We start from the raw sequence: 72,089 nt of genomic DNA on the forward strand, positions 1-72,089 counted from the left end.
GCCAACCACCGCGTCCCGGCCTATCTGTCCAATGACCAGAGGAAAGGCTGAGGTCGGGAGGCCACGACGGGACCATAAACCGCCCCGAGACAGCGCGGCGGTTGGGGACGGGACATTCAAGATCGAACTATGGGTTGGAGTAGGGCGGAACTCAATATAAGACAGGGGCTAACGGTAGAAACTGCAAACGGGACCACTGGCTGGCGCTGGAATGTAATAAAGAACAATGGAACGTCAACTGACCGCCTCTTTGGTAAGGATCAGGGTTGGCACAGACGGAGGGAGACAGGGCCAATCGAAGGCTGTCGGAAGTGCGACACATCCATCCGGTCTACTGTTCAGAAGGATCGTTAGTCGAACGTATCAGTAATATTGCAATCGGTCAATTGGCGAGACTTTCGAAGGACGGCACCAGATTTGGAGATCGCAAAAAAAAAGTTTACGGTGCTGTTTGCACCGACTACAACAATATGGAGAGGTACTTCAACCGTTGACTTCCTATGTTAATTTCAAATTGTTTGGTTCTGGGCATTTCGGACATAAACCATTTCAATTTTCAAGCCCTGCCTATTTCAACGTTGTCGTTTTTCACGTATCGTTGTAAGGAGCCGCCTTGAAGGCGCCCCCTGCCCCGACGCCAACAACTGACCGGGGCAAGGGGTCGGAGTAGACGGTCCGCCGGAGCCGCCGACTCGGGCTGTCAAACGAGGCGTGAGGTCGAGGTTATACAGAGTCCGGATTGGGGGGGGGGGGAGACAAAGTAAAGGAACAAAACAGGCTGGCTGCCTGAGCTACTGGGTAGAGCTTGAGGTCAGAACAGCACGGATTGGGGCATGGAAGTCGCGCTGGTTAAGCACGAACGACAAATCTTTCGGACAGGCCAGGGTGGCGACCGTACCCGTCAAACTGGCTCGGGGTCGGTTGGGCCGCGTGGGTCAACTGACAGCGTCGGTGACAAGTGGGATCGATAGACAGTAGACGAGACGTTCCCGTGACCGTACCCCCGGGCAGTGACTGCCAGCTGAACGGCCACTCCAGTGTGCTCGTCGAGCCAACTCGCCGGTTTTAGTGGAGCCGAGAGCCGATAGTGGGGTAATGTGGTTGAGTGGTAAATAGCTACACCAAGTTTCGCGGCGCTGCGCACTGCGGTTTTCTTTACAAACGCAAAAACAAGATGGTAATTGGTAGATATGGCCGAAAACGCCCCGCCCCAGCCGAGAGAAAGTTAAGGAGGCCTGCTAATTGCTCGACTTTTCAATTCATCGCGTTTCTGTCTTGGCAAGTCGTGCCATTTTGGGGCACGAGCTGGAAGGCCTCCACGCGCCGCCGTTTTTGAGACATTCGCAAACAAAACGCAGAGTCGGAAGGTCAAACATCCCCCCCCCCTGCAGGACGCGAGTTAACATGACCTGGTGACCAAACCTTGTGTGACCTGGGTTTCAAAATATTGCAAACGATGCTAAATTGAGGAATCATAATTGCTATGCCAAGTTTCCTCCACCTCAAGCAGGTAAACCTCTGTGTCTCATTACCGACCATAGGCTCTCGCCGTTGAGCTCGTAATTTACCCACAAATCTGCTCGGCCTCTGAAGAGACCTTCACCGGCACGTGAAGAGCCCTCCACCCTCCGACAGGAGGTGGCGGACCTATCAGAATCTGGCGCAGCTGTGGCGACTGTGGCGCACGTAGCGGCGTGAGTGGCACCATAATCCGCAGCGCCGCGGCAGAATCGGCGCAAGGGAGGAGGGTGTTCGTCTCGTCGGAAACAATCAGCTGGCGACAGGGGTACTGGAAGTGACGTCTATTTATAGACACAATCCTGATGAGATGCGCTGCTGACGTCATGGACTCTGTTGTCATGGTAACGCAGTAGAACACAGCAGGTGGGCAGCTCACACATGGACGCAGAAGTTTTACACATCGCCAAGTTAAGCAATCGTTTTACTTAACCCTCGCCCGTATAGGGGGGGGGGGTCGAACGGACCCCCCCCCCATGGTTTTTCGCAAATAACTCGCGTAAAAAGCGGCCGATCGCGACGAAACTTTCAGTACCCTCGCGTTCATCAATTTTACACCTACCCTGAAAATTTCGTGACCCTGACCTAAATGACCTTTGACCTGTGACCTACTTTTCGAGACCATGTTTGGCCGGAATCGCGATTCGGCGTATGTCGGCTCGCATTAGCCGCGCGTTTGCAGTCTTTTCGTGGTTTCAAGCGTTCAAACATGTGATATGATGTTGCCCCCATGCATTAGGGTGGGTGTCAAGGTCACCTGAAGGTCAGGTCAGGTCATTGACCTTTGATGACCTCGGTTCACTTTTTCGAGTTTTGCATGTTCCTAGACCAGTTTTTGGAGCTGAATTCGAATTTAGCAACCATATGAACATTTACGAAGTAGTTTTGGTGCCTTCGTAACATGTTACGAAGCTGTTAGAGGCGGTTGCCACCTACTACGAATACCCTTACTGGTTGACCTGACCTGACCTGACCCGACCTGGCCTAAATGCATGAAGACATCATCTGTGATCAAAACTAACATGATATTCGTGATCAGCACCCCGAAAAACCTCATAGCAGCCACACTTTACGACGTTCTAACAGGTCCCGATTTTCCCGACTTTTGGGTCATTGACCTGACCTGCAAGGTCAACCAATGACCTAGGACCTTAAAATTGGGTATTATCGGCTTCCTCTCGTCACGGGCAACACGCTCGTTTTTTCCGCGAAGCTCTAGCTCGATCAGGGGCGAAACGGCAAGGGGGGGTCCAACGGACCCCCCCCCCCCTTATACGTTCGCGGCTGGAAAAACACCAATACGGGCGAGGGTTAAATAAGATGTTATGTGAATGAATTAAATGGGAAATGTGCAGCATGTGTACTACATAAATATAATTTTCACACCGTGTCATATCAACTTCACATAATAATTGCAATGCCGACTTACGGCCGTTTTGCACACATCATCCGCCTGTACGGTCTACTCATCCGAACATCCGGTTCAATCTCCACTGCCCCCCCCCCCCCCGGAAATACGAGTTTCGTCCTCCAGCTCGGTCGATCGTAAGTGCATCGTTTTGGTCCGTCCCAACGGAAGTCAGCATAGTGGCCCAACGGAACAAGCTCCATTTGGTACTCGGGTTATGGCAGTTTGTGAGATAGAAGGATACGTTAGGGGTATGATCCTAAATGGCAGTGATCTAGCATAACTAATAACTATGGATGATGTAATAAAGCTATAACCCCGTCTCCTTGAGAGGTCTCCTTTGCCTTATGTCACCGTTTTCGCCAGCGTAAATTGGAGATCAGCCAAGAGCACCGGGATAAATGAGTGAATACAGTCGATAGAACATACGAGATGGATGGATCGAATGGCCGGTATGGGTATGAGAAGTATATGCAGTTTCTCATCCATAGTTGTTGGAAGGAGCATTAGAAATGACTACTGGCTAAAAATGGCTGACTTGTTCTGTATAGCAATATATTTATCAAAACATCCTTTTGTCTGTGTGTGTGTTTTTTTTTTTTTTTTGCTCGTTGTATTAAAACACATGCATAGATACCATGCACGTAAATTTCATAACACATCTCAAATGTCATGAAATAACTTGACAAAATAATCATGTAATCTATCGCACCCACTCACTGAAATGACAAGTTCTACATACGGATAATTTATTCGTAAAATAGCGTTTAGAATCATTCAAGGACCATGAAAATCGTATTCATTTCGAAAAGCAATCACGCTTGTCAGTAATATTGTAAGTATATTGTAAAGGCCTGGCTACACTATGCGTTTCCTGCGTGCGTTTTTTGCGAGTTTGCGTGATTTGCGTAATATCGTTCAATAAAAAAAACGTTATTACTAAAATAACTTCTTTAATATTTATTCAAAAGTTAATAAAACTTTTATACTAATTTCAAGTTTATATGAAAGACATATAACAAAAACGTAATGTCGTTTCTTTCTAGAACGATATTACGCAAATCACGCAAACTCGCAAAAAACGCACGCAAAAAACGCATAGTTGTAATATCATTATCTCCATTCCAGTCATCTGTTTTCTGCGTCGAAAATAACACCATCCACCTCTTCCCCTGCCCGAATACAGCATCCATTTCGACTGGACCGTCTCGGTTCGACCTAGCCAAGGCCGTATGGCTCACTCCCACCATCCAAACCAGCAGAGAATGAGCTCATTCATTCGTCTATCACGACCGCCGGCGGAGCTGTTTCTGAATTCTCGGCTCGGCCGGCATATTTCACGGTAACGCCGCTGATGGGAACGGTCTACGTAAGGACACCCCCGGGACGAGAGCGGGGGTGAAATATGACATATTCACGAGTGGAAATGTCTTGCTGGCTTGTTTCGGTTTCACCGTAAGGGACAAATAACCGATGCGGTGGAGACGTTTTAGAAGAAAAATGGTGCCGAAACAGCAAGAAAGACAATAAACTTATTAACGGCACAGTTCAGTCTAGCAACAACTGAATCCTATAAGGAAATAAGCCTTCATGGCGGGTACCACGGATCGATTCCTGATCATTTAGCCCATAGGCGAAAATAGCAATAATCGAATATTACGATGCATTGGTACAAAAAACGTAAATGTTTTGTTATTTGTTCGCATTTCTGACCATCCACTTATCAAATCAGCGCATTTGTATATTTCACACGATTTGACGTTTTTAATCACTGACATGACCCCGTACACCATTCTCGTATACACCCTGTATACACGTTCTCGTCAGTCAGTATGCGTTCATAGCCGAGCACCAACTTTCGCGCGTCCGGACGACCGCGTAAAAAAGGACACTTAACACTTAATTATACCGCGCACACCGGCAAAGCTCTGACCTAGAGCCCAAAACTGTTACTACCTAATTCTATCTTATTTGTCACAAATACGGTGTTAGTCATGCATTTTATCATCATCCAACTAAACTGTTTTGTTCTTTTCTATACAAAATTGAAGATATTGTATCTTCCATAGAAGGATACATTTGCTGCTGCACATTTGCTGTTAGGCCAACTTCATACTTCATGAAGCTTCTTTGCACCATCAACCTTCATGAGCTTATTTGACATTCCGATCTTCTCTGAAGATAGCCGTCTCATCTAAGATGACCGAAATATGGTCTAATATCACGCAACTCTTAATGTGACGTCATATAACTTCACATAGATGTCACGAAATACACCTCTAGATGTGACGTCATACAGCACCTCAAAGATGTGACGTCTCATGATGTCACATATCCTGAGACTGAGAGAGCACCGAGGTATAACGCCACCTCTCTCGGCTTCAGGTAAAATGGAAATGGAAAGCTGCTCTCTACCATTTCCAATTTTCTCTGTCTTACATCAGCTCAGTTGCATCATCCTTCTGTCTTAAAAGGTACATCGGTAATATAATATCCATCCTAGTCCTTAGCATGCGTACCTTTGCCTCCTTTTGATTTATCATTATTCTGACATTCGTCATGCACTGACCCCTGTTCGCTTGCATTTTAACATCCGTCTAGTCTCAGTTTCATCCTCTAAGTGAGGGGCTCAGATTTCTGAGGGCTTTAGATTTATGACGGTTCCAGAACTCCATAATTCCGGAAGTTCACATTCCAATAATTACACCACTCCATGACACAGGAGCTCGGAAGGGTCAGAATTCTAGATCTCTAGAATTACAGAAGTCAAGAGCACCGCAAAACTACAAAATCACACATTTCCATACAAAGCTTCTTGGAATTCCGAGCCTCTGGAAACAAAGCTTCTAGCAAACAGAACTTATGCACAGCACTGCTAACATACAAAGCTTCTAGCATACGAAGCTCCTAGCATTTACGGAGCTTGCAGCATGCAAAGCTAGCGAACACAGCTTCTAGCATACAAGGTCTCAAGCGTACAGAACTTCTAGCATACATAGCTCCTAGCATACAACACTTCTCGCATACAGAGCTTGTAGCTCACAGAGCTTCAAGCATACGTAGCTTCTACCTTCCACTCGCGAAGTTTCCAAGGTAAGGTACCGAAGTGATATTTCAGCATCCGGATGCAGTACCGAAGCACCTCCTCCCCCCTCCTCCTACCCTCTCCCACCTCTCACAACTCCTGCCTGCTCATCTCGAACACGTTCCAGTCGGCCCTCAGCGCGGCCGCTCCGGGCACGTCCTCCAGAGCCGGCGGGGCGCTGGCCGTGCCCAGTCCACTGCGGAGGTTCACCCTCAGTGGATCCCCCAGCAGGCGGCTGAAGAGATCCGTAGCGCGCGCCAGGAAGCTCGGGGCAGGCGCCGGAGGGTTCATGGCGTCTACTCGAGCCAGGCACGAGGGGAAGTCCTCCTCGGCGTAGCACTCCTCCAGACGTTCACCGGAGGAGCGGCTGTATCTGTGGAGGAATGGAGTGAGAGGGTGAGAACTGAGACGTAAGACATACGAAGATAGGTGATAAGGGTGGTCATGCCAGCGCAATGTGAGAAGCGAGACGCTGGTGTCTACGGGAAGCAATGAGATGAGAGAAACGCCTTTCTGTTCCCCCGGAAGAGCGGCTGTCTCTAATGAAGTAAGAGGGTGAGAATGGAGAGGTGAGATTCTGACTGTGGGTGCAGATGTGTGAGAAGAGTGATCATGTCAGCACGATGTGAGGACTGAGAGACTAGTTACAGACTGCGAGGAGCAATGGTGGAGGGGTGAGAAATGAGACGCTCCTGAAAGGGGATGGGAAAAAGGGGATGACCTGGCGTGGGGAGTGATAAAAACGAAATCCGATAGGACTAGTTGTGTAAAGAACGCCTGCACATCAACAAAACAATGCTTTACATTCATCACATGTCTGCGGACTCGTGATCATGTTCCTTTGGCAATACAACTATCATTTAAGTTGGTGTCAGCAGACTGGGTCGCGTGCGCCCAAATCAAGCTAACGACATTATCTTTACATACAAAAAGAAATGTATTAGACAAACAACACATGTCCTTGTCTTTTCCAGTCTGTTACGCATGCATTGTCCACTCTCAATCACTACTTACTTTTCTGGCTAATTAGGAGATAACCATTCTGCCTGTCCCTAGCCTAGTGTCATGTCACATACAACGATAAAGCGAAAAACGGAGCATATTGCCGGTACTGCATTATAATGGCCCCCTCTATAACAATGACCTGACCTATTCACTTAGCTGCCTCCTCTCTCAGTCCCCCCCCCCCCTTCTCACCTATCCAGCGGTAGTGGCGGATGACCGCGCCTCCGTAGCAGCTGATTCACATAGCCCACGCCGTGTTCGACAATCTCCCTGACATCGTCGGGGAACGGCTCCACATCGGCGGGGAAGTGGGGAGGGTGGCGGTGAGCTACGCCGTCCGCATCCTCCTGTGGGCGGTCAGAGGGGGTCAGTATTGAACAGCTCCTGTGATGGTGGCTGGTTGTATGGTGGTTAGGGGCAGGCAGTGGTTGAGGAACGGACAGTGGTTAGGGGCAGGCAGTGCTTGGGAAACAACAGTGGTTAGGGGCAAACAGTGGTTGGGGGCAGACAGTGCTTGGGGGCAGACCAGACAGTGGTTGGGGAACGGACAGCGGTTGGGGGCAGACAGTGGTTGAGGAGCAGACAGTGGTTGAGAAATATGTTTGGGGAACAGGGGGGAATTTAGCGGACTGTCAGTTTAGTTTAGAGATTAGCATACAGTGGTTCATAAGTGAGACTGGAGAGCCGTTGGTTAGCAAACGAGGCGCTTTAGACAACAGTCTGACAAATAATAGAAAAATACACATTTTGACGTCAGAATGCGAAACTTGGAGAGCACAGTTTCAGCACTTAGCTTACCTTCTTGCAGTGGTGACTGCGTTGTTGTAGGTACCGAAAGAAAGACAACAGACTATTGCAGTTTCATTGTACGAGTAAGTATCAAACAAATATTTCTTTGAGGACTTTATTTTACCGAACACCATGGTATGCAACACATTCCCAATGAAATACTGAACACATATTGACCAGTACCTTTCTAAACTATATACCAGTAAAACGCCTTTTGGGCGAAGAACGAGAGAGCGAGATAGTGAGCCCTGCACGTGCGGAAGGGCGAGAGGGTACTTCCAACGGGCTTGCGCAAGCCGCAAAGCACCCTTCTAACCGGTCGCTAGCGGTGTACCAAATTTGAACGCAATCGGCCCAGCCGTTCCTGAGATCTGGAAGCGGCATTCTGCACGTGCGCGCGTGCAAACGGGGTCCAAACTGACTTTAACACGGCACCCTACTAACTGGTCCCCAACCGTGTACCAAATTTGAGCGCAATCGGCCCAGCCGTTCTCGAGATATGGAAGCGCCCTCTGCACGTGCGCACGTGCAGTAGAACCTTAACCGCAACACATGGGAATGCATTATCTGGTGGGTGCCTACCTGTATGCCAAGTTTCAGCGAAATCCCCCCAGTAATTGCCGAGTTATTAAAATGGGAACAAATTTGACACCTCTTATTGTTGTATTTTGCACGTGCACTGGGGGTGACCCACATGCATCGAGAGTATCCTATTTTTGGTAGAAGGGATGCTGCTACCTTACAAAAATTACCGCAAGCCAATCGCCCAAGCGGCTGCTGAGATATGAGCCTCTCAAAATCACTACTTTTGCAAAACAGCTTGATTACCCTTGACTTTTCACATGGCACGTGCCACGACGGTCACTGAGGTGTATCAAGAGTAGTCAATTACGGGGTAGAAGGGATGGGGCTACCCAGCAAAAAAGACCGCAGGCCAATCGGTCCAGCGGTTGCTGAGATATAAGCCTCTCAAAAGCGTTACAGGCCGGGCCGGGCCGGGCCGCTCATACTGAGATTTTTCCGTTATATTGAAAAGACTCGCTTCGCTCGCTGCGCTCGCTCGCTCGTAATCACAATGCATGGAGGCTCCAACTACAGCAATTGGTCACACCATATCGATCGAAAATGTGATACAATTTACATGACAGGCAGACAACGTTCGTTACCAGCGCGCCGCAAAGTCAGCGACACAAGCATAATGCATTCTTCCTGAGCCTAGAAATAAAACTATGAAAACAAAAGTAAATCAGACAATGTATATTAGACATACATTGAAAAGGTCACATAAGATGAACTCCGTCAAAAGCAGCTCATGTTTTACATTAGTGAGTGCGCCATTTCTGAATCGACACAGTGATGCCAATCCACACAATCTCGGACAAGCTAACCGTCACCATGACAACCAAATGTTATCACTTTCACTGCTCGTGCCTTGTCCCATCACATACCTACCTACATATCACCGTAAATATGGGGAAAATGCATACTTCCTGATCAGTGAGTCATGGATAGCCCAGATAAGTAACGTATCACCTTTCTTTCTACAAACGATTATCTACCTAGCTCAGTGTTATAACTGAATGCCACTTTAACGCATTGTAAATTAATGCAATTTTTAGAATGTTGTTTAGCATTGTCATGTTATGACGAAGCAGATTCACTCAAAATTAGCATCAGTATAACAGGAATTCACTGAGCAGATAATATGTTACCTGACAAGCCCGATAACAAATATAAAAAGACTATGCTCAACAGTTAAAAACCGCTTCATTACCCGATTCATCCTTCATATGAACCAATTATTCATATGGCTAGCATGCAAATAAGATGCCGTCTTTTTAACATCCGCAAATACGCAACTGATATGCCTTATCCTTGCCGCCCATAAATTAGGTACATTATTTCTCTTCGTTATGAGCTGAGGGAACCATACCATCATTCGGAGCACGAGCATACACATCACTTGAATCGCCTTCCTTTCCGACTTTGATGTCTTGCTTCTTCCCTTCAGTATTTCCCTCTACACCCGTATCACGGCCAGCAGTTTTCTCTTCTTTGACATTGTCTGTTTTATTTCCATACCTTGTATGATCATCTTCTTCCACATCTTCCGCTACGTTGCCAATTTCTTCCTCTCTGTTATCACTCGTTGTTGAAGTCACTTTTGCATTCTCTTTCCGTATAGATTCTCCGTTTCCATCTCCATCTCCTCTTTCCGGCTCACTCGCTCTCTCCGTCCGTTCTGAATGTCCCAGCTCGTTGCCATCCTTCACCACCATCAGACCCTGGAACCTCTCCAGTAGCCCATCCCCCTTCGTTTCCGACACGTTCATACTCTTCTGCACCGTCTCCACCACTCTCTCCACCATCCTCTCCTCCTCTTCACTCAGCGCTCTCGCTGTGTCTCGCTCAGTACTCTCGCCACCCCGCGCGACATTTAGTATGGGCCCCACGGCGCTACCTAGAGCACCCCCAACCGCACTGCTTAGAACTCCTCCTAAAGGAGAAGCGCGGACGTGGTCACGAATAGTCTCAAACCATGACTTTATATGATATCTGAAATTCATTTTGTCGATTCTATACACACAATCCTCTAACTTCTCATCTTCTAGACAATCCTCCAACTGCTCCGCCCTCCGTGAGCTACCGTTGAAGAACTCGTACTCTTCGACCGGCAGCGGGGTGAGATGCCGCCTCTCCAACACGTTCTGTATCGTTTTCACGCTGAGGTCGATCATTTTCCGCAGCTCAGACGGGAAGGGGGTCACGGCACGGGGGCGATGCTGCTGGTGGCGTTGTGCTCGTCCTGACTGGTCCATCTGTCGGGGAACGGACGGAAGAGGTGTTAGAGGCAGAGAGGGCCGGGACCATTGCCTTTGGTATTATTTCGGTTCAGTGCGGTATGGTAATTGATATTTTAGGCGGCAATCAAGGCCAATATTCAATGAAAGTTTACCTACATTTAATTCTTATATTCCTATAGCATTGAAATAAATACCCAACATAATTGTATCTTTTGACGAAAAGGCAAAATAAACTTAAGAAAAGCATATAGCAATTAGCAATCCATAACAACTAAAAAATTAGCATTAAAAGCATGGAAATTGGGTAAATATGGACTAATTTTCATTTCCAATCAAATGGCTGGGCCGTCAAGCAAAATTACATCATCTTATGAGAAAGACCTAAACACAGCGTAAGCAAGAAGTCTTATAAATCACCATGACAACACTCATTACAACCGTCAAATCCAATTCAATCAAGAACGGAAATGAGCTCGGTTAATACACTTAACGCGTCAATCCTACTAGTGATTGGGTGATTGCAAAGCAGTCAATTGGGTTTCGAGGTCCAGCACACAAGTTTCCCAACAAGCAGTAGCTGTTTACGAAAGACGGGCGGTATTTGGTCAAGCTGAGTGGCAGATTTCGACACCGCTACCGCCGTCCTATCGAGACAGGAGAGATTTAATGACGGTATTTGGATTCGATTACTGAACGAGGGTATCTTGGCAAATTTCGTCAGCAGAATAATAAAACTGGGAGTTCTAGTTATCCACGGTGCGTTTACTTAGCTATTTCATGGTGCACATGACAAGATAATTGGAAATGTAACAAAAACGCAGGAGAGTGAGGCAGAAAAAAATCAGCAAGGAAGTTTATGTATATCTTCAATTGATATCGCTTCATAAATAGCAAAACTCATTTTTCATGGAATAGCTCATTATGCAGCTAAAGAAGGTGCTCAAATTTGGATACATGTAGTAACCAGTAGGTCCTTTCTTTGTGCTTCATATATCGAACCAGGAAATGGATGGGTAACATTTGCCGGCCCGGGGCGAACAGTTGAGTGTTGACTCTCACGGTCGGATACTTTTCTGTGGTGCGTATGCTTTCAATGGCAGTAAGACACACCAAATTACCAAAAGATAAGAGTTGCGAAGAGATATATCCACAATGAGAAGCAGAAGAAAAAAACACAAATAAAAGCGAGGTCCCAAGCACCACACATAACACAAATACCAACAGATACAAAGAGAAGAAGCTATTCTACTTACGACATCGGCCTTGATCCAGTGAATACTCCACCAACGGCACCAAGACGACACACAGATGCTCAAAACCGAAGTTTTGCGTCGATACACAACTGGGACGGACAAATCGAAAAAATAAAACACGCTAAAATTCATTGTGCGCCGGGGAGAATGAGTGACGCAACGTAGCGAACTGATGCAAGCGGTTACGTGCGGTGACAAAAAATAGGTGACGTGCGTTGACGCGCCATGACGTAACAATAACGTGATGTGATGTGATGTGATGTGACGAAGCGCATGCGATCACATGCGTTGGTGCTCACGCCGCTGAAAAACCCGCGTTGAGGGGAAAACGAAGATCTTCTGTGCCAAGTGCATAGAAAGCACAAGATGTTGTGCTTGAAAACGGATTGAAACCTCAATGGAATACTACAGGTTACCTTCACCTCACATAAAGATAACTTCCCTTTTCCAGAACGCATTGGGACGACATAATGATCAATGCCCAAAAAAAATGAAATGGCGTCTCTAGTTCTCATATAACAATTCACGCAAACTAAGTCTACACAACCCAATGCAACCGTCCCACGATTCCTGAAATCCACTAGCTATGTTACTTTTCTAGTTCACCAACAAAGTACTCACCTGCACACATTTGAGCCTTTCTTCATCAATCGGCCAGTTGAGGAATTTCAGCATTCTCCTCAGCTGTCCGACCGGGTCGCTCTTGAGATGCTCATAATGAACAACGAGCACTCGATTTCCGGGCTCTGTCCACTTTTGCACGTGAGCGCTCCACTCGAAGACCTGCTTCATGACGAAGGTGCGCCAGCCTGTGGAAACCGACGCTAGGTGTCACTACCAGCGCCGGCGCTGACTAGGTAGCGCCAGTGAGCCACATTGGACAGGAGCTCCTCTCACAGTCCCCTTCCCACAGACACCGATGCACTATTGCGTTATGAGACAAAGGACCGCACCAGGGCCACCCGACAGAAATGGTTCTTTTATTACGGAGCGAGCGAAGCGAGCGTAGTCTTTCCTTAGATTAACGGAAATTTCTAAGTATGAGCGGCCGGCCGGCCGGCCGGCCGTGGTCACGCTTTTGCGAGGCTTATATCTCAGCAACCACTTGACCGATTTACACGCGGTAATTTTTGTCGGGTAGCTTCATTCCTTCTACCAAGTATTGGACTATTCCTGATGCATGTGGGTGACCCCTTATGCACGTGCCACGTGCAAAACGAAGAGGTGTCCGTTTTGTAATTGTTGCAATATCTCGGTAACTACTTGGCCGATTGCGCTGAAAGTTGGTATGTAGGTAGGCACCCACTAGGCACTGCATATCCATGTGCCAGAGGTGGGGCGCTGCTGCACGTGCGCACGTGCAGGGGTCGTTTCCAGATCTCGAGAACGGCTCGACCGATTGCGCTCAAATTTGGTACACAGTTAGGCGGGTTAGAAGGGTGCCGTGCACAAGTCAGTTGGGACCCATTTTGCACGTGCGCACGTGCAGGGTGCCGCTTCCAGATCTCGAGAACGGCTGGGCCAATTGTGCCCAAATTTGGCACATCGCTAGAGACCGGTTAGTAGGGTGCCGTGCACAAGTCAGTTGGAGGTACCCCCTCGCAATTTCGCACGTGCAAGGCCCACCCTCTCGCTCGCTCCGTTAGTCGCCCCAAAAGGCGTTATACTTGTTGCAGCAGAGTTCCTTTGAAAAAAAATGACCACGAAGAATAACCGAAGGCCCGTCATGCCTTCTTGAGTTCGATATACCCAAGAGCCTCGTATTGATTCGTTCATGGAGGGTCTCACACGATAGGCGTTATCACAAGTGTATTCGCGGCCATTGGGGCGACGTAAGAAAAGAAGAAACCAACTGGCCCCAAGAACTTTAAATTATCAGTTAGCATGCACCTTTTCCTTGATGTGTAGAGAATTTGCCATTATTTGTTACAGAAAACTGCATTTAAAATCTTCCATTTATGCTTTTTTCATCGTTTGCACAATATGTTCTTTTACTAAGCTAGAAACAGTAATTAGAAATAGTTCCCGCATCATCAAGAACAATAGGGAAGGCTTAAAGTGAATAAAATAATTTAAATGGTTTTGTAATCTATGTGAAGGCACTTCTAAAATTGCCTGTAGAAATATTGAAGGCAAAAGTTCAACTTTTTCACAAGACGGATGTCTATAAACCTATTTAACTTGTGACAACTCAGCCGGTATTTCGTCGCCTACAGCCCAGCTTTCCCTAGTGACCGATAGAGGCGCTGCTATCGATGTCCGCCCGTGCCGCCTAACGCAAGACTAAAATGGCTAAAAGCAATAAAACAAAAACAAAACAAAAATGAGAGAGATCCTCCAGAAGACTTCCTTGCATTAGATATTCATATTATATTACCTAATCTCTCTTCACAAGCTTTTTGTGCGAGTCTCACCCTCCCGGTAATAGCAGCGTGATTGTTAGTTGTTACTCTTCCCGAGATAGCACAAAGTAGGATCCTCACTCTTCCTGAGGTAGTTGTTCGATTCTCACCCTTCCTGAGGTAGTTGTTCGATTCTCACCCTTCCTGAGGTAGTTGGAGGAGGGCGCCATGCCCTTGTGGCCGCCGAACAGGTAGTTGTGGAAGCTCAGCACGGCCCGGTACGGGTTGCGCACGATCACGATGGCCGTCCTGTTGAAGCGCTGCACCTGGTCGTCACCAAAGTCGTGCACCTTCTGCACGATGGTGGTACCCTCCTCCGGACTGGAGAGCTCGCCCCAGTAGCCTGAAAAAGAAAAATAGAGAAGAGCGTCAAAACCGAAAACAGGAGATTGTTTAATGTTTATTGTCACAAACATCCAATCATATACACTGAGAAGGGCTATTCTATGATTTTCGTCATCTGGAGAATCGGAGAATCGGAGATCGGATAAGATTTACCACGAACAATGGTAAGACTAGAGAGCTCGCCTCAGCAGTCTGAGAAACATGTAACGGAACGTCCGAACAGAAGCGAGAAGAGGAGACGATGCGAGACGATACGAAACGAGACTGAATGAACGAAGACAGACGTCCAGCACAAGACCCGGCACCCCCCCCCCCCCGTCTCTCTCCCCAGTACCCTGGGAAAGAAGGTGAGGAGACGAGAGGAAAACGTCCAAAAATGGGAACGGAGAGCCAGACAGATTATTTCTACACCCAAAGAGATAACCACTCAAACGAAGCTCCCACTCGTTATGACGCCACTCACCGATGCTGTACAGGCCCATATCGTAGTAGATGCTGCCGGTGAACACGCCCGATGCCAGTTCGAGCATGTAGCGTGTCCAGGTGTTGCCAGATCCCGGGTAGCTGCTGAGGGCCACGATAGGCAACGTGCCACGCTCCGCAAATCTACCACGTAAGGTAAAACACAGTCAGTCACGGCTAAACGGGTCAAAATGCACTACAGAGTACTGTGGGGACGTAGGAAAAACACCATCGGGGTGACAAAATACTAGGTATATTGTAGTTCACCACAGTGAAAACTGATGGAGACAGACGGCAAACGAAAAAACTACGGCAAGGTGCAACAGTCGCCGCAGAAAAGCTCTTCGTGACTTATCCAAGGATTCATCATCATGTTTCCTCTTTTCTTTCACTCTTGCAACCCACAGATGCAACACATGAATTGTAGCTCAAGTGACTTCTATTGCGCTAGCTAAGACACACACACTTCACAGTGTGAAGGGTGTGTCTTAGCTAGCGCAATAGTTCACACCCAAAAGTGCAAATCTGCACTGATTTGCTCAACCTGAACACCGCAAAGAGTGGAACACGTTTTCTGGCTGACCGAAACACAAATGATAGTGACAGACTGCAAAAGTCATTTGCTCACGGGTTGCGAAAATACCACAATCGTTCGTCGCAGACCACAATGACATGAATTTGCCAGGACTGGCATGTAACATGACCATATTTCTTACAACATTAGCATCTGTCGTATGCTCATGGCTATATTCCGTGCGCGTTGACCAGAAAATGGAGAAAGGTGACACTTAGCGGACTGTTAAACGACCGTTGTCACAGTCAAGGATTTACTTTGAGGAATTGTAGGTTTCTCCCATCTTTTTCTCTGAAGAAGTGATGGTTATGGACACGATATGAAAGAAGAGATATGATACCGGTACCTATAACAAATGTATAGATATTAGTTGCAGTCATGTAGACCACAGAGGCAAAGGTAAATCGGTCACACTTTCACGAATTTACATAAGCTTTACTGGTCCAGTATTTTACATATATGGTCACCGAATGTGTACCTACGTGTAGTGTGTGCACGAGGAATGAGGATGGGAAAGGGCCAGAGTCAATCCAAAATTGCAAATTTAACCCGGCGGCCGCTGGGCCTCCGCGCCACCCGCCGGCCGCTGGGGGGGGGGGGCATATAGTTGCCCCCCCCCCTTTACTTCTGCGACGATATCGTCGCAACGCGAAGATATAGAAAAGCGAAACTTTGCACACATCTTTCGGAATACCTAGCCGAGGTTGTGTCCAAATTTGGTGTCGATCCCATTTGAAATGACGTCACAGTGACGTCATAAGTGAAATTATAGATTTGCGACTCTCATATTCCTCACGATACATCAGATATATGGGACCGAATATAAAGGGTCGATTATTGGTCAGAAACTAGATGAAAGTGTAGATAGATGTTTTAGGATGACAGCAGGTGCTGTCTAGTTCATTTACAGTTGAGTTTCATGCTCAGCGTCATCAGAAACGGTCCATATCGGAAAACGAAAAAACTTTATGACGTCACTGTGACGTCATCTTAGGTGCTACAACCACCAAACTTTCCTCAAACATTGCCTAGGTATTCATTTGAAGCTATGCCAAGTTTCACGTTCGTAGCTCATCAAGTTTCGGAGATATTTCACAAAACGTAAAGGGGGGCCCCCCCAGCGGCTCGTGGGTTAACCCTCGCCCATGTAGGGGGGGTTGGTGCAACCCCCCCCCCCCCTGAGGTTTTTCGGAAATAGTGCTAAAACGGCGGCGCGCAGCGCCGCCAAATTTTGGGTACCTTATGGGGCAAACCTTGCGCATCTTTTGATAAAAAAAATTTGACCGGGTCATGTCAGGTCACGGAGTTATGACGTCACAAAGGGAACAGCCTCCGGCCGGATTTTCACAAACTGAGTGCCAACGCCCGAGGTTTCCTGCCGGTGGTACGGACATCGGTTGATGGATCGTGATGAAACTTCCCATGCATGTTGGGGCAAGTATTGGCTATCATATGGTATAAGAAACTTGACCGGGTCAGGTCAGGTCACGGAGCTATGACGTCACAAGAGGAACAGCGTCCGGTACTATTTTTGAAAAGCGCCCGAACCACTATTTTGCTAATTCTTGTCACCTCAATGGGAATATGCAGCAATATTAGCTTCTATAGGGAGCAAATGGACCTTCCAAATCCAAAAATACAATCATATTTCAAAAATTTAAATTTTGATTTTTCGAATTTCTGCCGCCGACTGTGACCTTGCCGACTTCCGGCGCTCCCAACGCGCCATTTTTAGAGCTAGGGAAACGAAATACATACCAAACGATAGAGAATTGATCAAGAAACACGATAGTGAAGGTTTCAAGTCGATATCTCTCACCGTGTTGCCGCAATCGCCGCGGAAAGTTGAAAAAAAGTCTATTTTTCCGAAAATTTGACCTTTGACCGGTCAAAAGTAGGTCAAATGTTGACCTAGGACCAAAAAATATACCACCAATCGCGAGATCTCGGCGAGAGCAATCCGCTGGTTTTTTTCCGCTAAGCTCTACGACGCTCCGTTTTCAAACGCCAAGGGGGGGTCGCACCAACCCCCCCCCCCCCTGCATGGGCGAAGGTGGCAGATCGCCGTTTACGGGCGAGGGTTAAGTTTTTCACGTCTCACCTGATTCCATACTGACTGCAGCCCTCGACTCCCTCCCAGGGCCAGCGAACCGGCTGCTGCTGCAGTCGCACGCGCACCTCACCATCGCCGGAAGTGGACGCTTCCGGTGCGGCTCTGAAATGACAGAAATCGGGCGGTCAGAAGTAATATTACAGATATGTCACTCAAATGTCCGCGTTCCAACATATCCGCCTTTAGCCCGCTGCTATCTGGAAAAATTAAGGCGACTTCGCACGAGGAGCTTAGGTAGCCTGGAATTACAAAGCTTATTGCTTACGGTTTATATCCATGAAATTAATCCCTCACTTGCATATAATGGCACGCTACGCTACGTTAACCTGAGCATTAACCCACTTAAACGCGTGCGAACAGCTGCCCACATCACAAACACATAATACATTTCATTTCGGAGGCGCGTTGCACGGCTCGAGTGTAACAAGTTATGATAAGTCCTATATGCGCCGTGCATCATCCCTCCCAGGGAGCTATATAACACGCCCCAGCACTGAAAGCAGTCCTGCGATGACGAAACCGGACCCTTGATGTAATCCACTTGCCGCCTGGGGCACGGAGAGTCAGGTCCTCAATGAGCACGGGCCCCAGGGCGCGACCCTGCGAAACACCTCTCTCCTATGTCAGGGCATTAGTGTTACGCAATGACCGGAGGGCATAGACGATCGATAACTATCTGGGAGTGGACATCCTCCCCGCAGGGAAGCGATCACCGAGCGAGGAGTCAGGAGCGTCCATATGAGAAGGTCCTACACACACGATGGTCTTCATCGAACCGTAGAGCGTTCGGCGGTACGTCAGGTAAAGCAAAATTCGGTGGACGGTGTTCATTCATGCACGCTTCACTTAAATGTAAAAAACGCACAGTTTACGTTGCAAGATAGTCCGAGCATTTTTATAGTTTACCACATGTCCTGATGGCACACTTCGAGAAGCATTGAGGTCTTATCTATAAGATTGGGCGTTACACGACGTAATATCATCTTAGTTCCCAAAGCTCCCACAAACCGTTCCGTGATGTAACACGATCTTGCACGAATTCACGAGCCCGTGTGAACCTCGTGCAAAGTTTGTCCGGGCACCGTCGGAAAGTTTATCCCCAGTTCACACGGCGTTTAGCCACGTTTGACCGCCTTATTACTCCGCAGTCTAGCTATGGACGGTCCACGTTGAAATTTCAAGACAATGCAGCATGAAATCACACTGAACTCCCGTTCTTCGATGCGTGCAAGTGTTTATTGATTAATGATGTTTAGGTAAATCATATTACACACCGAAACAAAGATACCGGCTGCCTGCAGTTGTCTTATTCAGGAGTACCCAATGTCCGTGATACTTATGTTACCTCGTGACTATTATAGAATTTGGCGATCTCCGAATATACGATAAACGACTGATACCTTACATCAAATCCTCTACAGTATCAAAGCTACCAACTCAAGGCCCTCACCAACCCCAAAACCACAGCCTGCAGCGACCCAGAAATGCGAAACCCCACTTTGTTTTCACGCATCGTTGACTTTTGCGTCAGTCCGTTGCCTCGGCACCGTCGTGACGAAACGATGCAAGTATATCGCCACGTGACTTTAATTGTTGAACGCTTACGAACCGTGAAGATAGTGGTGGACTGAACCGAGATGTGATATAAAATGTAGATGCGTTTTGATGGTATCCTTATAAGTGCTGATGCAGATTGCATGTTCCGTTGAAGATGCGTGATGAAAAAAAAACAGAATGTAGCGTTCCGATAAGACATTGCAAGTAAACATGAGAGTTTCAAATTACGTCAAGAAAGCAGAAGGCAAGCGAGGATAGGTAATCATCTTACTCTTCCCCTGGTTGTTAGTACATTCATAATAAAATGGGTCGGAGATCTGGAACTACCACTCCCAATGTGCTATTGCGCTGTTGCAAGGAATTCAGCCGGGAAAAAAGAATGGCATAGGCTGTAATTGTATTCAGACATGTACCCATATTGTTTCTGAGCTTCGCAACGGAACGCACTCCCATTATCACTCTGGTATGCACCGACCCAATAGACCGCTGCCGACTGCACTGGCAGTGCCCGAGACGTCACGGTCAGGCCGACCGTTACGTCGTTACGTCACCGGTTACGACGTGACGCCCGGGGCGGGGTCTGAGGTAGGGTGGAGAGGAGCGAGGTGATCTCGGTGTGGTGAAGAGAGGGGTGTATGGACTGAACAAACCGGCTTTCGGCACTGTGTTGGAAAAGACCGTGAGGAGATAACGCGGTGGTGGTTTCCACGGTGAACTTTAATGTTATTGTAATTCAGTTGAGATAAATGAAGTCAACAAGTCCAAATCAGCTAGAAGACAATTACTGTGATCCTACAGATCACTTTATACATTACCTACATTAGTGTGCAAAACGCTTGAAGAAAAGCTGAGCATCGACACCATCACATACATTGCATAATGTTTTCGCTAAAAAAGACATCACCCACGGCCTGCAGAATCACGACAATCACCCAATTACGTCACTGACCTCAATAACGCTGAATCAGCAGGAGTCTGCACAGTTGACCCAGAATGAGTCACTAAGTAACAGCGAAGGCCGTGAAAGGTGTGGGTAAAGATGATGACAAGACTGTCATGAGAGGGTTAAGTGATTACTATGTCATGTCCGATTGCAGCGAGGTTAGGGTGCAAGGCGCTGGCGGGCTGGGTTCAATAATTCTTCAAAATTGCCAATTGGCCAGTTGGGCTGCAACCAAAGCAGGAGCATAGGTATTTAAAAATGGCACATGATCTAAAAATGGAATGCTCAGCTGAGCCATGGGAATAACCTTTATTTCATCGGAGGCACTAATCAAGAGTTGCGTTTGGAGAACCGATAGGCGTTATCACAAGTGTATTCGCGGCCATTGGGGCGACGTAAGAAAAGAAGAAACCAACTGGCCCCAAGAACTTTAAATTATCAGTTAGCATGCACCTTTTCCTTGATGTGTGGAGAATTTACCATTACTTGTTACAGAAAATTGCATTTAAAATCTTCCATTTATGCTTTTTTCATCGTTTGCGAAATATGTTCTTTTACTAAGCTAGAAACACTAATTAGAAATAGTTCCCGCATCATCAAGAACAATAGGGAAGGCTTGAAGTGAATAAAATAATTTAAACGGTTTTGTAATCTATGTGAAGGCACTTCTAAAATTGCCTGTAGAAATATTGAAGGCAAAAGTTCAACTTTTTCACAAGAAGGATGCCTATAAACCTATTTAACTTGTGACAACTCAGCCGGTATTTCGTCGCCTACAGCCCAGCTTTCCCTGGTGACCGATAGAGGCGCTGCTATCGATGTCCGCCCGTGCCGCCTAACGCCGAGTCATCATAAGTCAGCAATCCTGACTCACCAGAGTAAAAGCTATGCACCATTCAGCGTGACTCATCAAGAATCGTGTAAGACACTGCAATGCTTTCTTCGTTCAAAAAGGTTCGTTTTATGACTGTAAGCCTAGCCATAAATAATGGATACAACTTTCCGTATGGACACTTTTTCAGACCACTGGTACTATATCTAAGTGAGCTTTCTCTATATATCAACACCCTAGATTATTCAAGTAATATCATCCCAGCTTGGGAGGATATTACTTCCATTGGAGTCGTCCTTCAAGGCCATTCCACGAACTGAGGGTGATTTAGTCCAATCGGTGGGCGGTTTGCCTCAGGAGACCACACGCCGGAGGTAAATTTCAGGTAAATTTCACCAGCAGGTGGCATGGTAACACAAACAGGTAATTATGGGAGGACGAGAGAAAGAGAGAGAGAGAGCCGAGAGAGAGAGAGAGAGAGAGAGAGAGAGAGAGAGAGAGAGAGAGAGAGAGAGAGAGAGAGAGAGAGAGAGAAAGAAAAAGAGGGGGAGAGAGAAAGAAAGAGAGAGAGAAAGAGAGAAAGAGAGAGAGAGAGAGAGAGAGAGAGAGAGAGAGAGAGAGAGAGAGAGAGAGAGAGAGAGAGAGAGAGAGAGAGAGAGAGAGAGACCATTCTTTCCAAATCAAGAGTACGCACTACGGGTATAATAGTCATAATTCATGAAAGATTCAGGCTGGCACGGTCCGCCGACATCAAAACAACGGTGCGTCAGCTGATTATTGGTCCTCCGATTCAGGAGAAATTATTAACGCGGGAACGCCGGCGCTAAATAAAGGCGGTAGGATTCACGGCTTTGCATGATTGTGTGCAATATTTTTTATAGTATCAAGCGAGGGGTATTGCTGGAGTTTTGCAAATAAATAATTTATTCTCAGTTTGGCTATGCGATCGTGAACACTTTATTTTCATAGATACGATATGAAATAGTATAAACAGGCCAACCCAAGGCTATGTAGGCCAACCTTAGACTTCGCATAGCCATGGACATTGCGTAGGAAGGTACTCGCCGATCGTACCACGATACCACGGGCAAGATATCAGACTTTTGGGAGTTTTGTGTCGCTGAAATGTATTTTAAGTGCTAAGAAGGAAAATAATTCAATTTAATGTCATGCACAATGGACATTTAGCCATTCCAAGCATATAGTTTGCCTGGCTTCGCCAACCAGATAGCCAGGTTTATTCCAAGAGCTTCTAAAGAGGTAGTGGATTTAATATCGTTTCTATTACATTTATTTGATAATCCTACATATCAGTGAAACCTGCCACGTTATCATTCTCGTCGAGCGATTACCGGCACATCGTACCAATTGGTACGATGTGCCGGTAATCGCTCGCCGAGGATGCCAATGCAGCGTCGAGCGTCCGATGGTTTACGATAGGAATTATAACAATAGTTTTAAACTAGCGCTTTTTAGAACCATGGTCCGAAATGGTAATTCAAAGAACCTCTTCCCCTTTCAACTCACCTGAAAAAGCTGCTTTCGTGTACCACCCAGCACCCGTTTCGTAGATATATCAAAATGATAACCGGAGGCGAAGATTATCTTTATGATACCACGATTTGTGGGGCTGACTAGTACCGACGGGGATCCCACAAACACGACGGTCACATTCATTAAGCATGATGTACGGCGTAAAGCACCACAACTCACCCCAAAAGCGCAACCTTCTGAGATATCTTATATTTAGTTTCAATGCTGGTACTGGTGCAGTTTCAATGCTGGTACTCTGCTCATTTCTGCTCAATAAAGTTATTTCTCGCTCAAATGCGCCTCACATTAATCGTGTGCTGTGCTCCACAATCATTGCGCCGCGCGCTCTTCCTTCTTATCGGCCCCCTTGAGATCGTATCCATCAATATCTATTTGCTTCAGTTCTAAGTTCTAATGACTTGTATTGTAGAGAAACAATTTTAGAGCGTTTAACAAAATAATTGCATAACCTATGAGCGATAGGAAAAGCCCAATCGTCCAACTCATAAAAAACATTGGGACACAAACAACTGGAAACTGATGGTAGTTGGTACTTTCGCGCATAGGCGGCGGAACAGGGAGGGCACCGGGGCACCGTGCCCCCCCCTTTGATTTTGGCATTTTAACATGGGCTCCATGGGCGTTACATGGAAAGAATGGGACCAAAAGTCGGCAGTGCCCCCCCCCCCTTCCCCAGTTGAGCTGGGCGCAGGTACTAAATAGCATCAAAGGAAATCCTATATTCATCTCGCCGCATTTAAGCGCACCAATCGAAAGACGACAGCGTGACCGCGCTGACAGGCAATCAACCTGGCCACATAAAACTAGCTAGTGCAAGGAAGATGTCTATATAAACCACTGGACCATGCAAAGCGTTCATGTAAATAAAATATGAGTAAAGATGACCCGTTTGAGGGCAGACTGGCCAAACAGTGACGTTACACGCGGATCTCAACACTGCACAACCCATTCATCAAAAAAGATCTCGTGGATCCCTATATACGTCATAACTAGCCCTAGTACGGGGGTATATAGCCATGGACGTAAATGGCCGGCTTAAGGCACAGGATCCCAATTGTCATCCCCATTACGTGGTCCCCAGAAGTCGCCAGGCCGAGAGCCAATGGCAGTTAAGCACATCTTACACGTGCCGACAAACGTGACACAATGAATCCAATAATGAGCCCGCCAATAAGCCTGCCTAATTCTGCATGTAGGCTGCTATTTACCACCACGGCGGAAGGCTAAAACGCATCCATACAGCTCAACATAGGTGTCAATTTCCGCCGGGTTGGGGGTGCTCAAGCTCTTTAAATTCCCCGCCGGCTCGGCTGGCTTGGCTTTGGAGCCCCAACAGACGGTGCGGGTCAAGGTCACCGCTGAGGCGGCGGCGGATTTGCTGCGCCCGGGCAGTGGGCACCCTCAATTCGGTGAAAATCGACACCCATGCAGCTCAACATGACAAAACGCTGCATACAAGCGCACGTCCTCGCATTTAATTGACGCATTTAACTGCGTCACTAACCTCGTACACTGTACAACACTGGTGAGATGACTGTCCGAAGGAAACTGCCGACTTTGGCTGGCAACATTCAGGGTTGGTGACTTATGTACTGAGTTCGGCTGGCTGACAGCGATGTGACTTCAGGACCGGTTGATGAACGGGCCATCCTAGCCCCATACTACAGGAGCCCAGCTGGTCTTGGCGAGCGGCGGCGACTGGACGAGGCTGGACCCCTACTACAGGAGCCCAGCTGGTGCTGACGAGCGGCGGTTACTGGACGAACGGGTCAGCCTGGACCCCTATTGCAGGAGTCCGGCTGGTCTTGGCGAGCGGCGACGACTGGACGAGGCTGGACTCCTACTGCAGGAGTCGAGCTGGTCCTGTCGAGGAAATAGTTCACCTTTAACATGGGATTTTAAACTGAGATAGCAGTCTGATAGAGCAGATTTGTGTATGCCCTATATTTGAACCGTTTGAGATATTCACCATTTATCAGTGAATATTGGTGCTTAAATTCATGTTCTAGTGCTCATTTACAGCAAGCAGAAACCTCTTCAACACACACAGTGGCCAATCAGCGATGAGAGCACCAGGAGCAGAATCCCTTGCAGCTGATAGGTTGTTCAGCAGTTAGTGTTCATAACTCTAATCATTAAAATAATGAAATCCCTTTAGAAGAAGTGTGTAATTCCAAGTTAGAATACATTTAAATTTTATTCATCACATTTTTAACACATCTTTTTGAATTTTATTAATCAAATTACTCACAGAAGGTGAACTATTTCTTTTAACACTTACCTTGCTTCAATGGTGACATGTAGCTCTTGCAGCAGAGAAGGCACAGCATTTGGCTGCAACTTCAAATATTGACTTGTTGCTATCAATTATTCAGTTTTGAAATGCATACAGGTACAGTGAATCTTGGGTTCTCCTGTAAGAATGCTGACCGCAGAAGCAGAAGTTCATCCAAAGCTTGTGCCTGAAAAAGGGCCAGGTTTAATATATGAGTGAAATGAAGACTTATAGGTAAGGTTTTGACTAGACCCCTGGGTCACAACAGGAGATGACCCCCGTGATTGGTGGGACCACCAGGCACCAGCACTGACACAGTCCGTTCTGACCACCGCACACCTATCAGCCCGAGAGCACACTAAATTGCGTGTTAAAGCTCCATTAATGCTTTTTTCAATTTTGGCCATCCATTTTGTTGGGTCCATCATGTCCATCACCAAGCCACATTTAAAAAGCACTACACTACATCCCCCACCACCTGACCACACCAGGCCAAATCTGCACCGCGCTACACAAAATCCGCACTGCACCAAGCTAAATCCACGCCACACCAAAGCCTCACCAGCCGGACAAGCCAGCACAGACGAGATCTTGTCGAAATTGCCATGCTTTGCAGAGTGCATACTGGCCTACCTGAACCTGACCTTACCCAACATATGAGCCTGACTATCCTTAGCACTGGGAGCTCATTGAGACCAGGCCCCACAGGCCTAGTGGCCTCCTGAAACCTGATTTCCATATGGGGTGAGCTATTTAAGAATGGTGATCGGATATCGAACCCGAGACAAGACGGCAATGAGCAGTGGGCGGTTCATGCAACCATAATCATGTTTCCTTACCACAAGTATCAAAGCAAAAACAAAAATAGCTACCTATCGAATTCAAATTTCACTGGAACCTCACCTGCATGGATCTTAAGTGAAAGGTACATCTTGATACATCTGCACGAAAGATACATCTTGATCCACTCATCTCAATCTTGTTTTTCTGCATCCAGGGCATTGGCATGCAACACTTCTGGTCAAGGCCGTATATAGGATATCGCTTCTGGTATTTTTGGCACAACTTACTCGACTGCTGAGCTCAAATGCAAATTGCAATCACGGTCATAAAATACTGAATCAAGGCCATATTACTGAATATTGAATCGCAATGTATATTCAGTCGATGTACCCCTCGTTCGATGTCTCTCAGACGACGAAGATTGTACGTCGTCCGGCCAATCCTCTTCTAGGTCAACGGGGGCTCGGCTGCAATTATGGAATGTGATTGGCCAAACGGCGTAGAATCTTTGTCGTCCGAAAGACATCGAACAAGAGTAATGTCGCTACTGCGCCATTGTTGCATCGAATTCGCCCCATAGAAGCACGTGTTAACTCTCTCCCATAGGGCCCTGGGTAAACTCTTGTACACAATCAGCTGACGGCATGCCTCCCGCGTCCCCTGGCTTGAAGCTTCGGCTCCGTGTTACCTTAGTATTCAATGACCGTGCATAATAAAATGGGTCGGAGATCTGGAACTACCACTCCCAATGTGCTATTGCGCTGTTGCAAGGAATTCAGCCGGGAAAAAAGAATGGCATAGGCTGTAATTGTATTCAGACATGTACCCATATTGTTTCTGAGCTTCGCAACGGAACGCACTCCCATTATCACTCTGGTATGCACCGACCCAATAGACCGCTGCCGACTGCACTGGCAGTGCCCGAGACGTCACGGTCAGGCCGACCGTTACGTCGTTACGTCACCGGTTACGACGTGACGCCCGGGGCGGGGTCTGAGGTAGGGTGGAGAGGAGCGAGGTGATCTCGGTGTGGTGAAGAGAGGGGTGTATGGACTGAACAAACCGGCTTTCGGCACTGTGTTGGAAAAGACCGTGAGGAGATAACGCGGTGGTGGTTTCCACGGTGAACTTTAATGTTATTGTAATTCAGTTGAGATAAATGAAGTCAACAAGTCCAAATCAGCTAGAAGACAATTACTGTGATCCTACAGATCACTTTATACATTACCTACATTAGTGTGCAAAACGCTTGAAGAAAAGCTGAGCATCGACACCATCACATACATTGCATAATGTTTTCGCTAAAAAAGACATCACCCACGGCCTGCAGAATCACGACAATCACCCAATTACGTCACTGACCTCAATAACGCTGAATCAGCAGGAGTCTGCACAGTTGACCCAGAATGAGTCACTAAGTAACAGCGAAGGCCGTGAAAGGTGTGGGTAAAGATGATGACAAGACTGTCATGAGAGGGTTAAGTGATTACTATGTCATGTCCGATTGCAGCGAGGTTAGGGTGCAAGGCGCTGGCGGGCTGGGTTCAATAATTCTTCAAAATTGCCAATTGGCCAGTTGGGCTGCAACTAGAGGTCTGCACCGGCCGGCTGCAGCCGCGGCTGGCTGCAGCCCCACGGCTGTGGGCCGGGGCGGCTACAAATATCTCCAAGAACACGGCTACGGCTGTGGCCACGGCTGTGAGATTTGAAGCTCAATCTTAAGTACTCGAATATAAAATTTTAAATCCTTAATCTTACATTCTGATAAGCAGTCTAGCCTGTAAAAATCATGCAAAGGATGCCCAGCAGCATTGAAATTGGCGAAGCCTTTGAAAACCTGTAATGGTTTTACCATTTGCTGTAGGAAAGTTTGCACTCAGGTACAGAATACTAATTAGGTATAGGTACCAATTGTTCCTTCATCATCAAGAGCTTGACAGTTTCAGAAAATGCAACATGTTGCATTGTCACATCCCTCTCAAATCAATCTCACCTGGTCATTAGGAGAGCACCTTACAGCTATTGAAGACGAGCGTTCAGTAATTCGAAAAAGAAATCACGCCTAGGTAAAGGCAGGTAAAGGCTTCATAAAATATTATCTAAAATAACTCGTAGATGTATTTCTGGATTTTCGGCAAGTCCAAATAAAACTGGCGCTATATGTTCTAACTGGTGTGTAAGTGACCGCTTACAGAAAATGTTGATCAACGAAGCCAATGGAATTAGATTATAACTGAGCATGAACCTTACTTACGGTTAATTCACATGATGGTGAAAACTCTGAACACGTAATTCTCATGACGGCGAGATCCCTGAACACAATATTTCTTACGCGATCTGTTGACTTTACTAATAAAATGACGTCTTCTTCTGAAAATGTAAAAAAATTGATAATTTATCTTTGTTTGAGAGCAAGTTTTTAACTGTATAGCATTATTATTTATTAATTATAATTTTATGGCTGTTTATAGTGACACAAAACAATTAATTGCCACTTCTTTGCTATTGACGTCATTAAAAACTCAAGTATAATTTTTGATTCAAAGAGGCAATTGTGGCTCACACGTCCTTGGGGATTTGAGCGAAGATCATTATTTGGAAAAATCAAAATAGATGAATGTTTTTCTTTCTTGGATGCTTTCTAGTGTTTTGATGCCTTGCATATCAAATTAGTTTGAGACTTGCTCAGAAGGCTGCTTCAAGCCTGGCATATCACACCCCAGAAAATATGCAAGGTAAGAAAGAAGCAAGAGTTTTGACTAGGCAATCACTGTTTGACAGTCCATCAACTTCAGTTTCATTTTCCATACCAGTCGGGCACACTGTGGTATTTCCGATCCATTTATGGAAACGTTTCCATTTTTGGAACAATGTTCCAAAAATGGATACGCCGTTTCCAAAAATAGAAACGGTCTGTTCCATAAATGGAGACGCTGTGTGCATCGCTACCTTTAAAGCAAACTGGGCATTGATTGGTGCAATTTGGCATGCGCAGGATGCCACCAATCGATAGCCAGCATTCTAGTTTATGTTCCTGTTCTCCGACTTTCCGATCAGAAAACCGAAAGTTGACGAACGAGGCGATGCTTATAACATGTTGACGTGATAGAAAATTCACACGTTTTTCTAATCGAAAATAATAACATTTATGAATGTTTTGAACAAAAATTAACGTTTTTAACAGACTACTGAAAGACTGACCCATTGATTGGAACAACCACATCACCGGGAACTTCAGTTTTTCATTCATTTTCACGCTGCGTTTTCCGGTGTACCAGCGGCCTGGTGGTCGTCAATCTTTGATTAAATCGCATGAAAGTTGTTGCAAAGCCCCATTTGGAGACTTAAGTGGGCATTTTATGATATTTCAAATGTGCTGAATATGATCGTAGGCTCGGATCAACGTAAATCTCCGTGCAAATACGTAAAAAGCAGGATGGAAATAAGGTCTGCACCGTCGTCACACCAAATACCGTTGTATTCTGACGATGAATTTATTCATTCTAGCTCATGTGTAACATTGATATTAATTTTATATATTGAAATGATATCTATGCTTTATGTATTGCCCACTTTGGACCACATCTGTCCAGTAGTTTCTGGGAAATCTTAGTTTTAGTTGACTTTTGAATGTGCTCAAGTTGCGGCGCGTAATGTATTATTATAGAACCCGACGTCAAAGGTAACTGCCGAGAGCCGAGATGCTAAACCAGTCCCAAAACATCAATTTTTTAGTTGCATGTGAATTTTAAAAACACATTTAAGCTAAGTTTGCACACATTTGAACTTCAGCGTTTCTATTTTTGGAACATCGGCGTTTCCATTTTTGGAAACTAAGTCTCCATAAATGGATACGATTCAGGAGCATTTTAAAAACGTGAATTTGAATGCATACGACAGCTTTCCATGCAAGAAGACAAGTGCTTTTGGTGTATCTGAGCTTGTTTTACACGAAACAGTTGTTATACCTCACATCCAGCCACCCTTGGCAAGAAAATATGTGCGGAGATGTTAGCGTTTCTATTTATGGAACGAGCGTTTCCATTTTTGGAACAGAAGAGTAGTCAAAATTGGAAACGTTTCCAATAATAGAAACGTCTCCATAAATGAATCGGAGATACCACAGTGCGCCCGACTGATACCTAACATTGATAATGAAAAGCATCAGGGTCTGTTGTTCTGTCCCACAAACATGCTTCAGGATTTGGCATTAGATGTCTACACTGCTAGTGTTTCTGTTCTGGTTCGTTGTTTATGTTTTCTGTTGATGTAGGTACCTACCTACCCATCTTTCTTAACCTCTTGCAAGGGCTTGTGTAGGCATGCGATGCGCATCAGGCTTCAGGCCTTCGGCCTAAAGCCAGATACACAACCACTTAACCTATGATGCTTCATGAGTTAGAGAATCTATAGCCCATTGCAATGTGCTTTTGGCTATATGTTTCAACTAAAAACAACTTATTATATACTATTTGGTTGCATTTCATTGAAAGTATCCACGGCCGGCTGACGGCTGGCTGCCCACAGTTTGCCACGGCTGTGGGCGGCTGTGGCTGTGGAGCCACGGCTGCGGGGCGGCTAGGCTGTGGAAAATTGCAGCCGTGCAGAACTCTAGCTGCAACCAAAGCAGGAGCATAGGTATTTAAAAATGGCACATGATCTAAAAATGGAATGCTCAGCTGAGCCATGGGAATAACCTCATTTCATCGGAGGCACTAATCAAGAGTTGCGTTTGGAGAACCGAGTCATCATAAGTCAGCAATCCTGACTCACCAGAGTAAAAGCTATGCACCATTCAGCGTGACTCATCAAGAATCGTGTAAGACACTGCAATGCTTTCTTCGTTCAAAAAGGTTCGTTTTTTGACTGTAAGCCTAGCCATAAATAATGGATACAACTTTCCGTATGGACACTTTTTCAGACCACTGGTACTATATCTAAGTGAGCTTTCTCTATATATCAACACCCTAGATTATTCAAGTAATATCATCCCAGCTTGGGAGGATATTACTTCCATTGGAGTCGTCCTTCAAGGCCATTCCACGAACTGAGGGTGATTTAGTCCAATCGGTGGGCGGTTTGCCTCAGGAGACCACACGCCGGAGGTAAATTTCAGGTAAATTTCACCAGCAGGTGGCATGGTAACACAAACAGGTAATTATGGGAGGACGAGAGAAAGAGAGAGAGAGCCGAGAGAGAGAGAGAGAGAGAGAGAGAGAGAGAGAGAGAGAGAGAGAGAGAGAGAGAGAGAGAGAGAGAGAGAGAGAGAGAAAGAAAAAGAGGGGGAGAGAGAAAGAAAGAGAGAGAGAAAGAGAGAAAGAGAGAGAGAGAGAGAGAGAGAGAGAGAGAGAGAGAGAGAGAGAGAGAGAGAGAGAGAGAGAGAGAGAGAGAGAGAGAGAGAGAGAGAGAGAGAGAGAGAGAGACCATTCTTTCCAAATCAAGAGTACGCACTACGGGTATAATAGTCATAATTCATGAAAGATTCACGAAAGAAATGATTCATGAAATTCAGGCTTGCAATACGAAATACCTACCAAGCATCTTATTCCTATCGGTGTGCTACACGGACAATAAAAAAGTTGAAAAAGTTACAAACAGTTGCCCAATTGTCATCTCCAGTCCGCATCTCCATACTCCACTCCACACAACTGAAACAGTTTTGCTGAAACCATTCCACGCACTGAAGCTGTCCTGAGTCATTATCAGCCCCCCCCCCCCTCCCGCCTCGCTCCGCAGTTCCCCGAACAGTTTCACGCTCCCATCGCCATTCCAGACTGGTCCCTGTGTTCCAAATCTGCTCCCATTACTTTCACCACACACATAGCAGTAGTGAGAGCCACGACAACCTTGGGTCTTGTCAGTGATCACATGTATCCGTCAGTCTCCCATCTACTGATCTGTCTTCGTTTCGAATCTCCATCTAATCTTTGTCAGCCTCATGGGGCGCCTGTGACATAACAAGCAAGAGAGTGAACTGGGTTCCCAGCGAGACCCTATGACCAATTGTGAGGTTCCACTACACTGCACAGTGCATACACCGCTTTCTGTAAACACCAACTGCAAACAAAAACATGTGTTCAACGTCATTTAGTTCCGGAACAGTCCTAGCCAACCATGAAATACCACGTTTCTATTTCTGTTTTATGTGACTGTTTTTAGTCAAACTGGGATGACAAAAAGAATGTGGTGGTCAAAACATGGTTACGCTCTGGAACCAAGTGGTAGCCACATAGTCATGTCGGTTATTCACCGGACGCATCATAAAGCAAGAGCAATGACTTGAAAGGCAGACCGGTTGCAGCTTCTGTTTCGACGTCTAAATACGTCAGAAAGAAACGCACGTGGAATGAGTAATCAACAACCTCCCATTTGAGCCTCTCCCTATTTCACATCACCGTCTGTATATCGTTCCAAATTAGTTACATGACGACAATTTATAGGTGATGTTCCCTCAAAGTTTCGCAACTGAGCGCCACGGGAGACGTTATGGGGTTTTGCGCAACTCACCATACGGTGGGCTGGGAGTTCCAGCGCCTACTCGCCCCTATCATTAATCTAGCGCAGCTTCGAGGCCGGACGTGAAGTCAGCTGAGACCGAAAGGACAGGAGGGAAGGATGGGAACGGGAGGGGAGAGAGCCGAGAGGGCATGGCTCGAGGAACGGGAAAGATGGAAGGGGACATGACCTAATGGGATTGGAAGGAGGTGAGAGGAAGAATGGAAAGGGAAGAACGGGAATATAGCGCGACGAACGGGTCCAAGTGCTACAATCTGCCGTCTCACACCCATGGCCAGCCTAATAAAGAACGATTTAAGGCGCCTGGATCACTTCGCACGTGTTTTGCAAAGTGTAACTTTATATCTCTTTGTGGGTGCTCAACCACCCCCAATCCTGAGCTCAGCACCCCCTGCCTCCTTAAACCACCCACAGCCTCCTCAAAACATTCCCAGCTGACTCAAGGCCCTCGATAATCAGTATTTCCATCTCCTAGTACTTGTAATGAGCTCAGTGAATCATGCAAATACTATGCTTACTCAATTCAGTGACTAAGAGAAATGAGAATATACCTTGAATAAATTACCACAACCCCCCCCCCCAACAAACAAACAAACCCCCGTTACAACAAACCCCCCGAGGGTGGGAAGGTTGCATCCCCCCCCCTGTGCCGGCGAGGGTTAAGGCCAAACATCGATACCAGGTAAGCGCAGTCGGTACGGTGGTGAAGGAGTGCGTACAAGAACATGACATCGGTATGAATGAGGCGGGCTTTGATGGACTCAGTTTTAACCCGCGCCGGGCCGGGGGGTGTTTGAACACCCCCCCCCCCCCTCGCGGTTTTTCGCAGATATCTCAAAAACGGCGGCGCGGAGCGCCGCCGTTTTTGAGTTAGCACACCTGTTCGGGCATCTTTTCCGCACATGTTATGAAAATTTTAGACCCAGGTCGCCTTAGGTCAGGTCACCAGGTCACGCCAAGTGACCTCACCTCAGAAAAAAAGAATGCTCGTCATAGCTACACCGATTGATCGATTGCCTTGAAATTTTCAGCAATTGATAAGAGCAACATTATCTATAAAATGTTAATCTCAGAATTTTGATATCGGTGACCTAAGGTCAGGTCAATTTTGCGACCTCTCCATTATAAGTCAATGGGAGAAAATTGAAAAACGTCTGATTTGCACGAACGCCATTCTAGACACTCTCAAGCATCGAAATGTAGGTAAAATTGACACACTGAACCGAAAAATGGCAACTGTGACCCCTGGTTATGTCCCCGAGGTCATCTCAGGTCACGAACAGAATCTAACAGTTTTTCGCTAATAACTTCTGCTAGAGGCGTGCTAGAGCGCTGAAAACGCCTTAGGTGTGTTCGTCTCGACGTTGCGGACCGACTGACATGCCACATGACCTTTTCCGGTCAGGTCATGACCTTGACCTGAGGTCAAATTTTCAAGTTGACCTTTAAAGGTCAAATTATAGTTCATTCGACGCGTCTCGACGAGAGGAACACGATGCTGGCAAAAGTAATGTCATGGCTCTTTTGAGTCAAAAGTTATTGCTGAAAAACATTTTCGTAAAAATGGTTATTTTTGAAGGTTTTGCCCTCTGGAGGCTAAACCGTTGACCTGAGGTCAAATCTAAGAACATTACTCAGAAAGGTCTGTAAAAGGGTTATCGAATGCGCTTTTCCTCGGCGCTGTAGCTCTATCGGTTCCCGAGATAGCCGTTGACAGTTTCCAAAATGTTGAAATAGTCAACATTTCACCTTTGGTGACCTCTGGTGACCTGACCTTTGACCTGACCCAAAAAATGACCCGAAGTGTTTTCGTCCTTATTTTGGACGTTCTTTCGATTGTCGCTTACCGCGCGTAGCTACGTGGCCCAGGAGCCGAGTTAGAAGGGGTGGGGGGGGGGTGCTCAGACACCCCCGGCCCGGCGCGGAATCTCAGAGCACCGGCCGGGCGCGGGTTAACCCTCGCCGGCACAGGGGGGGTGATGCACCCCCCCCCTAAGGGTTTTCGCGAATAACTCGCGTAAAAAAAGGCCGATCGGGACGAAACTTTCAGTACTCTCGCATTGATCAATTTTACACCTACCCTGAAAATTTCATGACCCTGACCCAAAAAATAACCTTTGACCTGTGACCTCCTTTCCGAGACCATGTTTGGCCGGAATCGCGATTCGGCGTATGTCGGCTCGCATTAGCCGGGCGTTTGCAAGCTTAAAATTGGGTATCATCGGCTTTTTCTCGTGACGGGCAACACGCTCGTTTTTTCCGCGAAGCTCTAGCTCGATCAGAGGCCAAACGCGAGGGTGTGGTCTTACCAACCCCCCCCCCCTCCCTTGTGCCATCGAAGGACGCAAAGTGGCCTGTGCCGGCGAGGGTTAAAGTTCCAGGGACAAAATGCAATATTTCACGAGAACCATGTCCGGAGAGTAACCATCGAGCCTGTCCCGTCAGGCGTCATGTTGAATAGCCCTCAATATAAGCTCATTCGTGCAGAGCTATGCAGACCAGGCTGCCTAAGCGCACTGGCGGATCCAGGGGGGCCACGGGGGCCATGGCCCCCCCCCCAAAGGCCTAAAGTGGCCAGTTTGGTCCCCCCCAAAAACGCCAGAAAAATTGCTAAGAAAATATACCTTGATGGAGGTTTTTAGCCACTTGGTGAAGTAAAGCTTTCCACAGCATAATATGGAAGCAATATAGTAGTGCAGTGAGGGTCAGTCAAAAGTTGCGCGAGCGGAGTCGACCTTAAAAAAAGACTGTTGTTGGCACGTGTTTATGGCGCGGCAGCCGCCAAGTGTTTCGCGTGGTGTGGCATCACTGGCGGATCTGGGGGGGAGGGGGGGGGGGCACGGGAGCCTGAGGTGCCCCTGACAGGCCCGTGGTGCCCTTGCTAGGCCTGTGGTGCCCCTGGACCCTGGCAGGCCTGTGGTACAGTCCACAGCAGAAGTAATGTGGGGTTTCAGTCATGGGTATGTTCTGCTTCTGAAGCTTAGGAACGATTAGCCAGACTACAATGAAACTTTGAATGTAGCTTATATGTATCGTCACCCTTGCAGCTGCAACTTTAGCTATTGACATCTTCTTTTCAATCACTTCGCATTAAACAATCGCCAGTCAAAGCCAACCGTTGAGTTTGGTAAAACCCTACATTACTTTAGCGGTGGGCTGTACCTCTGGCGGGCCTAGGGTGCCCGTGCTAGGCTGCTGATGCCCCTGGGACCTGACAGGACTGTGATGCCCCTGACAAGCCTAAAGTGCCCCCAACAGGCCCGTGATGCCCCCGACAGGCCCAAGGTGCCCCTGCGTGATGCCGTGATGCCTGCGAGGCCGGTGGTGCCCCCTGCGAGGCCGGTGGGGCCCCTGACAGGCCCATGGTGCCCCTGCTAGGCCGCTGGTGCCCCTGGGCCCTGACAGGACTGTGGTGCCCCTGACAGGCCCAAGGTGCCCCTGCAAGGCCGGTGGTGCCCCTGTAAGGCCTGTGGTACCCCTGCTAGGCCTCTGGTGTCCCTGACAGGCCCATGATGCCCCTGCGAGGCCGGCGGCGCCCCTGGCAGGTCTCTGGTGTCCCTGACAGACCTGGGGTGCCCCTGACAAGCCTGTGGGGCCCCTCACAGGCCCGTGGTGCCCTTGCTAGGCCTGTGGTGCCCCTGGCGGGCTGGTGGTGCCCCTACTAGGCCGGTGGTGCCCCTGACAGGCCTGTGGTGCCCCCGGGCACCAAGGGGGTCATGACCCATGTGGCCCCCCTTGGATCTGCCACTGATGCATAATATATTGATTTGTAAAGGCGTTATGGCTTATGCAATATGCAATTGCAGGCACTTGGTATCCCTCACTTATCCCTCATTGGGGCTCTGGCGGGCTCCTGAGGGCCCACGTCTATCTCCGGGAGCCCATATAGACAGGCTCCTTTGGGTCCTTTCAGTACACTATAGCATAAGAGGTCTCCATGCGAGTCTGTACATACATCTGAGGGCGTACCCTGATGTCTGAGGTACCCAACTGCAGCTCCAATGGTCTCTTCTTACACTGGTGGATCCAGGGAGGGGGCATTTAGGGCCATGCCCCCTTCCCAGAGGCCTAAAGTGGCCCGTTTTCCCCCTCCCCCAAACGATAATGAAACATAGTTCAATCAGGGCGTGGCCCAGGAGCCGAGTTAGACAGGGCTGTTTTACCACCTCCCGGCCCGCAAAGGGACCCAAGCACTGACTCGAAGCGGGTTAAAGAGACCCTCCCACCTTCAAAACAGTTAATGAATTGGCATGAAAGTGATGTCGCTAGGTTCAGAAAGGGCGAAAACGAATATCTACCAAATTTTATCGAAAAATATTCACCGGTTTTCAAGAGATTAGACTTTTATTTTTGTTTACTTTTTGGGATATCCGCTGCTGTTCCTAGCGACTTTATTTGAAAGTGCGGCATTTGTTGCGCGCAAGGCAGCCTATACCACCGCATGTTACCAAACGTTTTAGTTAAATATTAAAAAATCATTAGATCTCCGCTGACGTCACACATTCAGAGGGGTATCCAAAAGCATTAGCCCCTCTGAATCAAAATGCTGCAATTTTGAAATTCAATATTTCCGATTTAACCCGCGCCCTGGTGGGGGGGGCTATTTTTTGCCCCCCCCCCCCCTCCAGACTTTTTGATATATCTCCAGAACCGCTGCGCCGATCGTCACCAAACTTTCAGTACCCTCCCGGACATCAATTTTACACATTGTGACCAAAAATTTTTCCAAAGACTATGATAGGTTGGCCGGAAATGACGTCAGAGTGACGTCATGTTCTGCCGTTTTCGACCCAAAAAAGGGTTTCGCGGGAAGAGCTGTCAGGCCTATAGCTTTGCAAATACAGAAAAATGATAAAGACATAAAAGCTGTAGAATCAACAGGGCTACAAAACTGCTATCTCGGATTTTTGGAATTTTTGGATTTTGACCCCCAAAAATCAAAAAATAATTTTTTTGCATATAATAATCGAAAAATCCAAAAAGTTTTTTGAATTTCGCGAAAACCGGAATATATGTGATAGTCCTTACCACCTTCCATCCACATACCAAATTTGAGATCGATACCTCTTTTTTTTGGCGAAGTTATAGCGAAAACACTGTTCAAAATTGATGACGTCAAATTTTCAAACTCAATTTTTAGCAATTCTAGACCCCGTAGCGCAAAACAAAGACCACCATTAGACTCCCCGTGACGAGCTGCATCGAATCAATACCCATTTTATGCAAAACTATCAACTTTAAAATTTGACCTTTTTTGGCCTGACCTTGACCTGAACTTCACCAGAAAGTGACCTAAGCCGTACCTGATAGTCTTATAACCAATACCATTGAGTTGGAAATGAAAAATTGGCCATAAAACATGCATCACACAACCTTAGTAAAGTTGGGCTCATGTGACCTGACCTGTGACCCTTGGTGACCTGACCTGTGACCTGACCTGGTATTGTCAGTGACCTCTAATAGTAATATATCTACTAGGCAACTGACGCCCTATCGCTGATTCTCGACAAAATGCGTTTTCCTCGGTGTTATAGCGCATTCCCTAGAAGACCCGTGAACGGTGAAACATTTCATCTTTGACCTGACCTGTGACGTCATCGGTGACCCCGAGGTCAATGAAATTTGGTTTTCCTCGACAAATTTGACAGGCCTTTCGAACGCCGTTTGAATTTTGCGGATCCGTCCAGTAGTTTCGGAGATACGAGGGGGGCAAAAAATAGCCCCCCCCCCCCCCCCACCAGGTCGCGTTATAAACAGACCCCACCAGGGCGCGGGTTAAGGCATTTCTCGATGTTGTGAGTGCGTGCCGAAACCGGTAATTGTGAGCCAGGGACCCCATTTTGGCTATCTCAGCTCAAATCTAATGTTAAGGTGGGAGGGTCCCTTTAACTGGTCGATAAAAACAATGGTAAGTGTTAACAAAGTAATATAAAGGCATGGGTCGGGTGGGCTACCATTTATATATTTTTCTTTTTAGTTAAAAAAAATTCATAGTGTCAGGGCTGTGACGAAAAATAAGTGGCCTAAATCCGATGAGAAAACAGGATTTGGGGGTACCCTAGGTTTGGCTCCTGCATGAGTTGCCCCCCCCCCCCAAAACGCAAGCCTGGATCCGCCAGTGCCTAAGCGCGGACCTACCAAAAGTCCGGTAGGGCCTGAATTTAAATTTTAACCCTCGCCCATGTAGGGGGGGTTGGTGCAACCCCCCCCCTGAGGTTTTTCGGAAATAGTGCAAAAACGGCGGCGTGCAGCGCCGCCAAATTTTGGGTACAGGGACCCGCAGTTGCTTCTGTACACACTAGTATTTCAGCGTATTCTTTGCCTGTGACACCGTTGGAGGCGAATTGGGAAATGATTGTGTGCTTATTAAAACCACCATCTGAAGGGCTTTAAACTGATGTGCTGCTCTCCTAATTCAGTGAACTTTTTATGGCTATATCAGCAAAACATTGTTTTCAGCGCTTTTTCCTGTCCCATTCCTTCTGAAACCTGGAACCGCTTATTCCATTTACTCCTGCCATCTGACGATGGTCGTGCTGACTACTAGTTCCGGCGCTAGTTACTGCTCCAGTTTTGCACCCGGCACAAACTCAGGCGGCACCGGGCCGTGGCTCGACCAGGGGAGGGTCGGACCGAGCCGACTGCCTGGGGCGCGGTTAGATCGGACGCTCTGCTGGGGAAGGGGACGGGAGTGAGGGGAAGGGGAGGTGGTCACGTGGTCCGTCCAAGCTCGCAGACGGCCTGTCCTGCGCCCAGCCATGTTCCGTGATCCAAAATGGCACGAGAGCTGTGGAATGCCTGGAGGAGACGCTTCGAAAGCGAATTTCAGCAGCACTAATTTACCATATTCTGTGGAGATAAATGAATATTATCTTAATGCAGAAAAAAAATTATATGCCTAAGCTGTATAAGCTGTATCTTTTTAAAAGTTGTAAATAGGATTATTTTTAGGGACTTATAGGTTTCGTATACACAGTGAATTATGTTACATTAAGCCGTTTCGCTGTTATGGTTACTAACTGAAGAGTTATCCTTTTTTCTCACAGGGAATGACAATACAATAACAATACAAATAAAACAGACGTTTCGCACAAAAAGTGCCTCCGTCAGTGGCAAGAAATAAGTAATTAGGCATGCATGTTTTCTTTCGATAAAATCGATGAAGTAGTTATTTTTTAAGATATATTTTCAGCAGTTTTTTAAGCACATCATGGAAGCTTATAAACATTTGTGTATTTTATCGGCAACCCGGCTGGCCAGACCGAGACGGTGCCGCATATAGTTCTCATCGATGTTAAACCTATACACTTATTTTTCTCCACTGACGAATGCACGTTGTTGTCCGAAACGTTTGGTTTTATTCGCATTGTTTTTATATTGTCATTGTCCGTGAGAAAAACATACCCATATGGACTGGTCTCAGTTCATGTAGAAATTGTTGCATATTAATAACACAGATAAAATGAATATTAGCCCTCACCACACATATAAGTACAGGTAAGTAGACCGCGCCCCCTGTTTTTCACCAATAAATCGCGGCAAAGCGAAGGATTGCGACGATGCTTTGGTGCCCTGGAGTTAATCAATTTTACAACTTCCCGGAAAATTAAATAGCCCTGATAATTTTTGCATCTTGTCTGAGAATTTTAAATCCCTGAACCAAATAACCTTTAACCTGTGATTATTTTTCTCAAGATCATGTCAGGCCAGAATAGCAATTGAAAGTCAGCGCACATCTGTGTGTTTCCATAGTCGTTTCGTGATTAGCAACGTGACAACATGTGAAATATGCTATCTAATGTTTGTCTTATTGATTGTTGTGGGTGCCAAGGTCACGTGAAACTCAGGTTAAGGTCATTTACTTGAAATGATCTCGGTCAACTTCCTTAAATTTACACCTTTTTACTGTGGTTTTTAGGAAGTGTTGGTTTGAAATTTAGCACTCATTTTAGCATTTGAAAACTAGGCATACTTAGGTATCAGTTATAGTGCCTATGCAATATGTTGCAAGGCTGTAAGTGCTGGTTAACCCTCGCCCGTATTGGTGTTTTTTTTCCAGCCGCGAACGTATAGGGGGGGGGTCCGTTGGACCCCCCCCCCTTGCCGTTTCGCCCCTGATCGAGCTAGAGCTTCGCGGAAAAACGAGCGTGTTGCCCGTGACGAGAGGAAGCCGATGATACCCAATTTCAAGGTCCTAGGTCATTGGTTGACCTTGCAGGTCAGGTCAATGACCCCAAAGGCGGAAAAATCGGGACCTGTTAGAACGTCGTAAAGTGTGGCTGCTAAGAGGGTTTTCGGGATGCTGATCACGAATACCATGTTAGTTTTGATTACAGATGATGTCTTCATGTATTTAGGCCAGGTCGGGTCAGGTCAGGTCAGGTCAACCAGTAAGGGTATTCGTAGTAGGTGGCAACCGCCTCTGACAGCTTCGTAACATGTTACGAAGGCACCAAAACTGCTTCGTAAATGTTCATATGGTTGCTAAATTCGAATTCAGCTCCAAAAACTGGCCTAGAAACATGTAAAACTCGAAAAAGTGAACCGAGGTCATCAAAGGTCAATGACCTGACCTTCAGCTGACCTTGACACCCACCCTAATGCATGGGGGCAACATCATATCACATGTTTGAACGCTTGAAACCACGAAAAGACTGCAAACGCGCGTCTAATGCGAGCCGACACACGCCGAATCGCGATTCCAGCCAAACATGGTCTCGAAAAGTAGGTCACAGGTCAAAGGTCATTTGGGTCAGGGTCATGAAATTTTCAGGGTAGGTGTGAAATTGATGAACGCGAGGGTACTGAAAGTTTCGTCGCGATCGGCCGCTTTTTACGCGAGTTATTCGCGAAAAACCATGGCGGGGGTCCGTTCGACCCCCCCCCCCCCCCCTATACGGGCGAGGGTTAACATTCTATGGATAGCCGGCAGAACGCCTAATGGGTGATCTGGCGTGACCCGTCCTACCCCAAATGCTTTGATATATCATCTTTGATCAAAGGAAGTGCAAATTCGGAGTCAGAAGCAAGCCAAGTCCCAGCAAACTTCACTTGTAGAAATTCTAGCAGGACCCAATTTTTCGTGCTTTTGGGTTATTAACCTGATCTGGGAGGTCAACCAGTGACCTAGGATCTCAGCATTGACCAGGACATAAAAATAATTGGCTTTCTCTCGTCAGCGATGACCAGGGCCCTCAAATCATCGGATTTCTCTCGCCACGAGTAGCTCGCTCTTTTTTATTGGCTATTCATGAATGGCTGAGGTTTCTACGCCCCTCCGCTACATATAAGACGCTGAAAGAAATGCCTAAGTGGGTGAGGGTTAAATATCGATTGGTTTTTAAGTGCCGAAGCCCGAAACACTTTAATTTACTTCGATAGCAATTTTTTAAGACCAACGAGCTCGAATACTACTTCTTGAACAAAGTAAGCACCACATAAAATGAATCGTAAGAGAAGCGGCTCAAGATTAAGGAGCTATGAGACACTTAATAAAAACGGCATAGGTTAGAAACTGCACCTAACTTGCACCGGTTTTTAAACTTTTTCGTTGCAGACTGGTAGATTAAATTTTAGGATTGATTTCAGCTGATGCTCAAATGGAGCTATTCATTCGTTCATTCATGCGACCATCCAATTCCATTCATAAAAGAAGCCAGTGACAAAATTGTTCATTTTAGATAAGTGTGAAATACAAACTCAATAAAAGTTAATGATACGGTAAATTTGACAGCTTTTATAAATAACAGACAAACAACTTTAACAAATCAAAGTTGAGAGCCCCAAATAGGGGAGAGTAAGGTAAGATGAGCCAAGGGGCAAACTTAGCCACCCCATGTTTCTCAGCTCCTATGGCGCTAATTGACTTGAGCTTCCATGTGCCGTTCGCTTACGATGCTGCAGTCTTTCACGTGAGACGGCAACGTTCTCACGCTCAGCACCCGGTAACATGTGGTATCGCCCCTGATAACTAAGACATGTTTTGCCTTTAAAATGAGATGGTTGTTATCTGCGGTGCATGGTTATTTTCCTTAGCGGGTGTCATTAATCGAAAATGGCCACGGGTGGGGCAAGATGAGCCATTTTCACCTGGGGGAAGATGAGCCGGATAAGCCATTGTTGTCTCCGCTGTCGAAAACCAAACTGAGCTGCGCTTGTTTCTGCTGAATAAAAATGGTAGCAAATTGTTTTTCTTTGTTGATTACACAAGTTGTAAGTGATTTGCAGATTATCTGAAGGATAAAATGATTTCTTCCGTGATAGAAAATTGACGAGCTATTGGAAGGCTTAAAACAGTCACTTTTTGATGGAGGAAAAAACTTTGCCATAAGTATCTATGCCATGGAGTACATAAAAGAGCCCACTCTTCGCCGCGCCCGGGAAAAGAAAAGGTTCGCTTTTTCTATCCATGCTCAACTTTCCCCACGACGTGTCTCAGCTTACCCCGCCCATGGGGTAAGATGAGCAACGTGCAAGATGATTTTTGACGTAGCCTTTCCAGTACAAAAATAAGCGGTATGAACATTTCTGGCCACCATTACATGCGCAAATCACCGCTGTCCGTCCAACCCGTAAACGCAGAAAAATGATCAGTAAGTTAGCCTGTAGCTTATGAAAAACAAAAAGCGGCTCAACTTACCTCATTCCCCCCTACGTAACACATTTGAGAGCATTTTTAGGCCATCACAGTATTTGTCAACAATTGTTGTTTGGGGGACTGGGGAGGGTGGTTACTGGCTCATAATCTGTCCCCCCCCCCCAAAAAAAAAAGAAGAAAGAAAACGAAATCGATCATCCGCGAAAAGAACTATTGAGCTCGAACCAAGATGACGAATCGATTTATAGGTATGCAGGATGACTAACGATGCCACTTTTTGACTTCTTGTGTCAAATAAATTCCATCATCTGGATAGCACGTCAACATTCTATTTGACATTTTGCAACAAACGTATACTATTTGGCGCGACTAGCCTCATAAATGTTCTGAAACTAAACCGTTTCTTCGCAATTAACTTGAACCACGTCATCCCAGCTTATGCACGACAAAAATAAAATAATGCTTCAGGATCAGTGGCCTGAATTCCAATGCTTAAAGTTTACTCAAAACCGGTGTGGCTGAGGCACTCTTCGCTACATCCCGTGACGGCCACCATTGTGTTGCATTTTTCGGTAAGCTATAAGTTAATAAGGAAAGGATTGGTGAGTGGGTTGAAACAGCCCTCACCCTCCACCCCCCCCACCCCCCTCCTTCTTCTGGAAACATAAGTAACCGAAAGATCTGGCGATGGTTTATCCACCTCCTCTGCCGCCGCGCTGCGAGGCCGAGGCCTCGATTCGTTCGGTATGTGGCTTCCTGAGCGGTCCTCCCCGGAGGCAAGGTGAAAGGTCATGGCCTGTATCAGAAATTTATACGTTGCTGAATATGTTTTATAGTTCTTCCAAGGCCTTGGACACCGTTTTATTATATCGGATAAGCATTGCAATTTCTTGTCAATCAATACATCTAAAGAAAACTTTATCATAATCTCATACTGCGGCAATTGTAGTTCTGCTTACGGTTGCCTCTTTATGATACGGGCCACCACCACCTCCACTGCGCTGGAGCTCTGGCGTTCTACCCCTCCCCGCTACGGACCGGCCCTCGGGCTAGGTGTGTTAGTACTGAGCGCAAACCTGTAGTAGTCACGTGGCTTTCATTCACGTAGCGGGAACGGAAGCTATAGGCGATACCAAGGACGGGCTCTGGGGAGGCAACCGGAGCGGAAAAATAGCACGATAGTAGTTTTGGAAGAATATCTGTTGTGGTAAGAGGAATTATACAAAACATACGTCCTAGGAGCAAACATGTGTTATTCCTCCATACTTTGCACTACATTTCCTTTCTCCAATGGCCAGCACTTGGCAAATAATAGCGCAATTCTAAATTGGTAATATATGTGTACAGTAGCAACTGCGGGTCCCTGTACCTTATGGGGCAAATCTTGCGCATCTTTTGATAAAAAAAATTTGACCGGGTCATGTGAGGTCACGGAGTTATGACGTCACAAAGGGAACAGCCTCCGGCCGGATTTTCACAAACTGAGTGCCAACGCCCGAGGTTTCCTGCCGGTGGTACGGACATCGGTTGATGGATCGTGATGAAACTTCCCATGCATGTTGGGGCAAGTATTGGCTATCATATGGTATAAGAAACTTGACCGGGTCAGGTCAGGTCACGGAGCTATGACGTCACAAGAGGAACAGCGTCCGGTATTATTTTTGAAAAGCGCCCGAACCACTATTTTGCTAATTCTTGTCACCTCAATGGGAATATGCAGCAATATTAGCTTCTATAGAGAGCAAATGGACATCCCAAATCCAAAAATGCAATCAGATTTCAAAAATTTAAATTTTGATTTTTCGAATTTCTGCCGCCGACTGTGACCTTGCCGACTTCCGGCGCTCCCAACGCGCCATTTTTATAGCTAGGGAAACGAAATACATACCAAACGATAGAGAATTGATCAAGGAACACGATAGTGAAGGTTTCAAGTCGATATCTCCCACCGTTTTGCCGCAATCGCCGCGGAAAACTTGAAAAAGTCTATTTTTCCGAAAATTTGACCTTTGACCGGTCAAAAGTAGGTCAAATGTTGACCTAGGACCAAAAAATATACCACCAATCGCGAGATCTCGGCGAGAGCAATCCGTTGGTCTTTTCCGCTAAGCTCTACGACGCTCCGTTTTCAAACGCCAAGGGGGGGGGGTCGCACCAACCCCCCCCCCCCCTGCATGGGCGAAGGTGGCAGATCGCCGTTTACGGGCGAGGGTTAAACCCAGGGTGTTCTGAAATATGTTCAAAAACTTCTATATGATTATTAATGCATTGGGTGAGCCAAAATCGTTTTACAGTGGCGCTATTAAAACAAGCTCTCGAACTGATTTGACATCATTCCTTGCATATGCCTGATGGCTACAGTCAAAAAGAACAGCTGAAAAAAATTAACTACGAAAAATATGGCATGCCTTTCTGAAAGCTATTGAGCACCCCCAATGATTTTTGGAAAACTAGACCCATGGTGTTTTGGTCACTGTAAATGTATCGCTTAGTGAAAATGTTTATGAAAAGTCATAAGAATTGTTATCGGATACATTTCAGGCAATACAAAATCACGTGCATCAATGGTGGTTGGCCTTTTAATCCATTTTCAGTTGGGTTTACAAACTATTGTTTAGGAGGCATAACACCAAATGATTAGTTTTGGTGTCGCTTCGTCGACCGTAAATTGTAGAGCCAAATGGAGATGCATGCCACAAGTCATGCCTGTAATCCGTATGTGTCCTCGATAATGCTTATACAAGTTGTCCAAACCAATACAAAGAATTCCCATCGAAAGAAATTGGGCCAACGCAATCCCATGGTCCTCAATTTTCATCACCAAATTGTCATCACCAATCGATCGGCGCTCGTCACTGGTCCATGCCTCCTCGAGTCACCGTCCAGCACTGCGCACGACGCGGTCCACAGCGCTCGTTAGGTTAACGGTCTCATGGGACGGCCGCCGCCGTCGACGCCGCCGCTGACTCCTCACGCTCACGTCCGCCGCCGGCCGAGCCTGAAGTTCTATGGTCAACGCTGACGCAGCTAGGGCGAATAGTTTCGCACTCTCATGGTGCGCGGTGACACGTGGGTGAGCCATGAGGGTCGCGGGTTGAGTCGCTTGAGTTGCGGGCTCAGCCGGCTGAGCTGACCGGGATGAGTGATGACCAAAAGTTTGTAAATTATTAGGTACAGTGTATTACCAGTCAAGATGTAGAATAGGACTCTATTGATATCTTATTCTCACTAAACTTGACCGGTTCGGTCCCACCCTCTAAACAAACAACCCAAACGATGAACAACACGCCCCAGCTCTTATCGCACCCCAATTAAATCGCATCAAACTTGTTCAAACTCCGAAACCCGACCATTCCCGGGTCTACGACCGAAACCAGTTAAATTCTAACCCGACCCAGGGTACATCTCGATCTAACATGACCGATAACAGACGACCCCTCATCGGTCCAAGTTCTCGTGTCTTCAGACCCTGTCTGACAAGTTAGCTAGGGAGTGAGGTTCATGTCAACCCTACCATTTAACCCAGCAAATACCGGCCATTTTTCTTCTAAATATAAATGCAATGATAGTGAATAAGCGTGACCTACTGTGTGCTTTTGTGTATGTTTATATTGAGTTCAGGCGATGACCGGTGCGGCCAAACTAAAGACGGCTTTAGATTAACCGCGGTTGACTTATTGATGGATTCAGAATCTGCTTTTAGACAGTGTTGAATCGCTTATACGTCCCCAGTTGACAATGTTGTCCGATGCATACTGTTTGTTCATAGGGTTGTAAACAAAAAAGCGCAGTCATTCCTGGCTGTTAAAGCAGCGACCACGGGTAAAAGATCAACGCTAAAAACATTCACCAAACCTAGTATTGGATGTTTTGAGTCGACATATTCTGGACCAAAATGGTCTTCAAAGACCCCCGTAGATGATGAATACTCAGTGGTGACTTCCTGACGAATATTTCCTGAATCTATATGCCATTATTTCCCCAGACACTTCCGCTGCTCACAACTCAATACCGGAATAACTCGTGTATTCCCGACCGCACCAAGCTAACGGTGTCGGACGTTCCAGGATAAGAATTCCGACAAAAACCTCCTCAGCTGCTCGTCAACTTCCCACCCAAATTCTCCACCTGGCCCTCCAGCTGCCGGTGATCGTTTTATGAGCCGTTGGAAGGCAACCCTCCCTCCCAGAGTTACCAGTCATCTTTACGACTCAGCGGACCGCCTCCGGCGCGTTTCGGCACTACCTACCGAACATTGACCTCGATGCATTGCAAACAGGAGGTAGCGTTGCATCTGCTGCACGTGGGTCGTAACTGCAATTAGCTGCCGGGCCTCTCCCGCTGCCCTAATTCACCTCGCATCAATTTGAGAACCGATGCACCCTGCACCGATACGGCGTGCACCGATTCGTCTCGCACCGATGCGTTTTGCAACGATTTGTCACGCCTGTTGCCCCAATTCGACTCGCCTTTGCACCCGGATTCGTCGAGCTTCTTATCTCACTCACCTGTTTGACCCATGCTGTGATTTGGCCGTTCCTTTTGCAGTCTGTATCCCTTCCTCGGCGCTTGACCCGCGCTGTTCATCAATGGAGCCCACTTTCCGTGTGTGATAGGGCTGTGACACAGGCCAACCTTGTCTATATGACCTCACGTAGATTATACTAAGCAGTGAACACCCGATAAGAAACGCCAGCGGAAGCAGTCTCCGCAAATCGCGGGGCAAACGACGAACGGCCACCATTGTCACGAAGAGGTCACGAGCGTGACGGTCGCCGTCCCGGTGCGTCACGACGGATGACACCAGATAACGGCTCGTCACGCTAGCGAAACAAACGTCACACGAGTCACTTCAAGCTGTTTGGAGACACGGTGCGGGCATCTCACTGCCAATGACCTTCCGTTCAGTTTTTGTGGGACGTTTAACACGCAAAAACCAAGGCCGGATGATCACGCACCGCACTTCTTCACACGTGTAGTTCTGACCACCAATCCTCCTACCCACTCCTTACGAGCTTCTTTTCCAAAAATATTCACCAACGTACAATCTTCCAGTCAAAGTTTACACGACAGCCCCCACACGTGAACTTGTGGAGCGTTCTCGACACACGGAACTAGCGCTCCAGAGGTGCGACCGCGCCGCCGACTGCTGTTCGACTGAACACACGGCACCGCACGAGGCAGCGGCCGGCTGGCGGTCGGCTCGACGCCTGGAGTGACCGCTGGGGCGTTCCACGACAAATCGACAAGTGCCCTGCACCCTCATATTTTATTTTTCGTTGAAAACTGGTGTAAAGGGTTGTGATGGGCGGGGAAGCCAGCTGTGGCAAGGATTTTTTCTTGGAACAACGGTTTCCGAGATATAGCCTCGGGCAATTCCTGGAGGTCGCGCTGCAGCCCTATGTTTGGCGGCCTATAACTCAAAAACTATTGGATTTCTACGATAAAACTTTATATGGTTCAACTCACAATCAACCAACAAACATTTTGGCTATCTCGGATTTTCAATTTTTGAAAATTTTGATCACGTGACCTTTTGACCTATTTTTCGAAGAGTGACCTTGATATTTTCCCCACTGAAAGTTGCAATTTTGTCTGATGACGATTAAAGCCTTATCAATTGTCATTCATATGCGAAAATAAAAAAAGTGGATATCGCCCTGCTTTGACCTCAGGTCAGGTCATTTTTATGGCCTGTCCATTATTACGAGCGGGAGCGACAGCGAGATCTCGAGAATAAAGCAAGATAGCGACAAGCGGTAAACGGTGCAGGGTACACACGGATAAGGTCTATAATATTTACTGAGGTCATTTTCAGGTCAGGTCAAAGATGACGTCACAGGAGCAAAAAGGAAGTCAAAATTGCGGCACTACATACATATGAAGTTTTTCTCGAATAACTTTCAAGGTATCCCAGCTAGGAACAAACTAATAGCACCATCGTGATCCTCTCGTCGATCCGCATCGAAACATATGTATGTTGACCTCGAAAGGTCGAAAGGTCAAAAGTTGACCTTCGGTCACGTGACCTAAGGTCAACTTTTGACCTTTCGACCTTTTGAGGTCAACATACATATGTTTCGATGCGGATCGACGAGGGCATCACGATGGTGATATTAGTTTGTTCCTAGCTGGGATACCTTGAAAGTTATTCGAGAAAAACTTCATATATATGTATTGACTTCCTTTTTGCTCCTGTGACGTCATCTTTGACCTGACCTGAAAATGACCTCAGTAAAAATTATAGACCTTATCCGTGTGTACCCTGCACCGTTTACCGCTTGTCGCTATCTTGCTTAATTCTCGAGATCTCGCTGTCGCTCCCGCTCGTCACGTGACCTAAGGTCAACTTTTGACCTTTCGACCTTTCGAGGTCAACATACATATGTTTCGATGCGGATCGACGAGAGGATCACGATGGTGCTATTAGTTTGTTCCTAGCTGGGATACCTCGAAAGTTATTCGAGAAAAACTTCATATAGATGTAGTGCCGCAATTTTGACTTCCTTTTTGCTCCTGTGACGTCATCTTTGACCTGACCTGAAAATGACCTCAGTAAATATTATAGACCTTATCCGTGTGTACCCTGCACCGTTTACCGCTTGTCGCTATCTTGCTTTATTCTCGAGATCTCGCTGTCGCTCCCGCTCGTAATAATGGACTGGCCATAAAAATGACCTGACCTGAGGTCAAAGCAGGGCGATATCCACTTTTTTTATTTTCGCATATGAATGACAATTGATAAGGCTTTAATCGTCATCAGACAAAATTGCAACTTTCAGTGGGGAAAATATCAAGGTCACTCTTAGAAAAATAGGTCAAAAGGTCACGTGATCTAAATTTTCAAAAATTGAAAATCCGAGATAGCCAAAATGTTTGTTAGTTGATTGTGAGTTGAACCATATTCAGTTTTTATAGTAGAAATCCAATAGTTTTTGAGTTATAGGCCGCCAAACATAGGGCTGCAGCGCGACCTCCAGGAATTGCCCGAGGCTATATCTCGGAAACCGTTGTTCCAAGAAAAAAATCCTTGCCACAGCTGGCTTTCCCGCCCATCAGAACCCCTTACACCAGTTTTCAACGAAAAATAAAATATGAGGGTGCAAATTTAATTTTTTATTTGTCGATTTGTCGTGGAACGCCCCCGCTGCCTTCTGGCCAATACCGAGCAGCCGCAGCGGTGTGCTGATTCGCTGTTCCGCTGTCTGCTGAGGTAGTATGTAGGCATGCTTGTCCCTCGGGCAATGGGTGCAGAGTGTGAAGAGCAGCCAGACGAGGCCCTAAATGCACAGCGAGATGGGGTCAGGGTAGGTCGTGAAGGATGTAGCTTTGTTATCGTCTCAGCAGGCAAAAGTTGGGAGTCTGCTGAATGAGTGATATACAGTCCCCGGTGGGATGGGATGGCTTTATTTTGCAAATGAGCGTTGCTCAAGAAAATCAATAAGTACAGATCATATCCGTTTACTCGTCTCCATCCTAGACCATTCTCTCTCGTGATTCGAACAGAGCAATCACCGGTGGTCGGAACAGAAGTAAACAAAAGCCACCGGAATGCCTCAGTTGCACCTCAGTCCTCAGGTATAGCCGGGTGATCGGGGTGAACGTTAGCGAAGCCCGTTGGCCTGTCCTCAGGAAGGAGAGGAGGAGTGTGGCACTGCCTTCTCAATCAATGATTTCGAGATTTTACAAAGAAGTTACCAAGAAATCGACCTTAGATTATTAGAGTCTCTGTACATCTACAAACGTAAACCAAAACTGAACGCCAAAAACTCCGCCCTGCCACTCAATATAGTGGTTTGAGTGACCTGCGTGTCACATAGCAGAGGCGGTCAGAGACAATTGTCAGGTGATTAGGGAAATGTGTAGCGCGAATTGGTGTACTTGTTTCTTGTTACGAATGTGCATAAGTGAGGTGTAAGTGTTACGAATGTGCATAATTGCGATCTATGTACGTGTGTGTATGTGCGATACTGATGTGTGCATGTTGTGTGAACCAGATTTAACATCACAAGGGCCAACCGGCATTCGTGATTGTTGTTAATACATGATACATGATACATGATACATGAGAGGGTCGCGAAGGACAGGACAAGGGAAGAACAAGGACAGGAATAACACTAGTTGGTATAGTTGTACCTCAGTCCAATGTTTAGCCCTTGATCAATTATCTAATCATGCTTTGACAATCAAATTGCTTATAAAGGTCAAGTTACACGGGACACTTTTTCGGTTTTTGATTTTTCGGTTTTTCGCTTTTTCGGCTCGATTTATCGCTTTTTCGCGTCGGTTTTTCGCTTTTTCGATTTATCGCTTCATGACTTGAGTTTTTCGAGTTTCGTTGATTTTTGTTTAGTTGGAACGCGCTGTGCAACCGCCAGCTCTTTTTATTTTGTTTGCAACCAGTGCAATGCTTTGGTCGCAGTTTTGCTTGGGGCTTTAGGGGTCTGTTTTGTTGTCTGTTTAAACAGATGGGAATTATTTAAACTAGATTTCGTCTGTTTTGTAGTAAGAAACTGGCTTGACTAAATTTCCAGCAGCTCAGCTACTAACCGGCGCCCCGCTGGGACTCCTGGATTTCCACGCCCTGCTGGTAGGGGGAACAATGGAACATCCCTTCTAACTTGGCTCCTGAGCCACGTAGCGACACGCCGTAGGTGACACTTGAAAGAGCTAAAAAATAAGGAACAAACTGCTTCGGCCATTTTTAGGTCAGGTGTAGGCCAAAGGGCAGGTCACCAAAGGTCATCGAAGGTAAAATGTCCCCAATATCTATAGGTCAAACTTCGACAATATTCGACAAATCGGTTCATAGCTCAGGAATGGATAGAGCTATAGCGCCGCGGAGAGGCGCAATCAAACGTTCTTTTAACGTTCTTTCGCTAGCATGTCCTCAGATTTGACGTAAGGTCCACCGTTTATCCTGCAGGGGCATGAACGTCCAAAATTTACGATTCTGCAAAAACAGTTTTTTTTTTCCGCAATAACTTTTGGCTCTAAACTTGCACGAGCTTTCCTTCACCAGAAACGTGTTTCTCTGGTCGAGACGCATCGAATGAACCTTAAGCTAACTGGACTGGTCTAGGTCATGACCTGGCCGGAAAGTTCGTGATGCATATCAGTCGATTTGTATCTTCCAGTGGAACACATCGAATGTGTTTTCATCGCTCTATAGTAGCATGCCTTTATCGAAATTCATTACCGAAAACTGTGCATACCTTTCGCGACCTGATATGACCTCAGGGCATAACAAGGGGTCACGGGTGCCATATTCCGGTTCATTGCGTCATGTGTACCTACTTGCATAGGCGTAGGAACGGTGTGCCTACATTGGACACACCGTAACAACGATGAGCCGTGGATCACAATGCATCTCCAGGACGGTGCACCTTTGCGACACATGCAGCACTAGGCACAGCATGGAGCTCGCGCGAGACATGATGGTGAAAAACACATCTGTCTTAGCAGTTAGCACGATGTTCGAACAGGAAGAAGCTGCAGGCTCTGGAGGCCGTGTATATTCGTGACAGTTGAGTGATCCCTGGATCAACACGCAAATGAACTTGCGTGGTTCGCTGACGGTGTTTGATTCGGCGCCTCTTAGAGCCCGGATCTAGATTCCCTAGACTCTAGCCACCTTGGACCTTGGTCCTGAAATTTTCATAACATGTGTAAAAAAGGTGCTTGATAAGGTGTGCCAAAAACAGTGGCGCGAAACATCACCTTTTTTTAGATATTAGCGAAAAACTGCAGTCCCCTAGCAGGGCGCGGCTAGAAGCATGATCAACATGTTTTACAAAAGATGAAATAAATACGTGCATATTGTTGTATTATGGTCCAACCCCCGCACGGCTGCTGGCCGCGCCTGCGCGCGCCCCTGCCGCCGCCACCGCTGGCCGCCCCGGCTCCGTGCCTGTGAGCGCCTCTGCCGCCGCCAGCTGACTGTGCGCGCCGAGCGGCAGAGCTGGCGCGGGCGACTAGGCGCGGCGCTCGCCATACTTGTTTACTTTTTGGACACTCTTTCGGCCTGAACGTATCGCAGTAAATAAATCGCGTTTTTCATTGATCGTGTGCTCTTTCACTCAAACGAACCAAAACATAACATGGCGCGGTCGATTTTGTAATTACGTGACTGAGCAGCTTACAGCGCGATGAAGAAAATTTTGATTCAAGAACTGACGGCGCTGCTGGAGAGGCAGGCGGAGAGAGCCGCCGAGGCCGACAAGCGCCTGGAGCGTTTGGAGAGGCTGCTGTACAGAGAGCCCTCCGCGGGGACCGGGACGGGCACGACGGCCGGAGTGTCAGAGTCGGGGGCTGAGCGAGGCGCTGAGGGATCCGTTGGACCAGCTGCCGCCGCCCGCCGGACTGTCTGCCTGCCGGCGTCGGCGACTCCGGCCCCGCACCTGAAGTCGGCCTCGACGTACAAAGCCCGTGTCGAGTGCAGTGTGCGCGACAGTGAGACAGGAGCGGTGAGCAGGCTGGAGGACTCTGAGCCGACGCTCAGACACGCCGTGACAGTGAGGGAAACGTGGAGTGCCCATGTCACGTGCCAAGACCTCTGCGGCACCAAGGGACATTTCGTGGCCCACCTGCCGGCCTACAAGAGGGACCGAAGGCGGCCGAGTGTCGCCCATGCCGCCGCCGAAACATCTCGTCAGTTTCTTGAGCGTTGCCCTACCTGTGGTCGTCGCCAGCACGCCGGCGGAGACACGTGTCGCGCCGCTGGCGCCATCTGTCGTGCGTGTGGCGAACCAGGACATTTTGAGGTGGTGTGCCACCAGAGGGCCAGCACCACAGCGGTGGTGCCATCTGCAGTGACAACAGTACGCGACTCTCCGGGGGTGGCGCTAGTAGCGGTAGCCGCCGGCACCGCCGTGTCACCGCCGCCGGCGGACACGGGCCCAGCCGGGCACACTGCGCTGCAGCCCACGGGGCTGAGTGACGCTGCTGACGTCCACGGAGCCTCGCCGCCGCCGGCGGGGGGCTGGCCAACGCAGACAACGGACAGCAATGAAGCCCCGGACAACGCCGTGTCACCGCCGCCGGCGGACACGGGCCGAATCGGATGTGCTGCGGAGCAGCCCACAGAGCCGGACGGAGCTACGGGCGCCTACGGAGCCTCGCCGCCGCCGGCGGGAGGCATTCCAACGTGCAGCACGGACGGAGTGTACGGAGCCTCGCCGCCGCCGGCGGGAGGCCAATCGGTTGCCACCGGCGCCGCCGTGTCGGTGCCGCCGGCAGACACGGGCCGAGGAGCCGGCCGTACCGCGGCGCAGCCCACCGAGCCGGCTGGCGCGCGCGGAGCCTGCCCGCCGCCGGCGGGAGGCTGGCCAGCACAGACCATGGAGGCAGCCCCCGGCGTGTCACCGCCGCAGGCGGACACGGACCGAGCTGGATGTACCACGGCGCAGCCTACAGAGCCGGCTGACGCCCACGGAGCTTCGTCGTCGCCGACGGGAAGCCTTCCAACGCGGACCAGCCATGGAAACGAAGCCGCTGGTGACGCCGTGTTGCCGCCGCCGGCGGACACGGGCCAACCCGGGGCCACTGCGGTGCAGCCTGCAGGCCCGGATGCAGCGGCTGTAGCTTACGGAGCCTCGTCGCCGCCGGCGGGAGGCCTACAAACACTGAGCACGGGCCGATGTGCAGCTGCCGGCCCCGCCGTGTCACCGCCGCCGGCGGACACTGGCCAGATTGGGTGCACCGCAGCGCAGTCTACCAGGCCGGCTGCCGCCTACGGAGCCTCGCCGCCGCCGGCGGGAGGCCTACCCACGCGGACCAGGGACGGAGGTACAGTCGCCGGCTACGCCGTGTCGCCGCTGCCGGGGGACACCAGCCAAGCCGACTGTTGTGCGGCACAACCCATCGAGCTGAGTAAGACTACTGACGTCTACGGAGCCTCGCCGCCGCCGGCGGGAGGCATGCCAACTCGAAGCACGGATGGAGGCCCAGCCGCCAGCACCGCCGAGTCGCCGCCGCCGGCGGGCACCGGCCAAGCCGGCTGTAGTCATGCGGCGCAGCCTACCGAGCTGGCTGACGCCTACGGAGCCTCGCCGCCGCTGGCGGGAGGCCTGCCAGTACGGAGTGGGGACGGAGACCCGCCCGAACAAATGGTAGCGGCTCACGCCGCCGCGCAGCTCCTCCATACGCCGCAGGGATGCGTGTCCGCCGGTGACAAGTCCGACCGGCGCGGTGACACGAACCTCGGTGACACCACCCTCCACTCGGTCGAGGTGGTGGATGACCTGCTCAGTCCGACCGTCGATGACGAGGTGTGGGAGGACGCTGAGGACCCGCTTCACGCAGCTGCCGTCGCAGCTATGCTCGCTGAGCGGGATACGGAGTGCGACTCGCGTCTGCCGCCGCTCGTGGCCCCGAGTCCAGGGGTGACCAGAGCCGCCGCTGACCGCGACCCGTGGCCGCCACCGACACCGGAGCGACGCCTGCCGCGGACCTCCCCGTGCGACGGCGGGCGCGTCCGCTGCAAGAAGCGCCCGAGACGCCGCGGAAGAGAGCGCAGGCGCCGCCGTCTGCACCGCGCTGCGGTGGCCTTGTGCGCCCGGACCCCGGAGGGTCCGCTGTGGCGCCTTGGAGTGAAGACGATGTGATCGTCTTGGGGGGGAGGTGTTGTATTATGGTCCAACCCCCGCACGGCTGCTGGCCGCGCCTGCGCGCGCCCCTGCCGCCGCCACCGCTGGCCGCCCCGGCTCCGTGCCTGTGAGCGCCTCTGCCGCCGCCAGCTGACTGTGCGCGCCGAGCGGCAGAGCTGGCGCGGGCGACTAGGCGCGGCGCTCGCCATACTTGTTTACTTTTTGGACACTCTTTCGGCCTGAACGTATCGCAGTAAATAAATCGCGTTTTTCATTGATCGTGTGCTCTTTCACTCAAACGAACCAAAACATAACACATATATCTCGCATACTTAACCGCTATTCAATCCTTTCACGTGGATAATATGTGCATGCCTACATCGAAATACTTGAGCGATTACATTCCTTCCTTTCCATTATAGGAGTACCGAAATGTGAATCGTCGGAAACATGCATCAGTATTACCACATCGTCACGTGCTGAAGCCGAAAAACTCAAAATTACTTGGAAAAGCTGATTGTCGATCCAAACTTTTGGGTTGGACGAGTCGCTTCGTTTTTTCGCTTTTTCGCTTTTTAGAGTCGCTTTTTCGCTTTTTAGAGTCGTTTTTTCGATTTTTCGCGTCGCTTTTTCGAGTTGCTGATTTCGTTTTTTCGGTTTCGCTGCCGTGGAGCTACACCAATGTTACCAAGTGAAGCTGATCGTCTACTGAAGCCGAAAAAGCGAAAAAAACGAAACGAAAAACCGAAAAAGTGTGCCGTGGAGCCTGTACTTTAGACCAAAAGCCCCAATAAAGGAAAAGTGTTAGGACCTTTACTCGTACGGGACATAACACCCAAGTCTTCACTCTTGCCCTTATACCCACAAAAAAATGATTATAATAAATCAAAACCAATATGAGATAGAACAAAGACAGGGTACAAGAAACAGAATACCGTATTACGCCATCGACAGAAGTTTCATCGATATTTTCGCTCTACTTCTCAGCCCAAAAAGCGATCAGTGTCATTCAGCCCGAAACCCAGATCGCATACCCAAACATGTAGTAACGGTAATCAGTAAGCAGCTTTCGTCGCCGCTCGTCGTTACAAGTTTCTGACATGCCGAATAACGTAATGAATACAAATGAGACGTCGGGAGGTCGTCAGCTCCATAGACTCCCACTGTGCACCTCAGGGAGACAGGAGCGGCTTAGAGTGGTCTATAAATAGCGCAGGAGTCGGAGACGGAGTCAATCGGAGTCGACAGTTCTACCCGTAGTCAGAATCGAAGTCGTTGAAAATCCATCGACTCGGCAGCCCCGCGCAGGAGTAGGAATACAGGTTATCAGTCTCTTCTGGATGAACCTCTGACCTCGTGTGAAACTAAGGACGGCACCTCTTGGTGAAAGGGACTCGGGCCCAGTGATTAACCCAGTGCCATGGGTGGAGAACCTACCCCGGCCACCCCGGCCATGGCCGGGGTAACTTTCAGCCGACCCCGGCGCGGCCGGGGTAACTTTTTCCACTTTTGTAAATCCTAAAAGCTGTCTCCACACGAAAAAAACTGCCATCTATAAAAGTGTCTCTCATTATTCTTATCTACCTTGAAAAGTTTTTGAAAATTTACTTTATTTTCATTTTGGAGCTTCTATGTTTTTAAGTCTTTTCATCGCGGAGCCCGACATGTTTCATCAAACAGAAGTAAATCATATTTAAGGGCCGTTATCGTAAGATGGCACTGTAATAACATCACAAGACAGGACGAGGGTAATATGTATCAGTGAGATAGAAGGACGAGCTGCTGGGGCTCAAGACTCCCCCAACTTAAAGGTAGTGTGCCACCTTTGAAAGATTTCCCATTTTATTTTTCCTAGGATAAGAAGCTTCTGTTTTTACCTAATATCGCAAAAAAAAATCAAAAATGGGCCTGGAATAGTGCCTTTTTCGCCTAAAAGTTTTTCGGTTTTTAGATATGTATAACAACTGTAGTGGGCTCACCTGCAAACAGGCGTCGGGCAACAATCGCGAATGCGGCGCACTTGTGACAATAAGCAAAGGTCATTATAGTGTTACGACCATACGACGTACGGGAATGAGTTATCAGCTGTCTAATCGTAGACAACACAATGTCGAGCCTTAAACTGTAAGCCCGTATTGGTATTGTTTCTTTTATTTGGCTGTCGAACATTATTTATGGTTTGAAATATGATTTTATGTAAAATAATTGATATGAAAAAGCCGTCTTATAAGTTATGACCCCATTTCACCACACGCAAGTGGCAGAAATGACAATGATCAGCTGACGCATTTTTCTTGGCCGAAGTCAGAGCGCGCGGCCCGACGCACCACGCGTATTTGGAAATTCCGACCTCGACGAGCATCAGAAGCCACCTAACAGGCGTGTTCGAAACCGCAGGAGATGATGATGAACGGGTTTATCGAAACATGATTGGATGAGCATATCGGTAATAGCGATTTCAGTGTGTGCATTTATTGTTCATAGTGGTGTGAAATGTGGTTGGGGTACGACCGACAACCCGTCGGGGCGAATTTCGCACTGGGGTACTCAAAATTTGAAGAATTTAAGACGTTTCCATGAGTTTTGAAGGTATGGATAAGTTCTAAAAATCCGGTTCTCCTTATCTGGGCCATTAACTCCATACGGTCCAAGAAAGCTGGCACACTACCTTTAACCCGCGCCAGGGTGGTGGCCTAATCGTAACACGTTGAGTCGAGAGGTGGGCTTTTCACACTCCTTCTAACTCGGCTACTGGGCTACGAGGCGAGAAGCGGAACGACGTTTGAAAGAACGACAAACGTGACCAGATAAATCTGGTCATGTTTTAGGGAAGCTCAATAATAAAATCACCATAGATCATCAAAAGCCAAATTTCTCTGATTTTAGCGTTCTCCGACAACTTTTCTCACAGTTCATGAACATAACGGAGCTTAAACACTGCAAACAAAACATTCGATTACTCGTTTAAGGCTCGGTCGCGAATAATATTTCAGGTGCGAGCTCAAATCAATAAGAGGGTCAAAACGGTCAAATTTGACATTTTGTTTTGTGTGGGAAGGTTGCAACTTCCACAGAATAAGATTTGCAAAGGACATGATGGATTTTTAGCACGATCATCCATCAAATTTGACCTGATTACCTGACCTAGCACTAGGTGACATGCGTCCGAAATTTTAAGGCGTGTTGCAAAATTGTTGTTACAATTACGAAATCTTCCGCACCTGCGTGCAGCAGTTTTCAATAAAAACGTACGCAGACATCCATTATTCTATGCCACAGAATAGGGGTTTGTTGATAACCGTTGACAAATATTTGAGCATCATCGTCTTTCTGACTTTCGGTCGCCGGCCGGGGTAACTTTTTCAAACATTCTCCACCCGTGCCCAGTGCTGAAGGCCCAGCGGAGGAGGGCAGGGTGAAAAGGTCTCGAGATAATGGCTTCAGAGGATAGAGAAACGGAGCGAATAAACTGGGCGAAATATTGGGCGACATCACTGTAAAATTTCGAATTTAAGTTGCCCAATGGATTTAAGAACCTAAAATGGATCTATAATACACACATGTAGGTATCGAGGATGATACGTAAGACATTTCCTAACTAATTAAGAGCTTTATGTATCCTGTAGGCTAGAAGGGCATGCTGACCACTGGTCACGTTGCCATATCCATGCGAAATGAATCCCACTTACCGCTCGTGCTCAGCACAGCGTCAACGTCTCACAAGTGTCGCTCAGGTTTCAGGTGACACAGTGTGTGCAAAATGAAAGCTACGATGTGTTTCAGTCACTGCATGTCGAGACGGTAAGTAAAGTCAAACTTTGTTGAGCAAACTTCCTCGACCGCGAAACTCGGAGAATTCTAATGAGGCAAATGTAAATGGCACCAAGATTACTTTACTACTCAGGTTGGTTCACTAGGGAAATAAAGGCGCCGTGGTGACGTCACGGATTTGGTAGCAATCTGGTAGCAATTTTTGCAGACATCAATGGCGCACGTGTTGTTTGATCGTCGCCAATACTATTTTACTGCACTATTTTGTTATTTCACTGCAATGTATTGTACATTACATTTGAAAATTAAAAATAAAGAAATATTCGTAACCCAGCAAGTCAGTTATTCTTTGAGGCAGCACTCTGTCAGCATTGAGCCTCCAGAATGTGTTATTTGATAGACTTTCCCACATTTTCTACTCTTGTGGAAAACTTTCTTAGTCATCAAAAATGTATGCACATATGAATAATTAGAACTTCATTTTCAAAGTTTTATAGAAAGAAGATTTCACATTACATTATCATAAGGCTACCTGTCCATTTCGTCCAACCAATTAAATATTCATCCAGCAGAAGGCAGGTACCTCTGAGAAGGTACTGATATCTCTTATCTACTGTATATACACCAATATTTCAGGAAAATGACAGAGACTGAGAAGCTATTAAAACTTCAGCGTATGAAAGGGATGTTATGGCTTATGCACATTGAAAAACATCAGATAATGCTTTTGAACCATCTCATTCACCAGCACACATCAATCCGGCTCCTGGCTTCTGTCAAGGAAACATTCCAAAATAATGCATTATTTTATTTCATTGACCACCTTGCAAAAGACAAACAGCAAACACATCACCACCAAAAACAAAAATAGTCAACAGGTAGGTACCAGCTGATCTAGCCGTGCTGTGTCATGTGCCTTTGAAAAACTTGAGCAGTCAGGGTTGAATAAACACCCCAAACTTAGCCATTCATGCATGAACAAGTGCAAATTCTGGTCGAGCATTTAAATAGAAATGAAACTAACAGCATTGTAGGTTACAATTATAAAAAAGACAATTACAAAAAAAACAGCAGAGCTTACTCTACAAGGCATAACCATTAATTTTATAACTGACATCCAAATTCGCATCTCTGAAGTTAAACCCACCTACCAGCCACCTGCACATTTCTGCGCACATGTGCTGCGCAGTGTGCACAGTCACTACACATTACACAATTATGAGAATTAAAATAGTTTTAAACAATCAAACAAGTCAGGACTGGTATGCAGATTCACGAGTTCTCTCAACATCTTCAATTACCAACAATCAAGAGCACCTTGTGATCTCAGTAACTCCGCAGATCCATCTTCTGTTTTCCATTTTCAGTTTTTAATTGAAATATAAGTTCCATCTGGGAGACACATGTTGCACCATTATGTTTAAACAATTATGATGCTTGAACTTTTGATTTTTCATGTGAACTTCACTTCAAAAGTTGATTCAATTTTTAAAGTTGATATAGGTAATTTGTATAATGCTACGATCACGGCGCACCAAATCACAGATAACTTGAAAATAACCAAGCAAAAGCCACATTCTTCAGCAAACTATGAGAGCTATCTGATCCATGCTGCGTTGAAATAATTGAAAATCGCCAAAATCAGTCGAAATATGACAATTAAATTAATATAAACTTCACAAAACTCTGATTTGTGAGGCAATGCGCAACAGAAATGCGAGGGAATATGGTAGTAATCTGGTATCAATTATGAAGGATTTCCCCTGTAGCTGATAAAAATCACAAGAAACAATTTTTTTAACGCAGAGGAAATCCTTCATTATGAGTTGCAAGGACCATTTGATAGGCCCATTTTAGTCAAATATAGGCCGATTTTTTCGATTTCAACCCCATTTATCGTAATGAGACGAATCCATTGGCTTAGTGGTACGTCTTTTGAACACATGTAGGCCTTAGATTTCTCCTTAGCCCGCCTGAAACACACCATGCTTTGCATGCATTTCTATGGGTGAAGGAAAATTCATGCGCCGTGATGACGTCACGGTAAAGGAATTCTGAAGCTCGTGAACGGGGGCTGAATGGCACAGTACGCAGCAGTGTGCATTGTGCAGTAATCCCGGAAAGCGGAGAGAAAGAGAGGGAGGTTTGGAAAAAGGGAGGAAGGGGAGAGATAAAAGGGATGAGGAGAGTGGGGGATGAGAACTATCAGAGTAAAAACCTCTATCTTTAGGTTTCATCTGAAGCCAAAGCTAATCATTTTGAGAGAACAAGTCCAGACATGGCTACATTGTTATCCTCGAGTCGAGACTACGCGCTGTCCCTGCACATTTCCATGCGCAGAGAGATCGTGAACGAAACCAGGCCCAAATTGCAAATGGTATTGTCTATGTCGAGTCAACAAGACTTCATGTCAATATCCCACTCCATATAGGCGAAAACTGCTTGGAACATGCAGAAATTATCCTGAACTTCTAAACGCTTATCATGGAAGTTATCCCACAGGAAACAGCGATATGGGGACTGGACCAGCCAGAGCCATCGCCGACGATGAGGCCCTTGAGCTAGCGCCACATAGCGAGTAAAAGAGAAAGTAGCAGTACATCATACGCGATTGCAGAGGACGCCACCATACTAGTAAACCCAAATGCAAGATTACTGTGCCCGAATGTGCAGCGTCTGTCTACTCATTCTTTCTTATGGACTCACTTTCCAGACTCCCGGTAGTGAGAGGCCGGGTTCGAATCACTGCGGCGCTCGGTAAATAAGACGGGGAAGGTCTGTGGTTGGTCGGAGCACCAAGCAGCAGCAGCCAGCTGAAGCTTTTGAATGGGACAGCCGACAGGCCGCGTCCGGCTACCTACGTGGGTGCGCTTAGCTCTGGCCTCTGACAGTGTTGATGCTTTTATGATCATTGATGATGACCATTTTTTTTAATCATTATCTTTTACTATCATTCTCTGATAAAAAAAAATCATATTAACCCTATTAGTGGCAGGGGGGGGGGGGGGTTGTTTTTATCCACCCCTCAGGTTTTTCGGGAATATCTCCGAAACCGCTGAAGCTACGATGCTGAAATTTTCTGACTTTTCCTAAAACTAAATTGGGCACATTCCCTGAAAATTTCAAGTTCATAACTTTACCAGGGGCGGCTCCAGAGCACTGGGAATTGGGGGTCCTATTCGTGAAGCGAGTCATTTGGGCGAAGATCACGATGCTGCACCAGTTTTACGAACAGTGAATGAAAGGTATCATGTGATAACATATACAAAGTTATTGTGCATCCTCTTTTGACACGTTTTTGCTATAATAGGCGGATCCAGGCGTCCAAAAAGGGGGGTTATTTTTTACCTCCCAACATAGGTGCCCTGACACCGCCTATGCATGACCAATACAATTTTAGTCGTTCTCTCATAAGAAAATTGTAACATAACAAGACCATTGCCACCCTTTTTAGAAACAGTACCAACAAAAACCTTATTTACTATACTTTTTGTGTACCCCCAATCTCAATGATCTGTATCCGCCTATGATTTTTGAAAATGCATATTTTTAGGATCCATGTGAATTCCTGGTTCATTCTCTATCGATCGGCAAAAGTTGCGTTAAGATTGGTTCAGAAACCTGGCCGTGATAAACAGTCTAAAATGTATCTGCAATTTGCCCGTTTTTACCCCCCTCTACCCCCTATTGACATTTTTTAATTTTTTTTTTAGAAATGTAGATCTTGTTGAGCCAAATCGAATGCCGTTTGAATTTTGAAAATCGGTCGGTTAGATCTCGAGATATCAAGGGGGGGGGGTCGTAAACAGCCCCCCCCCTGCCACTAATGTGGGGTAGCCAGGAGCCTGCCACTACATAATAGGGTTAACACTATAAGGTATTATGTGTCAGATAACACCGTTCCGTCTTTCCGATCCTCAGGACAGCCAATCCTTCTCCTCTACGCGCATCAGATCCTCAACCCCCTGCTCCGGGCTGGACGGACGACTTTACCCCATGCGGGAAGCTCCACTGGGAGCAAGCCCGTACCCGGGTGCAGTGAGGATCAGTGGACTGGGTGGCCTGTGCAATTGGATGGGCTCAGACAGTCCAGATGACTCACCAGACTCACTAGGGTGCCCGCCCAGACCAATGTCTCCCTCTAATTCCTATCGTCCTCCCGGCTCTTAAATGGTCTCGTCAGACGGGAAAAGCCTGCCCAACAAAACAAAAAAGATGTGTCAGATAGTCCCATCTTCACGGTTCTGGTTCAGTGAAAGTATCGAGGATAGAAAAAGTATCTGGGAACGCTGATGAGCCGCATAGAGAATGGCCATGTTTGGGAGCTCCAAGGCATGACAAATCAGAGACCTTCATAAAAACGTTCAATGTTCTCAATGTTCACTCACAATTCACAGCACGCTCACAATTTCATAAGCACGTCTCTATCCCACCATACACATACGTCATACTCACAGCCACATACTCTCTTCCCCTCCTCACACTCCCCTCCCATATACCTACATACAACCATCACTCCCGCATGCATACCTCACCGTTATTCCCTCCCGTTACCTCTCAATCAGTGTGTACTCAGCGTCATTACAGGCAACTCACGTTGACGCACAGACGTGCATTACTTCCAGCAGCCGCCTGCTCCATCCTGATCCCCCCTCGCCCCCCCCCCTGCGTCGATGCCGATGCTCGGTCCGTCGTCAGCGCGAGCCCGACGGCGCGAGACTCTCCGGGCAGTATCGCCCCGGCCGCGGTCACGCACACACCCGCGACGATACCGACGGAGGCGGATTGGAGAGGAGACCGGCGGCAGATTTGGGGGACGCGGCTGGGCGGAGAACGGAGGAGAAGGAAGGCACGTGTAGAGTGACGAGGTAGGTGGGACTGGGAGTGGAGGATGTCTTAACTCTGAACTGCACGTTCCGAATGTCGACCAAACGTGTCTTTTTCAGACGTGCGAAAATGTTCCAGGGAACTGTAGCCTGGTAGGTACTTGAATTTATTTTACATGATAAGTTGCAAAGCTCGTTATAAAAAAAAAAGAAAAAAAAAAGTTTTCCTTCACAATAAAAACAAATAGCAATGTCAAACAACACGTCAATACTAAAAAAGTTAATAGCCGTTTTCATGAGGTGTTACCTGGCGAATGCACCTAAGTTTACCAAATCTGCACCAAACTCTTTTACAGCAAATATCTATTCTTCATATAATCAATTTATTTCACTGTTTTAATAAAAAATAATGTCTGATCATTTGACAAAGCATGCATATAAGCAATAAGTGCAACCCCAGCTGATAGTTACAAAGAAACACAACGAATCTAAATTGACCAAATTGGACCTAATGTGCAACAAATGTGTACCAGATAGCCGTCGTGTAAACGGCTAATATACAAATGTAAAACAAAGCCTTTAGTTGACCCATACCAGTTGTCAGTAGCCGTTTTCACGACGGCCATCTGGTACACATTTGGTGCACATCTGGTACAGATTAGGTGCAGATTTGGTCAAATCAGGTTCAGTGTGTCTCTTAGCAGCTATCAGCTAGGGTTGCACTAATTGCTTATATGCCTGCTTTGTCATATTATCAAAGAGCATCATCGATTAAAACACTGAAATAAATTCATAAAATGAAGATATTTGCTGTAAAAGAAATTATGTGCAGATTTGGTCAAATCAGGTGCATTCGCCGGATAGCCCGTCGTGAAAACGGCTACTATAAACCATAATGCATGCACTTTATATAAAAATAACGCTTCTTCTGTCCCCACTCCATATCTACAGGGTGCGCCATAAAGATTTACCCATCAAAAAATGCACTGTATTTCCAAACGAGTTGACATAGGTAAGCCATTTTTTGCACACAAGTCACGAGACTATCTCCGAACAGGCTAGTCTGGCCGATTTCAGATGTGTTCGCCTTTTGCCTTGATCACACGTCTGAGACGCGAGGGCACTTCAGCGCACGTCCGCCGCACGGTCTCCTCGCTGATCCCCCTCCACGCTCTGAGGAGGTCGCGTCGCAGGTCGACCAAGCTGCTGTGGGGCACGTGGCAAGCCTGGCTCTCTAAGATAGACCAGATGGAAAAGTCCATGGGGTTCAAGTCTGGGCTGGACGGAGGCCAACAGTCCTTGGACCAGAACGCGCTCATGTTCTGCCGGCACCAGCTCTGGGTGTTGGCCGCTGTGTGGGCCGGCGCACCGTCTTGAGTGAAGACATACTGGTCGCCGTACCTCTCCTTCAGCCAAGGGAGCACTTCCCTCTCCAGCATCTGCACGTAGATGGCGCTGTTGACTTTGACTCCAGGTTCCACGAAGACCAGAGGAGATTTGGAGCCGTCAGAGCCAACAGCAGCCCAAACCATCATGCTTTCTGGTTTCTGTCTTCGAAAATGATACTTTTTTGTTGCAGGTATGTCTTCGGTACTTTTGGCGTATACCCGGTCGTTTTGGTTGTTGGATACTGACTCTACGTTGAAAATCTTCTCATCCGACCAGATAAAGGCCTTTTGACCGGCGGACTTCATCTCTTCCAACATTGTTGTTGCCCTGCTCAGTCGCTTTTTCTTGGAACTTTCTGAAATCATGTGCCGCTTTGACATCTTGTAGGCCTTCATTCTTAGCCTCCCTTTCACGAGTCTCCTCAAAGACGTTGGTGAGATATGCATCTCTTTTGACATCTCCCTCAAACACCTCCTTGGATTTCTGACTATTCTCTTCTTTACGGCCTCGGTGATACTTGAAGTTAGTACAGATCGTTTTCTGCCTGGAATTGGTCTGTCAGATGTTGCGCCATTCTCATTGTACCGTTTCATTACATTGTAAATGGTTTTACGGCACGCACCGCACCGACCTCTTTTGCAACGACCCGGTCAGTGAAGCCGGCATTTTTTAGTGCAACGATTTTGTCACGTCTGCTTGTCCGGGCCATGGTGCATAAACTGTGTCATTCACCTAAAAAATAATTTGTTTTACATAAAAGTCACGTGTTTGCCTCGCGCATGCGCAATTTTCGGACCTCTATGTCTAAAAATAAAGTTTTGGCGAACAAGTTTGTAATGGGTAAATCTTTATGGCGCACCCTGTACTCAGCCCTTTCAGAGCATCCAATGATAGCTCCGAACAGCATTATTAGCCAAATGTTAGAAATAAGGCTCTAAGACCAGTTGCTTCAATTTCGTTTCTTATTTATACCAGCCCATTCCTTCGTAATATGAGCTGCATTTCTCATGTCGGATTCTGCATGTCGCCTGGGCCAATCTCAATGACTAGATGAAAAACTGTGATAAACGACACGGAAAGGCTAAGTCATGTATGTTTTTCCTGCAGATTACTAAATTGGTATGAAATAGAGATGTCAATCGGATACCAACTTTTTGGTATACCGATACCAAAACAATACCAACTTGGTATTTGGTATTTCAATCCTAATATGTTTGGTATTTTGTTGGTATTAAAAAACCCACTAATGCAAAAGAGGCTGATAAATTGGTAAAAAGTTGGCATTTTCCTCATTCTCCAAAGTTGGTTTGGTTTCGGTATATCCTCACTGCTTTGCTTGGTATTTGATTTGGTATCGGTATTCCGATTTTCTGTAATTGACATCATTAGTATGAAAAGTCATGTAAGCAGCAAAATAAGTAAGTTCAAAGTCTCACTGACCATTGGCCGACCTTGCCGAGGCCCGGTCACATGACAGTGGTAGCCCCCAATAGGTGTCCGTTGTCGCCGGTGTGTAATTCTCGTCAAATGCCGCAATACCTATCAGAAACGTTTTACGTCTGGGGAGGTTATGGTCCATCAGACAAATTTTCATAATTTTTGCGCATTAGTCGTGTAACAGAAATTAGAAATGTATGGTTGAATAATAACGTAACATTGAATTGTCTATCCACTTGAAAAGTCATTAAAACATTTCTAATCTATTTCCACCACCTGATAATCATCCATTTCAATTATCTCCTTCATTCTTCACGACCTTGAAATCATAATCATTTCCGTCGAAGCACCGACCACTCTCGATACGAAGAGTTTCCATTGTCTGACGTCTAATCACCCATACCTTTCCCTGTGGACTCCTCGCTCATTGCCGTTCCCCCGCGGGCCATTCTGATTACCGATCAGCTGATAGGAAATAACGGAAGGGTCATTACCGGCTTTGTTCGTAATGGAGAGCTGATAGGCATAATAGGATACACGGAGAGGACAGGTGTGCCCTGAATGGAAACAGTCGGGATTGTAGGGCAAAAGGGTAATAGATTACACCACCACCAAAGGGCATGACCAGTGTGACAGTGTCCACGACAGCATCATAGTGCTTCTAAGTTCGCCGGTGAAAAAGCTATCAATTTACAAGTATTTTTGATACATGAAATATGAAATCAATCACTCCACATGCGACTTTAGAAAAGCTCATCCCACAATAGAGAAGCACGACCTCGTTTTAGTTTAACCACTGAATGTAATGTATTTACGTTTTTAGCGCGGTAAGATGAATACAGCTAATGAGATATCTCCTCCGCGGGCCTCTGAGTAGACCTGGGCCTCGTTTCATAAAAGGAATTACTTACGGCGTTCCGTCAATTATGCCAGATTTGGCGTATTTGATGCCAATTCGGTTTCATAAAGCCGGAGACCGGAGTAATTCACGCCATCGAAAGTACGGAGCTTCATTTACGGCAAATGCTCGCTTCCGGACCAATTGATGCCATTTGGGTTTCATAAAACGACGTAATTAACGCCGAATATTTTATCAAGCTCTTGATATCAGTGGTGTAAACTACGCACAAAAATGCTGCGTGATTTTGAATTAATGTGAAGATTATGACTAGATAAGTGAAACTTTTTTAAATATAAAGGTACTGTATTATAGAAAGCCTTCGCAAACGCGTTTCGATTATATCATCTTCAGTGCTAGCTTCCCATAATACAAAAAGAAAATGGTACAAAAGTTCACAACACATCGCAAATACACACGCTGCAATTTTTTCTTCACAATATCACGGGTAGAATGTTTTTATATACTTCTGGAATGCAAGACCGCAAATCGCCCCTCCTAAGGTGTAAAAGCCCCCCTTATGGTTCGTACATGGCACACTTTGAATTAATGCCGACTCAAGAATTTTTCTGTGCGATCTCTTCAGACCTGATTTCACCGCACTGGCTTTATCCCACTTAGGTAGGTGACCCTCTGTTTCGGCATGTAACGTAATTGAGTTAGACAAATTATGATTTATCAAATCACGCTTGTGTTCAGTTACTCTGGTTTTAAGCCCTCTGTAAGTTTCACCGATATATACTTTTGGGCAGCCCCCACAAGGAATTTGGTAGACTACGCTGTTCGCCCTTCGCTGTCCTTCAGTTCCTCCCTTAATCATGTCACCTATTTTTGTTCCAGATTTTTCTATCAGCCTAACACCTGCTTGATTTAACCCTTTTGCTAAGGATTGCACTTGTTCAGAGTGTGGCACAACAATGACTCGTTTGCTTTTCTGTTGTCTTTCTTCATTTTGGTTCCTTGTATTTGCTTGTTCTTTCTTCTTTCTTATGCGTTTGGCACTGTTCTTGCATCTAATGAGAAAAGCTCTTGGGTATTTGAGCCGTTCAAATACCTCGAAAATGTGTTTGATCTCATCTGCGATGTACTCTTCGCTGCAAATACGGTATGCGCGCAGGAAAAAGCCAATGACGACCCCTGACTTTGTTCTCATGCTATGTGCAGAATAAAAATGAATATAATCCTCCTTACTTGTTGGCTTTCTATAGACCGCAAACTTTACACTAACATCTTCCCTGATAATCTTAACGTCTAAGAAGTTAAGTGTTTGGTCTCTTTCTTCTTCTAGTGTAAATTGAATGCTCCCATGTACTTGATTCAGCTCTTGTAGCTTCACGTTTAGATCCATTTCCTCTGGCGCAATGACCAAAATGTCATCCACATAACGATACCATTTTGTATCATTTCCCATCACCTTGCTGAATTCCTCCTCCTCTAACATTTCCATAAATAGGCACGCAGCAACTGCGCTGAGAGGTGAGCCCATGGCAAGCCCCTCGTTTTGTGCATATTCTTCTTTGTTGAAGATGAACGGATGAAAGTTGAGGCAGAGCTTTACTAAAGACAGATAATCCTCTTTTGGTAATGGTAATGAATCTTCAGTTAGGCCGTTCAGCGCTTTTTCAATCGCCTTTATAGCGCCGTCGATAGGGACGTTTGTAAATAGCGCCTTGACGTCAAAGCTCGCTAGTTTTTTCCCGTTAAATTGCGTTTGTTTTAACCGCTCAATGAGGTCCCCTGAATTCCTTAAGTGAGCGTCACTTAAGCTTCCCAGAGTCATTGTCAACGGTTTGGCTAGTATCTTAGCTAACCTATGGGGCGCACTTGCAATGCCTGACGTAATAGGGCGCATCGGTATGCCCTGTTTGTGAATCTTTGGGAGCCCTCTCATTTTAGGTGGCAAAGGATCTTGTTCCAATGTGTAAAGTAGTTGTTTTCCTTGTTCAGACTTTTTAAGAATTTTTCGAGCCTCTTTATTGAATTTTTCTCCTTCAGCTTTTGCATAACCTGTCTTTTTCTTTTCATAAAGACAGGTTATGCAAAAGCTGAAGGGAGGAACTGAAGGACAGCGAAGGGCGAACAGCGTAGTCTACCAAATTCCTTGTGGGGGCTGCCCAAAAGTATATATCGGTGAAACTTACAGAGGGCTTAAAACCAGAGTAACTGAACACAAGCGTGATTTGATAAATCATAATTTGTCTAACTCAATTACGTTACATGCCGAAACAGAGGGTCACCTACCTAAGTGGGATAAAGCCAGTGCGGTGAAATCAGGTCTGAAGAGATCGCACAGAAAAATTCTTGAGTCGGCATTAATTCAAAGTGTGCCATGTACGAACCATAAGGGGGGCTTTTACACCTTAGGAGGGGCGATTTGCGGTCTTGCATTCCAGAAGTATATAAAAACATTCTACCCGTGATATTGTGAAGAAAAAATTGCAGCGTGTGTATTTGCGATGTGTTGTGAACTTTTGTACCATTTTCTTTTTGTATTATGGGAAGCTAGCACTGAAGATGATATAATCGAAACGCGTTTGCGAAGGCTTTCTATAATACAGTACCTTTATATTTAAAAAAGTTTCACTTATCTAGTCATAATTGTCACAATGAACGTTCAACAATGTGAAGATTCGAAGTTAATTTTTAATATATTTTATAAGGTTGAGCCCGGTGAGGAAGAAAGAACAGCCAAAATGAGAAAAAGAAACTGCAAATCTTCTGTACCAGTCGCTTTTTTGTGGCCACTATCGGAATTTTGTTTATTCGCCGCGCCGCGCCACTTTCGTAGTTAGGCACTTCTGCTTAGCTGGCTTTCTGCTGTTTTAATATATTGTTTTAATAAAGGATGGTCATCAATATCAATTTTGTTTTTTCATACAAAATTTTTAAGATTTAAATTCAACATAATTGTTTTATAAATTCTCGCAAAAAAATAAGTGTTGACATGAAATTGTAATTTGTAGGACGCTTGATAAATTACGGTAACTACGCAAATGTGCTTAGTTACGGAGGTGTAAACAATTCCAGTTGTGGCTTTGTGAAACGGATTTATTTGCGCTCCGTAGTTTGAAAGGGTGTGAATTACGGAAAGGTGTAAGTTACGGCAGAGTTTTATGAAACGAGGCCCTGATCACCCGATCCCACGCACGCACGGAATGTTAGTTGTCATCCCCAATCATATAGGACCATTGATACGGCGCATACTTCTTTTATAGGTGCTTTACCTACGCCTGTAATACTTACAATAAGTCTAGGCAAATTGTTTGGCAAATGCAGAAAAAAATATATAAAGAAAATACGATTTGTCCGTTAAATACTAGCAATGACTGTATGGATTTATTGACGTCATTGTCCCACAAATATACACACGCAAGCGCAATTTTAACATGCTTATCCGCATTAGTGTCATTCTCACATTTCTCCATACAATTCAGCAGCAGGTACATAAATGTCCATGGAAAATACTTTTCTACCGAGCAGAAAATCCCTCCCTCTAGCAGGCCTGACAGGGATTCCCGGTTGCATCCGGTGCACTGTAAAAAATATTGACGAGCTATGTGTCAAAACAAGGGTCTCGAAACAGTCACCAGGTTGTCAATGCTTCCGGTACCTACCACTTGACTAGTTACCGCTTAGTTAGCTTACAGGCTGAGAACTATCCAGATCGTTATGATCCGGTATTGTAATGATACCCTAGGTGTACCTTTGTTTTGAAGTGCTGAATTAACTATCAAGGTTGTTTGACGTTTGTTTTCGCCTCAATCCGAAACGAGGAAGACCCTCATCAAATTATTAGGTGAAAGCCAGCCTCAGGATGATCAAAATACTAGGGGTAGTTTTGTCATAGTAATCTGTGAAGGTTGAGGAACAAGCCGTAGCAATGCACTCGTCACTAAACCAGCCTGAGATTATTCGCCAGGTAGCGGCTGCGTTTCCCTACTTGCTGAATCATGTTAGCAACTTTCCATTTCCAGACACTTTTTACGGCAAATAAATTGTTGGGTTATTTGGAAGGTGAATGACAATTTTATTTCTATAAGTCAATACATTTGTATTTCCGATTGCCCTAAAACTTTTTTTTAATCGTTTGTGGTAGGTTTTTATTGTTCGCAATAAAGTTGCGCACCTGTGAATCCTTCACTTAATGCGTTCCCGGCTTCCCGGCGCCAGCTGTTGCGCTGTGCCGTGCCGCGTTCGGTCGGGGGTGCGCGAGTCTGTGCAGTGCGAGTGTTTATCACTGGGCAAACCTGTATCGTTTCCATTTGTGCAGTGTCTAGTTATGAAGAATTGCTTGCCGATATATGACCTGCAGTGATCGACGTTCTGATTCAATAACTTGCCATAAGCCATTATTCTCAACGAAATC

General features: G+C 46.8%; 2 protein-coding genes across 3 annotated transcripts; one reads left to right on the top strand and one right to left on the bottom strand.

The window, feature by feature from the left end:
* Positions 1 to 4,613: 4,613 nt before the first annotated feature.
* LOC122374271 (WSC domain-containing protein 1-like) lies at positions 4,614 to 47,974 on the bottom strand. Of its 2 annotated transcripts, XM_043352914.1 has the most exons (7): positions 47,324 to 47,974; positions 17,747 to 17,860; positions 15,073 to 15,215; positions 14,404 to 14,607; positions 12,484 to 12,671; positions 7,209 to 7,363; positions 4,614 to 6,384 (listed from the first exon to the last, which is right to left on the bottom strand). In XM_043352914.1, exons 1-7 carry the CDS (start codon positions 47,557 to 47,559, stop codon positions 6,102 to 6,104), a joined length of 1,323 nt encoding a protein of 440 aa, XP_043208849.1. In that variant the 5' UTR covers positions 47,560 to 47,974; the 3' UTR covers positions 4,614 to 6,101. The 2 variants fall into 2 exon arrangements, with proteins under 2 accessions (XP_043208849.1, XP_043208848.1); XM_043352913.1 differs by lacking the exons at positions 4,614 to 6,384; positions 7,209 to 7,363 and adding an exon at positions 9,050 to 10,624.
* A 4,989-nt stretch (positions 47,975 to 52,963) lies between these two features.
* On the top strand, positions 52,964 to 55,420 carry LOC122374272 (uncharacterized protein KIAA0754-like). Its single transcript, XM_043352915.1, has 3 exons — positions 52,964 to 53,329; positions 53,507 to 54,001; positions 54,188 to 55,420. Exons 1-3 carry the CDS (start codon positions 52,964 to 52,966, stop codon positions 55,418 to 55,420), a joined length of 2,094 nt encoding a protein of 697 aa, XP_043208850.1.
* Positions 55,421 to 72,089: the final 16,669 nt, after the last annotated feature.

This window comes from Amphibalanus amphitrite, unplaced genomic scaffold (assembly GCF_019059575.1).
Source record: "Amphibalanus amphitrite isolate SeventyFive unplaced genomic scaffold, NRLGWU_Aamphi_draft 001632F_arrow, whole genome shotgun sequence".
Taxonomy (NCBI): domain Eukaryota; kingdom Metazoa; phylum Arthropoda; class Thecostraca; order Balanomorpha; family Balanidae; genus Amphibalanus; species Amphibalanus amphitrite.

Coding starts and splice junctions, on each gene's coding strand:
- LOC122374271 (XM_043352913.1), bottom strand. CDS start 47,559: ATGGTGGCCGTTCGTCGTTTGCCCCGCGATTTGCGGAGACTGCTTCCG. Junction 15,216..17,746: donor TGCAGTCAGTATGGAATCAG/GTGAGACGTGAA, acceptor CTTACGTGGTAG/ATTTGCGGAGCGTGGCACGT. Junction 10,625..12,483: donor AAAGGCTCAAATGTGTGCAG/GTGAGTACTTTG, acceptor GTTCCCCGACAG/ATGGACCAGTCAGGACGAGC.
- LOC122374272 (XM_043352915.1), top strand. CDS start 52,964: ATGAAGAAAATTTTGATTCAAGAACTGACGGCGCTGCTGGAGAGGCAG. Junction 53,330..53,506: donor CGCTCAGACACGCCGTGACA/GTGAGGGAAACG, acceptor GGTCGTCGCCAG/CACGCCGGCGGAGACACGTG. Junction 54,002..54,187: donor ACGGAGCCTCGCCGCCGCCG/GCGGGAGGCCAA, acceptor TCACCGCCGCAG/GCGGACACGGACCGAGCTGG.